At 40.3% G+C, this 72089-nt stretch overlaps 1 protein-coding gene across 7 annotated transcripts; it reads right to left on the reverse strand.

Annotated features, from left to right (window-relative positions):
* Nucleotides 1-21550: 21550 nt before the first annotated feature.
* LOC124623718 (putative F-box/FBD/LRR-repeat protein At4g26350) lies at nucleotides 21551-50071 on the reverse strand. 7 transcript variants are annotated; one of them, XM_047149055.1, is made up of 2 exons: nucleotides 49956-50071; nucleotides 21551-22693 (listed from the first exon to the last, which is right to left on the reverse strand). In XM_047149055.1, the coding sequence occupies exons 1-2, from the start codon at nucleotides 50016-50018 to the stop codon at nucleotides 21698-21700; spliced, it is 1059 nt and encodes a 352-aa protein (XP_047005011.1). In that variant the 5' UTR covers nucleotides 50019-50071; the 3' UTR covers nucleotides 21551-21697. The 7 variants fall into 7 exon arrangements, with proteins under 7 accessions (XP_047005011.1, XP_047005019.1, XP_047005013.1 ...); XM_047149063.1 differs by lacking the exon at nucleotides 49956-50071 and adding an exon at nucleotides 49265-49366; XM_047149057.1 differs by lacking the exon at nucleotides 49956-50071 and adding an exon at nucleotides 48813-49158.
* Between the last annotated feature and the right edge of the window lie 22018 nt (nucleotides 50072-72089).

Below are 72089 nucleotides of genomic sequence, written 5' to 3' on the forward strand. Positions count from 1 at the left end.
TATAAGGTCAGTAATGCTCACAATATGGGTTTATCATTACTTTTATGCATGATCCACGCTGTGTTTACTGAGATAACAATATGAGTATTTATAAACTCAGTCTATAACTATCTCGTATTTAATTTCAGATGTGAGATTTAATAAACGCAAATGACCCAAATCTGGAAGATAAAATAAGGAAATTACTTGATGAGCTAGAGCAAGCAAGAGGAGAGTAACAGCGACATTTATGACTCGAGAAGTGGAGATGAACCCAATAACTTTGAAGAGGATGATTTTGACCCTATAGACGGCGAGAGTGAATAACACCAAATTACAATCGTTGGTTCAAACCATCCAAATTCTGGCGGTCAAGAAAGCGACCCAGGATTGTGTCTTCATCTTCCTCATCGTCACAGTAACCCATAATTTCAGATTCAGGTAAAAGTGTTTCTTCATCTTTAGATGGTAAGGACTACATGATTCGGCCTCGAAAGATCTCTCTGCAGGGTATGGATGGATGTTGCTGGTAATCTGTAGATCCTAAAAGAAAGACAGCATGTACACCTCAAAGAAATATTATTCATCATATTCAGCCCCCTATCAACGATGCTTGAAATGCTGCTATGCCATTAGAAATGTTTTCTTTATTCTTCAGAGATGACGTTACAATTAATAGTAAATCACATGAGCGAGGAGGTAATGAGGAAAAGATCAAAATATGAAGAGTACTCAGAGTACAACTTCCACTGAAGAACTGAAAGCTTTAATTGGTACCCTGATCTTGACAGCAGCTTTGAAGAATAACCATTTATCATGTGAATTATTTGACAGTAATTTATGTAGCCATAGATATAAAGCAGGCATGAGCTTTTAATTTCTTGTCTGAGGTTTAGTGATAAAGTGACTCGTGAGGAACGAAAGCAGTCCAATACATTTCCAGCTATCAGGGAATTATGGGATGAATTTGTCATCATTTGCTGTAACTGTTACAGACCAGGCTCATTCATTACAGTGGACGAACAACTCCTTGCTTCTCATGGTAGACGTCCATTTCATACGTTCATAGTCAACAATCCCGCCAAATATGGGATTAAAATTACCATGGTGTGTGATGCAGGAACAAAATTTCTCAGCAAAGGCACAGATACTAATGGTCTGGCATTTGGAGAATACTATGTAAAGGAGCTCTCAAAAACAATGAGAAGATCTAACCGAAATGCTACAGTTGATGACTGGTTCACGTCTACCAAGTTAGCTGATGATCTGCTAAAGGAGAAACTCACTCTCATTGGTACTTTGAGACACAATAAGCGAGAAATACCTCCAGTATTACTTATAACCATGTTCATCTTTGACAAGGAAATGACTCTTGTCTCATATAAACCTAAGGCAAATAAAATAATCCTGCTATCAACAATGCAAGACCAAGCTGAAGTAACTAAGAAACCTAATATGATTCATTGCCATAACGACACAAAAGATGGCATTGATTCATTAGACCAGATGTCTTGCAACATTTCTTGCAGCCGGAAGACTAAACACTGGGTTTTTTTTGTGTCTTTTATGGAATTTTGAACATTGTGTTTGTTAATATGTAAGTAATCCATGTTCACAATAACACCTATGAAAAGGAGAATGTCCTAAAGAGGAAACACTTCCTAATACGACTGGGTGAAGAGCTACTCTCACCATGGACACAAAGCAGGCAACACATACCAAGAATATCAAATATCATCTGCCCTGAGGAAAACTATCTGCCACATATGTCTATCAAAAAAAGAGAAGAATTACAATAACGTTTTGTGCTGTTTGTTGTAAGGCATTTTGCAAAGAGCATCAAGTGCAATTATGCACTAATTGTTCAAAATAAATGTTCCAATTGTTGTCAAAAACTATTTTTTCTGTGGTTATCAACTGGGGATTGTATTGTTTATTAGTGATAAATAATAAAATGTGTTACCAAATTTTGCTTACTTTTTGTTATGTTATAAAAATTACGATCGTTTGTAACATAAGATAACTGAAGAATGTTTATTTCTAGGATTAACACTGTCTCATGACTGACATAGGACTTACTGTAATACAGTGATATTCTACTGTGATACAGTTTGCACTCCTGAAAGTAGCACAAAGCTTTGTGGTCTGTATATACAATGACTTCATGTCCAACTAAATAATTTTGAAATTTTGTAAACCCCCAAACAATGACGAAAAGTTCCTTATCGGTGACTGTATAATTCTTTTCATGTTTTTGCAAACTACTGCAGCCAAAACTAATAGCACAGTGCATGGTCTCTCCCTCAACTTCCTTCTGTTGAAATAAACAGACTCCTAAGTCATAATCACACCCATCTGTCATCATACAAAATGGTAAAGTTAAGTCTGATCCACGTAAGATTTCACTATTGACAAGCTGCCTTTTAATCTCATCGAAAGCTGCTCGACATTCATCAGTCCATTCTCAAATACTGTTCTTTTTCAAGAGCACAAGAAGCCGTGGAGCATTTAAAGCGTGTGTTCTTACATTTCCTATAGATATTGCATAAACTGTAAAATGACCTAAGTTCCTCCTTTGATTTCAGTTTGGGGAATCTGCAACAGCCAACAATTTGCATTCCTCAGGTATAATTCGTTCCTTATTAATAATGTGCCCAAGAAATTTCACCTCTGTTACTCGAAATTTATATTTTTCCAATTTTAATGTCATATACCCCTCTCCCCCACATAAATTTTATGGCAATAGCTTTCAGAATTTCCATATGTTCATCCCACGGTTTTACTGACTACCAGAATGCCATCCACATAAATGATTAATTTTGAAAGTAACTCAATTCCTAAAATGAAATCCAAAGCCCTGATAAATTCAGCAACTGTTAAGTTTAATCCAAAAGGTACTACACAGCAATGAAAACTTTCCCCATTATACAAAAATTCAAGTATATGCCTAGAATTGGGTTCTAAAGTAATTTGATGAAATCCTGATGTCAAATCCAAACTTGCAAAATCATTTGCATCATGAAATTTATATAACAATTCCTCCACTGATTCTGGGTGGTCAGTTTCCTTTTCCAAGAATTTATTTAAATGTCGAGAGAAAAGTACTGTTCGAAGCCCACCATCTTTCTTAGGTACTACAACCGTAGGATTCTTGTACTGACTGCTACAACTTTCTATTATGCCCCAACTTTGCAATTTCTCCAACTCCTTTTCTACTACCTTCCTCTTACAAATAGGTACTCCTTATGGCTTAATGAAAAATAGTTCATGTGGTCTCAGTTTTAACTTACACATGTTATCTTTCACCCTGCCTGTCCTGTCACTGAAAACGCCATTATATACCCAAGGAATCCCTCCAAGTCACTTTTTTCATCACTACATAAATTGTCTGCTGAGTTAAGTTTGTCCAGTACTAACTGAGAAAAATCTTCACTAACCATCTGGTAATCAAAATATTTGTTATCTTCATCTAAATAGTTTCTGTCATCAAATACTTCCACTCCTCTTTAATTATTGCTACATTTCTCATCAAACATTATGTATAATTTAGTTTCACCATGAACACCAGATTTTTGGATCAGTAAAATTTAACTTCATATTTAACGAATCAAACCTAGCATAAACTTTCAGTAACCAATTCATCCTAACAACATGTGCTCATCTAAATCAGTTATTACCACACATTCTTGCTCAAGTACAATATTACTGACAGTAAATAAAATTAATGCTAGCCTGCTGATTAATGTATTAAGTTCATCAGTGGCTCCTTTTATTTTCATTTCGTTACTTGGATCATTGTCTAGTACTTCCACATAAACCATACCATCTAATTCATTATGAAATACATCAGCATCAATAGTCTCAAAATACCCATTTGCAACATCAACTGCACCTACATGAACCTAAACTGCAATTATGTGTCTCCACACGACAATCACTATGAAAATAAAATGAAATGATCATATGGCATTTATTGGCCAGGATATCCCCTTCGGGGTTCGGCCACTGTATTGCAAGCCTTTTTAGTTGACGCCACTTTGGCGACTTGTATGTCAATGAAGATGATTCAAGACACACAACACTCAGTCCCCTGCCAGATATCGAACCAGGGCCCTCGTGTGTGGTATGTGGTAAAATGCTACAGAGGCAGACACAATCACTATTCCAAGTACCAGGACTTGTGTCAGCGGGCACATAAACATAACTCAACTTAGGTTTTCTTTCTTCCACATCTTTTTCAGACAACACTGAAAATTCATCATCACAAAATAAGCTAACTAAGCCATACTTGTCAGCAACATTATACATGTTACTATTACTGAACACACAACTCTCATCAAATACCGAAAGTTAGTCAAATCATCTGTACTAAGATTAAATTTATTTTCCACTTTACTAGTATCTTCATCCATTTCCATCAGCATGAAGTCCCAAAATGCTTTATCATAATCAGCTCTGTTTATCTGGTAATTATTGTGTCTATTGTGGTGTCTGTGACCTGAACTTCACCTTTCTCTCCTACCTATATCCTGATTTCTGTAACTGTTCTTCACCTCAAACTGACAGGCTCGCAATGTTTTCCCAATTGTTATTTTCATAAGATCTGTTAACATTTCTCCTCTGATTACCCCCACTCTGCTCATTATCATTAACATCACTATCATTCTGTCTGTGATAGTTCGTACCAAAATCATTATTACTTCTATTACCATAATATCTGTTGTTATTGATCCTGTTGTTGTTATTCTGGTGGTGTGATGACCCCCCATTCTGAAAATTGTTCTCCCATGCATGATCTAATTTATCTATGTATTTCAGAAATTCCTCAACAGTGCTGTCAGGTCCATAAACAAGATTCCTCAGACCATGGCCATGCAAATGCTGCTTCAGTGTGTCAATTTGGATTAATTCGTCAAGTGGTTCATCTAAGCATGCTAAAGTCCTAAGCCGCTTTTCACAAAATTCTCGCTTCTCACATCTCCCTTGCAAAATCTACTTCCATTCAAAAATTCTGATTTTATTTGCGCTTGCTTACTTTCTGACCAAAATTTGTTTAAAAATAATTTTTCAAATTCTGCTAACATCATTTCACTTTCATATGTTCTGGCAAGCTCGGTGCAAAGCTGTCTTGCACTGGTGCAAATAATAGATAAGGTGTAGTTTAAAATCACCCAGAATTTTCATAACATTATTGCAACTGTTTTGAAACATGTTATTACCACTACATATATTACTAAACATATTAGTCTCTAGATTCACAACTTTAGAGTTGACTGTTTAAAGATTGATACTTCATTTACTTTGTTGTTTATTGAAGAAATTTGTTCTGAAACAAGTATAAAATTTAATGTTAGTTTCTCATCAATGAAATTATTTTCAGTTTGAATGTAAATTTGTATGTTATGCAACTCTGATTTTTATCTGTCGAGTTCATCAATGACAATGTTTTCTGTTATTTTTAGTCATTCATCGATTACATCAACACATTCGGTAAGTAGCTGTAATTCAGTAACAGCAAAGTTCTTCAAACAATCCACTTTAGATTCTTTGTCTACTCTTTCATTTACACTGTTTATTTTTATATTTACCTTATTAACATCTTGCTTAATTGCTTCTAGATCCTGATCCATTTTTTACAAGAATATTGTCTATTTTTCTAAAATTGTTTTCGGTGTCCTCTCTTTTTTTTATTTTGCTCTGACAGTTTACTATCTAGTAAATTTTTCTAGTATTTCTCCCGATTGTTGAAGTTCGTGGAAGGATGAAGTTAAACTGCTTGATGAATTCTCATGGCTTTGAGTGTTTAGATTCTGCATTGGTGCATGCAGCTTCTGTGAAACTAGCACAAGACCTTCTGTAAAGTTTGGAAGGTAGGAGACGAGATACTGGCAGAATTGAAGCTCTGAGGGGGGGAGGGGAGGGTGTCATGAGTCGTGCTTGGGTAGCTCAGTTGGTAGAGGGCTTGCACACGAAAGGCAAAGGTCCCATGTTTGAGTCTCGGTCCAGCACACAGTTTTAATCTGCAAGGAAGTTCCACAGAGGTCCTTGTTTCCATTCATGTCCCAATACTGGTATATACCACAGTATATTGTAATCAATTATTTCACCTGAAACTTAATAACTATTAGCATATAATGCAGTTTTATACACATCCCAGCTCCTTTCCCCACTTTGTAATGTAATGTGTTGAAAATGTTTTTGTGTGAAGTTTGGGATGTGTATTATTGCTTAACACCAGATAAAAAATATACTATGTCCTATTACGGATATCCTCCACCAAATAAATAATTCGTATCTTGTGTAATCTGGGGGTGCTGTTTCTTAATGCTGCCGTAAGTTCATTTTCACATTACTGCATCGCCACACGAGAATCATGCAATGGTTCCAATAAGTTCCGGTATTTCTTGTTCACAAAGAGTTTTACTTTGCACGCTACATGTTCAGCAGCGAACTACATGTGTAAAATTGTCTCACACTGACTTCTTCACACTGACCTATGGTGGACCTTTGGTAGCGTTCAAATTGTCTCTATTTATATGATTTTAAGCAATTACTGTCATTGTTATATATTAAATTTTTAGATTTATATAATTAAAATAAATAGAAATTTACATAAAATAAAAGTGACTAATTTCAACAAAGACAGGAAAGAATCTGTTTCTATTAAGACCATAAATTACATGTTTTATCATTGCAACAATATATTTTGTTAATTTGCACACATCATTTTACTTACTTAAAGGATAATCACCCCACCATCTTCAGGTGAACAGAGGGATTAGTTTTACTGAATGAAAGGCCTAAATTCAATTAATTAAATTTTGTACGAGTAAAACTTTACATTCCTACATAGTCGTAATCACAATTCCATTAACTAACACCGCACCAATTTAAATATGAGTATGCTTAATTCTGACTGAAATATCATCACATCATATTTCTGTTAGGGTTACAAACAGTTTTCAGCCTGAAAACATAAAAGTAGCTTTCTATAGACGACTAGAAATATCGGAAATGTAATCGTTAATCACACCATAATTACAATAGCAAATTTATTTCTACCATGTGCCCGTAGTTTGCATTGTGTGCAAATTGAAAACTGAAAGAGTAAGTCAAAGCAGAAGTTTAAATTGCTGTAAATTACTGATATTATACATATGCCCTCTTCAGGAGAGTGGGGATGAGACTGTAAGAGGATACAGGATCCCAAAAGGGTTGTGGTATTACAGTAACCAAAATTTAATGGATTCCTTGTAGTGCTCATGTGGCTGAACTAACATTTTTTTTGTTATTTGAAGTCAATTGCCACATTCCACACCATACAGATATCTTGTCTAAATGATTTTGCAATTGGTTTTGATCATCTGACGGCTTTACCAGACAGTAAATGGCAGCACCATCTGCAAATAGTCTAAGAAAGCTGCTCGACTAGTCTCTCTTTATATAGATCATGAACAGTAGAGGCCTTCTAACACTTCCTTATGGAACATCAGGTATCAATTCTGTTTTTCTGACCAAATGATTTATATTTGGTCCCATTTGGTTTCATTAGATACAGAGTGTGTGTGCTCGTAATATAGGGCAAGTCATAGCCAACGTATTACAATATGGAAACATGTATTACAAGTTATTTACATACATAATACTATAATGTCTTTAGTTGATTACTATACATAGATACAAGTAATAACACCATTTGTCACTCTTTACACAAATGTACCTCTACAATATAAAATTCTTTATCTGTGAGTTATCCTTTCAACCTTCTTGAATGTCCTATCGTTCATACTGTCCTGTAGACTCATACGACAATGCTTTACCAACTGTACTCCTCAGTATCGAGAACCTTTTTTAGCCGGTCTCAGTCTGTGAGGTATAGTTCTTGGCTTATCTTTACTTACTTCTGGTGTCATGTAAATGAACATCTACATTTTTCTAGTTATGTATTGCTTACAATTAGTGAAATTATTGTTTTGTATGTTTACACAGATGGACAAGTCAACATCTTTTTTAGATTACCGAATGCAGTTCTGGATGAGTTTTTTTTTTAATTTGAAATGGTCCTAATGGCTCTTTTTGCAAGACAAGAAATTTTTTAATTATTATTGCTGCTGGAGTATCCCCAAACACTAAGTCCATACTGTAAGTATAGTTCAAATAGAACAGGTTATATAGAAGTTATTTTTAGCATAACGTTCAAGCTGTTTCATAATAAATATTATGATGCTTAATCTGCTACAGATATTGTCTGTATATTTTCTACATTAAAGGTTACTGTCAGCTGCAATTTCCAGATTTTTATGGAAGTGACTTCTTCCAACTTTGTTTCATCTTTGCGATCTTCCTTATCTCTATTTGTGAACACCACGAACATAGTCTTTTTTAGATTTATAATTAAGCCATTCTGTATGAACCACTGTACTGTATTATTTGTCAACATAGACACATTGTTTTCAATATTTTGAGCTTTTCTTCTACATACATCAGTGTCATGTCATTAGCATACAGTATTTTTTTTAATCCTTCTCACTGACTTCAATATTCTTTACAAATGGGTTGAACAGACGCAGGCCAAGTACGGATCCTTGAGATGCACCTGAAAGTCGTTTTGTTTTCATAAAATCTCAATCTATTTGTACTTATTTATTGGGCGAAAGATGTACAGAAATGTGTGAAGTTACTGACAATAAGAGTATTCTGATTGAGGGAGAAAAAAGTAATTGCTCTTACTACCAATCACAAAAAATCAATTTTCTAGTGTCTGACTGTGTTTTAAAATATCCTCTAATGTCTCCTAACAACTATACTGTAATGCTCCTGTACATGCAACATGCAGCTTACCTCGTCTTGCAGCTGCAACTGCGTGACCAACAACATGCTAAAATAATTCTGCAATCCATGCAGTATAACACAGGGTCACAACCACTGAAACAACTACTGTCATTTTTTTATGTAGAAATTGAATGATCAGGAAGGGTATTGTCAACAAGCCTTAAGCAGTGTAAACCATGAAAGAAACGAATAAAAAATTTTAATTTACAATATTCAGAAAATTGATGATTTAAACACTGCCAAACTTTATATAGACCTTTCTTTCATTCAACTGCATGATTAGCAGCAACTTTAATTATTCAAAAGTGTCTATAATCATGTCTCTGGTCACAACAAAGATATATTACTCTCAATGCATGCGCACACAAATCTGACAAAATCTATCGAGTAAGCAACAAAAAAGACAATTACCAAAAACCCTCAATTAATACCAAAGCTTCCTCTGGCACTACTAGCACGGTCATGGCAGGCGAAGATATCTCATATCGCATGGCTTCCCTGCATCACACGCCGTGTCCGACGACTTCTGACAATTATCAACAACTGTTCACTCGCACACCAAGCAGAATCAGTGGTAAACTTTCCAAAGAAATATTAATGCCAAAATTTCACACTGTACTTAATATTGCTGATTTCAGAACTCCATCCTTTTTCTGTTGTCACATGCTGCTTTCTGTAACTGACATATGGTTTTTATCCAGTGCCCTGCATATCCATGTATGCTATAGTTCTAAGGATTCTCTATTACTGATGTATGGGTGATTGTGTCAAAAGCTTTAAACAAATCCAGAAACCAAATGATGCAGCTACTTAGATAAATTCTATGTTTATATACAATTATTTTTCCTTCTACTTATGGCAAAATATTGGATGGTACTTATCTAGTTTTGCTTTGTTTTAGATCCAAAGATGATCCAGTGATCAAAACATGTAATCTCATTAAAAAAAAGTGCAACTGAGACGGAACAATAAATCAGAGTTACCTTAAATCCATAAACATAGCAGATGTGGAGTTTCTCTTGTCCAATGCATCAATAACAGGTTCTGTTCAGCTTGAAATAGCTGTTTCTGTAGATTTCACTTTTTGGAAACCATGTGATGTAATCACAATAATACATTCCTCTAGGAATATGGTCATCCTACTATGCAAGAGCGTCTCTAGAATTTTTGACAAACCATAGATCTAAGATACTGGTCCGTAGTTATTTTGAGTCATCTTTCTTACATATTGGTACTACTTCGCTTATTTTTCTGGAAATAGTCCTCCTCTGAATGAGCAGTCGGCTGCATCCAGAAAAGGTTAGATTATTCTTTCATTTGCATGCTTTATTAGAAAATTGGGCATATCACCATCTCCTGCAGACTTCTTAGATTTTAATTTTGGAATGTTTTATGAGTTCCGCTTTTCTTACTGATTCCAGGAACACAGTGGGGCAGTTGCCCAAGTTTTATTGTACGCTTTAATCCTCGATGACTTCTCTCTCTCTTTAAATTCTGCACAATATCTACAAATTATTGTTAGTACATCAGAAATTTTTGTTCCATCTGTAACAGTATTATTCTCAATATTAACTGACTTCATCTAATTTCTGTTATTTACACTCTTTTCACCACATCTTTCAGTGATTAATATATCCCATGCTGTTTTAGTTTTATGATTGAAATTTGCTATGGCTCTGTTTCTTGAATTGACTTTTGCCTCTCTTGTTTATTGCCTACACTACTACTGATACTTTTTGTGTGTCTCCGTGTTCCCTGTTTGTCCAAGTTCCTTCGCTTTAGTCCTGAGTTCAATTATTTATTTGGCAATCTATTCCTGCTTTGACCTTCCTGACACTTCATTTTGGGAATGACTGTATAAAAATGATATTAGTGTGTTAAGAAATGCATCATACTTCTCATTCATGCTTTATGCATACAATGTTTCAGTCCAATCTTCTTTCCTCATTGTTAATATAAAAGTCTTTCCATTAAATACTAAGAACTGTTATATTTCTGACAGGAAATCACAATTCCAGTCATACAACTGAGACGATACTCCATAGGCTCGGTTTGATTAAAAGCCACTAGTAAGGATTAGTGTCAAGCACTATCCAGAAATCTAGAAACATGGAATCAATTTGAGTTCATCCATTGATAGCACTCATTACTTTGTGTGAATGATGAGCTAGTTGTGTTTCAGAAGAACAGTATTTTCTACCTGGTAGAGCACTTGCCCATGAAAGGCAAAGGTCCCGAGTTCGAGTCTTGGTTCGACACACAGTTTAAATCTGCCAGGAAGTTTCATACCAATGCACACTTCACTGCAGAGTGAAAATTTCATTCTGGAAACCCCAGGCTGTGGTACAGCCATGTCTCTGCAGTATCCTTTCTTCCAGGAGTGCTAGTTGGTTGGTTGGTTTAGAAGAGGGGGGCAGGGACCAAATTGCTAGGTCATCGTTTCATCGTTCCGATTAAAATACTTCCAGAAGGGTGGGAGTAAAATAATCGAGACATACAAAACGCAGCTGGAAGAAAGGAGAAATCCACAAGAATGACAGAAGGGCAATAAATATTAAAATGGACAAAATCGGCCAAGAACACCACAGAGATACACAAGAGACATTTAGAAGAGATCAAAACAAGAGAGCAGATTACCAAGGCTGGCTGACCATGAGAATAAAAAGGAGAAGCCTGCCACTCTCCAACACATTAAAACCTCCAACCTAAGAGCACTAGGGTGGAGGACACAGAGGGACAAAGGACATGTGCTAAAACTTAGATCTAATTATAAAGCCCACCCTCATGAATAAAACGTAAAACTAAAAATGCTGTTGAGGCATTGTCGCCCAACACCGAAGATAGGGTGCTGGGAAGGTTAGAATTCCGCCACAGAGTGGCTAAAAGGTGGCAGTCCAGCAAGGTTTGGACAACATTCATATGTGAGCCACAGTGATGACGAGGTGGGTCCTCGCAACAGAGGAGGTAGCCATGTGTTAGGACAACTGATTCCCTGTGAGAGGGCTGCAAAAGGTTAGGAAGCCAAGTAAATCAGGGATCAAAAATCAGTCCTAAGAATCGGTATGTCTCCACTACAGTGAGTGGATCGTCATTAAGGTAAAGTTCTGGTTCTGGATGAATGGCGCCATGCATGACTGCGGCAGAAAACTGGAAACCGTGGGCTAGAACCCATGACTGCACCTAGTGGATGGTTCCCTGCAGGTGCCGCTCGGCAACACTAGTACTGCTGGAGCAGTATGAAATGCAGAAGTCGTCTGCATACAGAAATGGTGAGATGGACAGCCCTACAGCTGCTGCTAGACTATTAATGGCCACTAAAAATAGACACACACTCAATACAGAGCCCTGCGGGACCCCATTTTCCTGGATATGGAGGGGGGGGGGGGGGGGGGGCAACGTGGACATGGAAAGTATGGAGCAACAGGAAGTTTTGGATAAAAACCGGGAGCAGGCCCCGGACACCCCCAATCATACAGTGTAGCAAGAATATGTCGCCAGGTTGTGTCGTATGCTTTACATAAATCAAAAAAGACGGCAACCAGATGTTGGCATCTGGAAAAGGTCATTCAGATGGCACACTCGAGGGGCACAAGATTATCAGTGGTAGAGCGACCCCGGCAGAAGCCGCCCTGACATGGAGCCAGTAGGCCACGTGACTCCAGGACCCACCCCAACTGCCAACACACTGTACATTCCAGCAGATTACAAAGAAAGTTGGTGAGGCTGATGGGCCTGTAGCTATCCACATCATTTTGACCAGATTTGAGCACATAATGATTGTGCTCTCCCACCATTGCAATGGAAAGATGCCATCACGCCAGATCTGGTTGAAGATGACGAGGAGATGTCGCTTGTAGTCAGATGAGAGATGTTTAATCATCTGACTGTGGATATGATACAGCACAGGAGCTGTGTCAGGGCAATGTGCAAAGGTGCTGAGGAGCTCCCACTCTGTAAATGGGGCATTATAGGGTTCACTGTGGTGGGTAGTGAACGAGAGGACTTTCCTTTCCATCCACCGTTTGAGGGTGCAAAAGGCTGGGGGAGGGGGGGGGGGAGGGGGGAGAGGCAGGGGTTGTTCTCAGACGCAGAGGCTCGAGCATTTGCTCAGCAAAATGTTCAGCAATCACGTTTTCATCGGTAGATAACGTGCCATTGATGTTAATGCCAGGGACACCTGTTGGGTCTGGTACCCAGAAAGACGTCTGATCTGCATCCAGATTTGGGAAGGTGACATATGGCACCCAATGGTTGACACATACCTTTCCCAACACTCCTGTTTCCATCTGTTTATAAGCTGGCGAACGCGGGCACAGAGCTGCTTAAAGTCTATTAGGTGCTCTAGGGAAGGGTGCCATGTATGTCGCTGTAGAGCTCTCCGACACTCTTTAATTGCCTCAGCAACTTCCGGCGACCACCAAGGGACTGTCTTTCGCTGGGGGCACCCTAAATAACAAGGGATAGTGTTTTCCGCTGTAGAAACGATCGTTATAGTGACTTGCTCAATGACAACATCGATGGTACCATGTGGAGGAGATTCAGTGGTGACAGCAGAGTTGAAGACTTCCCAGTCTGCCTTGTTTAAAGCACATCTGGGTAGGTGTCCATGGGCATGATGCTGGGGAAGTGACAGGAAGATGGGGAAGTGGTCACTACCGCACAGGTTGTCATCTGCTCTCCAGTGGATAGATGGGAGGATGCCAGGGCTGCAAACCGAGAGATCAATGGTCGGATATGTGCCATGTGCCACACAGAAATGTGTGGGAGCAGCTTTATTTAAGAGGCACAGGTCGAGTCGTGACAGTAAATTTTTGACCTCCCTACCATGGCCAGTAAGCATGGTGCCAGCCCACAAGGGTTATGCACATTAAAATCTCCCAAAAGTAGGAAAGGTTCAAAGAGTTGATCAATTAATGCAGCCAATACATTCAGGGGTAACACACCGTCTGGAGGAATATATACATTGCAGACAGTTATTTCCAGCATCACCCTTATCCTGACAGCCACAGCTTCAAGAGGGCTTTGAAGGGGCACAGTTTCACTACACACTGAGTTTAGGACATAAACACAAACTCCACCTGACACCTGATTATAGTCGCTACAGTTCCTGTAATATCCCTTATAGCTGTGGAGGGCAGGGGTCCGCATTGCAGAGAACCAGATTTCATGGAGGGCAATGCAGAAAGCAGGTGTAAAGCTTAACAGCTGCCATAATTCAGCCAGGTGGTGGAAAAAACCGCCACAATTCCACTGGAGGATTACGTGATCGTGAGACTGGGGTGCATGAAACACTCAATGAGGCAATCTATGCCTCAGGGTCACCTGCTGCCAACAGATGAGTACCTGTGCAATTGATATCCATTGTGTCTGAGGGCCCAGCAACACCACAATCTCCACCTCATCCTCAGACACAGAGCTTGTAGGTAGTGGTGGTGTGGGTGCCACTGCAGCGCCTTGGTTGTTGGGGGTCTCTTTCTTTTTAGGTTTCTCTCACTGCTCCTTAGGCTTGTCCAGGTGGGAGTGCTTCACTGATTCAGGACTGAGGACCATGGAGCCCTACGACCTACCTGTGGTTGCTTCAGCCACTGGCAGGTGTCAGCTTTTCAACTGGTAGGAACCTGGGAAGGGAGTGACTCAAGGGAACCCTTCCTGGCAAGAGGAGCCGAAGAAGACTTACGTTTCTCTGCCTGAGAGGTGGGGACTGATGTCCCCAATGGGGGAGGGGGGGTGTAGCTCCTGAAGTAGGTTGTGCAGGAACAACAGGAAGGGAAGTGCCCCCACCATCAAGGGGGCAGGTGGAGTCTGACAGCTCTGAGAGCCAACTGTATGCAGCAGAACGGAAGATGAAAGAACCGTTGTCGTAGCGGCGGCATAGGTTGACGTCATATGCACAGGCTGTGTAGCCTCTCATATTTTCTCTTAGCCTCAGTGTAGGTCAGTCGGTCCAGGGACTTTTATTCCCTTATTTTTCTTTCTTTCTGGAGAATCCTGCTGTCTGGCGAGCAAAGTGAATGGTGCTCTTCACAGCTGACACAGACGGGAGGCGGGGCACAGGGAGTACTGGGATGTGAAGGACATCCACAATCCCAAAAGGTGACACTGGAGGTACAGCGGGAGGACATATGGCTAAACTTCCAGCACTTAAAGCACCGCATCGTGGGAGGGACATATGGGTTTACATCACAGCGGTAGACCATCACCTTGACCTTCTTGGATACTGTGTCATCCTTGAAGGTCAAGATGAGGGCACTGGTGGCAACCTGATTACCCCTCGGACCCCGGTGCATGGGCCAGATGAAATGGACACCTTGTTGCTCTAAATTGGCACGCATCTCATCGTCAGACTGCAAAAGAAGGTCCCTGTGAAATATGATACCCTGGACCATATTCAAGCTCTTATGGAGCGTGATGGAAACAGAAACATCCCTCAGCTTGTCACAGGTAAGTAGTGCCCATGATTAGTCAGAGTATGGTGTTTTGATCAAGACCGACCCTGACTTCATTTTAGACAAGCCCTCCACCTCCCAAACTTGTCCTCTAAAAGTTCCACAAAAAAACTGAGGTTTCATTGACAAGAAAGATTCCCCGACCAACTCTCGTACATACGAGGTACCAGGGTGAATAAGCTTCGCTGCCATCCTTAGCCTCGTGTTCTTCCCATGGTGTGACGAAGGGGAGGGGGCAGCGGGGGGGGGGATACAATTTGGGGTCGTATTTCTTAGCACTGAAGTTAGACCTTGATCGCTTAGAGACTGCTGGTGTTCGACCGCCAGCAAGAGATGACGTACTACGCTTCACGGCGTGTCATCCGTTCTGATGCCACCCACTCTAACCAGGGGCCCTCCCCATGAGCATCACCCACTCGGACCAGGGGCCCTCCCCATGAGCGCCACCCAATCCTGATGCCGCAGGGTGATGGGCATCTACTCCTAGGCATATGTGGGAAGTTAACGGTACATGCATCAGCAGAGCGACCACTTTGTGGTCAGGGGACTACAACCAATAGGGTACATGGCGGCGCCACCACAACAGACTGACTACTATGCTGGATATCAGGTGCAAACGAGCTAAGAAGTCCATTATCGTCCACAGTGTAGAAAGCAATACTGCACAGAGGATGGAGGAAAACACACTCAGGAGGGCGACCTTGCCCAACAGCTGGAGGAGGAATGGAAGTGCAGATCCACGTCGACAAAGGGTGCGAGAGGTCTCCGCGCATGATGGACACTATGCACCATGCAAGGTACCCTTTCCCAATTGGCTCACTCTTCGGAAAAATTTTGAAAATTGGAGGTCAAACCCTATAGGGGACCATCACATAAAGGGTGAATCATGAGACTCCTTTTAGTCGCCTTATGACAGGCAGGAATACCTCAGGCCTATTCTAACCCCCAGACCCGCAGAGGGAGGAGTGCTAGTTCTGAGAGTTTCACAGGAGAGCTTCAGTGAAGTTTAGAAGGTAGAAGATGAGGTAGTGGTGGAAGTAAAGCTGTGAGGACAGGGTGTGAGTCGTGCTGCTTGGGTGGCTCAGATGGTAGAGCACTTTCCCGTGAAAGGCAAAGGTCCCCAGTTTGAGTCTCGGTTTGGCGCACAGTTTTAATCTGCCAGGAAGTTTCATATCAGCGCACACTCTGCTGCAGAGCGAAAATTTCATTCTGAATTAATGAAGTTCCAACATAGCAGGCCTGAATATCCACAAATTATGTTACCGACATGGATGTGTAATTCAACAGGTTACTCCCATTCCCTTTCCTGACAACAGCAATTCTGCTATTTAATTACACTTTACACTATGTTATGCTATTGATTTTATAGTTATGTTACTACTGTAAAGTATACTGTAATCTAATTCCACAGTCTAATGTATTTTATAATATCCATTTCACTATCATAGTTTAAACAGTAAAATGTCTCAATTTTATCTTGGTAATATTCTAATCTTGGCGCAGTCTGTCCAGAAATGACCGATGATTAACCTACAACTGGTAATACAGGTGATATACTTCCATTTTCTACTGCAAAACTATTTCAAGTACGAGATTATGACAAGCATTTATACCAGAATTAAAAGAGTGCAAGGTAGCGTATCCCCCAAATACTTGACGACTCAGTGATTTTGTGCTATATGAGTTATTCTTACACTTGCAGTAGTAATGAGTAGCCAAGAGCAAAAGGAAAATATTTTCGAAGAGAAGTGATGGAAGAGAACTTCTACATATCTCCAAATTGTACAACATTTTAAATAAATTGATGCTTAGAAGCCACAATGCTTTATATTTATGGCTGTGAACCATGAGAGTACTTTTAATAGAATAGAAGCCCTAGAGCCATTATTAACTTTTTTTAAAATTTGTATTGTAGGTTACAGGTTAACAGTACCTGGAACGTATGTTGTAGAAATTGAGAAACTAGTGCTGGAGAGAGCAGCCTGATATTTCATGGTTACAATGTGCCTCATCATGACAGCTTTATACAGTAATGGACTTTTCATCTTCAAATCAAAATTTCTTACCAGCAGATTTGCTAATGGTCTGGTTTTTGTTTATCTTGCTTTTCAGTTGAATCTGTAATGTTAGTAACCTTCAATATTAGTTTTGTGAACACAAAATTTTGTAAATACCTGAAACATTAAATGGACATCATAATCTACGTCTAAAATCTGCCATCCTAGAAGATGGATGACTCTCGTAACTCAAGCCTGCGCTATTCTTATGAACAGCCTACAGCCTCTTGGTGACATTTACAATGTCAGACTGCAATTACAACAGTGTTACATGCCACAATTTGCCACTTTACATTTTAAGTGTTGTTGCACTGTCATGACTGTTCTTCACTACAAAACCTGATCTAATGATGCTCTCCATGCCAGGCCTGGATATAGGGGAGTGGGGGCAAACTGAGGTATCTGCCAGGTTGGCGATTTCAGAGGGTGCCAAATTCATACTGTTAAAGAAAACCATCATGTTTCACAAAGCACCTGCATCCAGAGCTGTTGGTCTATCGATTATTCATATGATTTTGAAACACATTCCTGTTGGTTTTTATATATTTTTAACACATTCTAAGTTTATTTCTGAACAAATCATAAGCTCATTTTTGAATGTGTGCATAGCGTATGTGATGTCTCTTCCAGGGGAATCCCCGTCCCATCTACAAATAGAAATACTTTCCTGCAGACAACAGGGGACAGGGCTATACAAGCTGAGCTGAATAAACCCAAACAGGTGAATGCCAATCACTGTTTGTTTATACTATTGATTGGGTGTGCAAAAGATCAGCATTGTTATAATTATTAGGGAAATCCATAGATTCAGACTACCAGAGTGGAAAGTAATGACTAACAGCAGAAAGCTACACTACCGAGGGCCAGTTGTACTCTCCCCAATTAGCAGTTGCTTAAGTTCTATACATACAATATCACGGGAAACATGTTGCACAAAGATTTAATACCGCCTAATTCGAGAATATACATGGGATAGCTGAACTTGTGATTCTGCAGGGTTAGAAAAGTTAACCACAGAATAAGTTTTTACAATGGCAGGAATAGTTTCAGAATTAGTAATGACAATATTGTTTGTTGGAATGAGGAAGGAGAAGAAATGGGGACATCAAATAAATTATACGGAAGAACGCACAGATTCCAAATTATCAACAGAAGAATGGAAAGACTGGTAGAAGTTGAACTGAGGAAAAGATCATTTTGGGTTCAGGATCAATGCAGGACCACTCAGGAAAATACAGACACTACAAGTTATCTAAGACAACAGATTGCATTATTAGGGTTTGTAGATGTAGAAAAAGCTTGACAGAATTGACTGGAATACACTGTTTGAAATTCAGAAGGTAGCAGAGAGAAAAATATACAATTCATACAGAAACCAGACAGTAGTTATTTGAGCTGAACATGAAAGGGAGATATTAGGTAGGTAGATAGGACAGGGTTGTAGTGTGGCCCCTTGTGTTGTTCAGTTTGTACAGTGAGCAAATGGCACTAGAAACCACAAATTTGGATAGGAAATTAGTTTTGGCAGAACAAAACTCATGGTTTGCTGATGACACTGTAATTGTATCAGACAGAGAAAATTACTTGGAAGGCCAGTTGAATGGCATGGATAATGCCATGGAAATTACGTTATACGATAAACACCAACAAAAGTCAAAATAGAGTAATGAAGGGTAGTGAAGTTAAATCTAGTGATGCCTAGGGAATTAGATAGCTGGCCATTAAAACTGTAACACTGTGAAGATTGCATACAAGAAATGACGAATTGGCATGAAGTGTACCACCTGCTTGGAAGTGCAAGTGATGCATTTCAGTGTGACCCCATAAAGCAGGTGGAATTAATGCCATCCTCATTATGTATCTAAGATGAATGTTTGTGAGAAAAGTGTATTACACCTCATTTGACGAGGAGAAATGTCTACCAGCATGTGTTGGAATTCGCAGGATCTCTCAATGGCCCTACACAACTAACACCCGAAATAACTGGCATATTGTTCACTCAGCTGTGCCGGTTCGTACAGTTATTTTATGTAACTAGATTCAAGAAATGAACATGTTTACAGCGAGAAAACTATCCACATGGACAATGCAGTGATATCTAAAGTACTGGGAATGTCAGCATCTCGCCCCCATTCTTCCAACTTAATATGTCAGCCAATCTCAGTTTGACTTGTTGCCCAGCAGGGTTACTGCCATTGTTGCTGCCAGAGGTGGCAGCTCTCTGTTAAATTTTGCACTCCGTATACACACAAATCATTTACAAATTTAATCATGCTTTCTTCCTTCTATGCTCTGTACACCCAAAATGTAAAAATTCCTTTTTTTTGTTCCCCTGATGTTGAACTTTCAATGGCCAGCACTGCAGATTTGGAAATGAGACACTAAGCAGGGAAAATGAGTTTTGAAATGAATTTTCGTGATTTGGCAACAAAATAAACTGACAATGGCCATAGTAAAGAGAATGTAAGATGCAGATAGGTAATAATAAGGAAAGCTTTTCTTAAGAAGAGAAAAAGTTATGATATAAATTTGTTAGTGAGTCGTCCTCCGAAAATATTTCTGGCTTGTAGCCTTATTTGGAAGTGTAATGTGGATGATAAATGATATGAACAATAACAGAATAGGAACTTCTGGAATGTGATGTTGCAGAAGAATCCGAAGGTCAGCACATACCCTCTGTGATATTGGGATTATCACATTCTTATTCAAGTCTGCATGTATTTCATCTGTTTCATATATCTTGCATACTAGGGATACTAAACTAGACATAGTTGGTTCTTATAAATAGGAAATGTTTGCCACAGCCCAGTGCCACATCAACCAACATTGACGTAACTGCTCGACAAAATTCAACAATGACAGCAAGAGAATTGTCTGCCTCAGGACTTGCAGTTTATCAAGAATCTGTACCAGAGACTCAGAGCAAATGGTCTGTATGCCATGTGACCAATAATTTTTTCCTCTTCATAGTAGTACAGAGAGGGGCATGTATATTGTGAAGGAACATTGAGACTGAACCCATGTTGAATAGAAAAATGTGTTCTTCCTTGATGAGTACCATTCCAGTGTACAAAATAATGTTTAAGGGACACTGGATGTGTGTACAGAACATCACATCTTTGTTGGGAGGGGGGGGGGGGAGATTGTATAACAATACTTTTAACTTTTCAAGAGTTGTTACAGTTGGTCCAGACTACTGCTTTGTGCATAATAATGTCTACCCCCATAGAGTTGCTTTGTGTACAAATTTCTTACTGCTGTAGATTTCTACCATATGTAATGGCCATAGAGGTCTTTCTACCTCAATCCTGTAGACCTCGTCTCACAACAGGCATAGTGGAGATGAATTGCAGCCCATTAAGAACACTTCAATACCTTTGCACAGTCCACTGTCAGTGGTGGGATCAGCTGCCAAAGGAGCTCTTAATCTACATCAGAAAGAGAGAGCACATTTTTCACAAAATTGTTTTGTTAGTGAACAAGATTTTTCTTTTTTTTCCTTTTTAAAAATATGTACTTTATAAAGGAAGCTCAGAAAGATGGTTTATGGTTGAGTGAATGATGAGGTCATTAGAGGCAACACTAGTTCAAATACATGAAGCAACTCTGTCACATCCTTCACTACAAAACAATTCTTGCACTTGCCTTAATCAAGAGGGTGAAACTACAGAATAGCTTAATCGGCATCATCAGATGTGGAGTTGACTGCATTCCTCCCAGACACACATCCATCAATAAAAGCCACACTGCAAGGAGTATATCTGTATATTAGATTTCAGAATTTTTCTAACTTCACATTTTCGACATTTGTGAGCCACGTATTATGTGATTAACCTTGACCTACATTTGTCTCTATGACACACTGTCTAGGTAATATGCCTCCACTTTTTATACTAATAAAAGGGGTTGTGATATTTCTGAATTTGCTGTACCCCAAAGAATTATGTTACCCAAGATAACATAGGAAACAGTAAGATATGGTTCAGAACTGCCCTATGATTAAGTAGACGAAATATAGCTGTTTTCTAATGCTACAGCCCAGTAAGGAACCAAAGTAAACCAAAACCTTTTTTTAAAATCTTACCTAGTCTAATTATTTCTAATACAATCTCTTCATTGCATACGGACGGCATCTCTCACAAGGCTAGCGTCAAATATCCTTTCCTACATACATATCTTGCCAAATTCCTCCTTCAAAGTTTACATACTAAGCTGGTATTACTGAATAATACTCACTACCATGAACATATGTTCCTTTATTTACAAGGTACATGACAACTTTTTAGCAGATCATTAGCACAAGTACTGACATTTATGAAGGATACAATTAATTGTATTTTCAAACATTGGACCAAAAGACTCTTGTAACAATTATATGTGAAGCTACCTATGGTCAAAAGGCCCCTGTAACACAATTATGTGTGGAGCTATCATCTGTAGTTTTTTCAGTTCACTTTCACTAAAACCAGCAGAATAAAACAAGTCAATAATCTTTAAGTGAACAAGATATTCAGCCATGGCAGCAAGTGGTAAACCAATTGCTCTACAGTGCCTCATATGAAACCATTTCAACTTTTTCAGGTGTAGCAAATGCTGAAAAGAGGAGGGCTGTAAAGAGTAGCACATAGTAAGATCCAATTCCAACAGGTTTGGACAACATTTTAAAAATGAAAGATCACGAAGTGAGTTAGACTGTGTGATTTCCAGTAAGCGAAGTTTAGGGCACAGTTGTAAATTCTGTAACACATGGTCTGAGGCCTGACTTAATTCATGTAACGCCAGTTCTTCAAGATGGGGACAGTGCTGGCACAACTGAAGGACAGTGTCAACAGTAATACTTCGGGCACCATGTATGTGAAGTATTTTCAACTCCGACAGTGACCCCTGTCTTAGTAAAAGTGGTAGAGTTTCACCTGGAGTGTTATACATCATTGGATCATGTTTCACAGTTAAATATCTGAGTTTCTTATCATCATCAAGCAGCTTTGGAAACAAATCAGGACTGAAGAGACCTCTTGGAACTGTTATGTTACTAATATTACAACTCAAAACTAAATCCCTAATTATTTCAAAATCAACACCTGATGAAAGAAGCACATTGCAACCAGTAAACCATACACAGAATTTTGTACCTGTCCCTACAAAAAGTGTTGTCAGGTGTGGAATAAGTTTGGCTACTTCCACAATCTCACATTTCCTTTTTTTGTCTGTTAACCGATATTCTCGCCCTTTCCAGAGGGCTGAACTCCTACACACGGCTTTCCAGCGTTTACAAACATAAAGAGCACATGTAACTATATCTTTAACTGGAAGTCGTGAGAAAATTTCAAGCAGTATTTCATCAGGGAAGTCCTGAAGCAGCATTGTATCAGGGCACACCTGCAAATCAGATTTGTAAATTAATTTGCCTGTGTATTTATTTAAGATACAAAGACTACAGATGAACATCATTTTCAAAGAACACTCCATGCCACAGCTACAAAAATTTCCAAGCAGAGCATGTAGCGCGGTGATTAGTAAATTGAACGCCAAAGACAGCAACATGTTACTGTACAAAATAATTCAAAATAAGAATAACCAAATTCATAACATCTTCAGAAAAAATGAGTACATAAATCTTCTGAGACATATTCAGTCAAAATTTTGTGTACAAGACTAGAGCTATCAGGACAGGACATGATACCTTATGTACAGTAACTACTGTCTATACAGACTTTGTGGCTTTCTGAGTTAGTATTTTATTAACACAGCTAAGGAAGTAGTAGCACATGGTTATTTTAATGTCTTGTAGGACTCTATGCTCCAGAATAAGATACACATTTTGATATTCTTAATTCTTGGATTTTTCTCCCCTGAAGAGATAGGTTACTAGATACTTTAAATGGGGCGATTACCAGTGAAATTAAAGCAATACATAAGAAATGAACACAACATTCCTACTTTCTGAGCAGCCTTGTCAACGACAGCCACAAGTCACTTAGTCACTGCAAGCCAGTGTGGTATAACTGAACAATGATGGTATTTAAAACATACATTTATTTATTTATTTATTGTCCCTGGCATCTTGTGGTGAACAATGTACAAAGATATAGGACATGGTTTACATAACCTGTGTGGTGACTGTTTCATTTTTTTATTAGACATAATACAAACAGTATTAAGGTTATAAGCTCACAGATATGGTGGCATTAAAATGGTCAAAAAGCTAAACACACACAGGGGACATGTTTACATGTATGACTAAATTACATTTGACATAAAGCTAGATACATTTAGGGGACAGATTACATTTATATGAGGGTGCACAGAAGATTAAGTAACAGTAATATACATGGGCTTACAATGCATGATGGGAATTAAGAATAAGTACAAACACACAGACTTATTCCTGTACAGTCCTAATTTACCTAACTTACAGTGCAGTTTATTTCAGTATATAAAACAAGATTAAGAGTAAGCAAATATAAATTTAATATGTTATCTGACGATTAGTGAGCTTGTGTTTTTATTTTTTTGAGAAAGATTTTTGGAGGGCTAGTGTAAATTTGCCTGCAAGTACACCAACAGAGTAAAAGGAGTGTGTTACAAGTAGTTCTTTTACTTTTTTTTCTGAATGACAGTCCTTCACTATTTCTTATGGTCATAGAAAGTTTATTGTGCAGCTGAGTGCCTATATTTCAGACACCAGCTTGACATCTCCTTAATCTCTGTGGCAACAGATTGTTCAGATATCTCATATTGTGATCATGTATATCCCTTTTTATTGTGAAAATGTGCATGTATTTTTAATAAATAAGACTGTTTCCATTATATAAATACAGGGTACTGGTAAAATTTCCAAGGCTTTGAAAACTGTCTTTGCTGAGAATCTGGGATATTCTTGCTCCATTATCTTTAATAGTCTTTTCTGCACTATAAAGATTATTTTGTGTTATGACCCCCAGAAGGGGATGCCCCATGTTAAAATTGAATACACTAGGCCAAAGTACACTGTTTTTAATGTATCTATGTTGCATCTTTGGATGAGGATTCTAAATGCATAACAGAGGCTGCTCAGCTTATTCAGTACTTTATCTCTGTGCACATACTACTTCTAAGTGTTATCTATGCATATTCCCAAAAATTTCATTGTTTCTATTTGATTGATTTCATGGCCTTCTATTATTATTGATATCACTTGCGTAGGGCGATTTTTTGATGAACAAAAGAGCATGTGAGCTGTTATTTGCTTTCAGCAACAGTTTATTTCTGAGAAACCAGGACAGCAGTCTACTCATTGTATCCGATATTTGGTCACTCATTTGTTGCACTGATGTGGTACTAAACAACCGATTTGTATCATCAGCAAACAGTACATGAGAAGTTTTAAAAGGGTTCAAGAAAGATCATTAATAAAAAGCAGAAAAAGAAGGGGACCCATAACAGAGCTTTGTGGCACACCATAAGTAATCAGGGCTGTTTTAATGCAAGTTCTTTCTTTGCTAGTGCTGGAGACTTCAACTACCTGCATCCTATTTGTTACGTACGACTGAAACCATTGATTACATATGCCTCGGATGCCATATGTGCCTAGTTCCTGAAGCAATATCTGGTGATATCAAGTGTTTTGGTCAGGTCAATGAAAATCTGGAGGAGAATTCTCTGTGACTGAAGGAAGAGAAGATTTGGTCACAGAGAGCACAAACGGCATCATTAACAGATCTGTTCTTGTGCAACTCATAATGACATTCAGAAAATAAGTTTTCTTTATTGATGAATTCTAACACATGACTGCACACGACTTTTTCAATTACCTTTGCTGCTGTTGGTGGGAGGGATTTTGGCTGATAATTATTGACGTCATGTGGGTCACTATTTTCGAAAACTGGCGTGACTTTTGAGATTTTGAAGAGTTTCAGAAGGCAGCCATTGCTTAATGAACTGTTTATTACATCACACAGGGCTCCAGCAATTTCTGTGGAAATATTTTTCATTAAATGGTCAGACAAACCATCAGTGCCACAGGAGTATGAGTTTTTGTTTCTCTGAGTTGATGATGGTGTTGAGAAGAGTGCCCTGTCTGATTTTTTAGCACTATTTCAAATTTTTTCGTGGTTTGCTCATTCCTGAAGAAAGATTGCTTATGTTACCTGTGAAATGTGCTTCAAACAATTCATTTATTTCTTTAAAATTATCTTTTTTCCCTATTTTCATTTACAAAATCAGGCAGTAGTTGTTTAGCCTATGTTCCTCTTTCCACTGACAACTTTCCACACAGCTTTACTTATGTTGCTTGCATTTTTAATGTACTGGTTGACAGAGCTTTTTTGCCTGGACTACCACTTTCTGAAGAACTTTTCAGTATATTTTTGAGATAATTAAGAAAATTAGAATCTGTTACTTTTACTTTCCATGTACAGTCTTTCCTTAGTTTCACAGGAGGTGAGTATCCCTTCTGTTATCCACCTTTTGTATTCATTTTTCCCGGAGGTCCTAATTACACGTTTCTTAAGCGGGAAGGCAATTCTTAGCATTTTTATCAGTGTCCTTTTCCAGGTAAACATTTTCCCAAGACTGTTGGGTTAGCAAATCTTTAAATAATTGTAAACAACATAATCATTAATGTACCTGCCATTAATTATTTCAGATGAGGTGCACATGGAACGATAGGTTTACATCAAACAGGAGGCCTTGGTGGTCAGAGAGACCATTTGACACGTTCTCAAGTTTTATTACTGGGGCAGTGTTTACAGAGATTGTGTCAATGGTAGAAGAGGACGTGGAAGTTGTTCTAGTAGGTTCTTTCACAATATTTTCCACTGAGAATGTTGCTAACACATTTCTTAAATCACTGGCTTCATGTGAAGCCACTGCTAAATTTGCATTAAAATCAGAGCACACAATAACTATTTCCCTTTTTGAAACATAATAATTGATTGCAGATTCCAGATTTTGTAGAAAGTGAAACACGGTTCCACTTTGTGATCTGTAGCTGCAAATACTGGCTGTTTACAGTTGTTTCAGTTCAAGTACACAATGTCCAAAGTGTTTTTCTACATTTAGATGCCACATTTTATTGATTTCACTGGACTGAATGCATCTCTTACATGTATTAGGCGACTACCATCCCTTTTTGTGGACCTGCAGTAGCTATCACCCATGACATACATAGAAAAATTAAAAAATGAGAGCTCATCAGCTTTCATCCACTGTCCAGCAAGGCATCCACAGTGGGAAGATCAGACAAGCAATACATTTCAAATTCTAGAATTTATTTTGTATAGACTGCATGCTTTGATAAAAAGTACGGAAGGTTTCATTAGTTCCATAAGGCCTATCACACCTACTCATAAAAAATATTTTTGCACTCTGAAGGCCAACTCAGCTTCATGGGTTCTACATCTACATCTACATTGATACTCCGCAAGCCACCCAACGGTGTGTGGCGGAGGGCACTTTACGTGCCACTGTCATTACCTCCCTTTCCTGTTCCAGTCGCGTATGGTTCGCGGGAAGAACGACTGTCTGAAAGCCTCCGTGCGCGCTCTAATCTCTCTAATTTTACATTCGTGATCTCCTCGGGAGGTATAAGTAGGAGGAAGCAATATATTCGATACCTCATCCAGAAACGCACCCTCTCGAAACCTGGCGAGCAAGCTACACCGCGATGCAGAGCGCCTCTCTTGCAGAGTCTGCCACTTGAGTTTATTAAACATCTCCGTAACGCTATCACGGTTACCAAATAACCCTGTGACGAAACGCGCCGCTCTTCTTTGGATCTTCTCTATCTCCTCCGTCAGACCGATCTGGTACGGATCCCACACTAATGAGCAATACTCAAGTATAGGTCGAACGAGTGTTTTGTAAGCCACCTCCTTTGTTGATGGACTACATTTTCTAAGCACTCTCCCAATGAATCTCAACCTGGTACCCGCCTTACCAACAATTAGTTTTATATGATCATTCCACTTCAAATCGTTCCGCACGCATACTCCCAGATATTTTACAGAAGTAACTGCTACCAGTGTTTGTTCCGCTATCATATAATCATACAATAAAGGATCCTTCTTTCTATGTATTCGCAATACATTACATTTGTCTATGTTAAGGGTCAGTTGCCACTCCCTGCACCAAGTGCCTATCCGCTGCAGATCTTCCTGCATTTCGCTACAATTTTCTAATGCTGCAACTTCTCTGTATACTACAGCATCATCCGCAAAAAGCCGCATGGAACTTCCGACACTATCTACTAGGTCATTTATATATATTGTGAAAAGCAATGGTCCCATAACACTCCCCTGTGGCACGCCAGAGGTTACTTTAACGTCTGTAGACGTCTCTCCATTGATAACAACATGCTGTGTTCTGTCTGCTAAAAACTCTTCAATCCAGCCACACAGCTGGTCTGATATTCCGTAGGCTCTTACTTTGTTTATCAGGCGACAGTGCGGAACTGTATCGAACGCCTTCCGGAAGTCAAGAAAAATAGCATCTACCTGGGAGCCTGTATCTAATATTTTCTGGGTCTCATGAACAAATAAAGCGAGCTGGGTCTCACACGATCGCTGTTTCCGGAATCCATGTTGATTCCTACATAGTAGATTCTGGGTTTCCAGAAATGACATGATACGCGAGCAAAAACCATGTTCTAAAATTCTACAAGAGATCGACGTCAGAGATATAGGTCTATAGTTTTGCGCATCTGCTCGACGACCCTTCTTGAAGACTGGGACTACCTGTGCTCTTTTCCAATCATTTGGAACCCTCCGTTCCTCTAGAGACTTGCAGTACACAGCTGTTAGAAGGGGGGCAAGTTCTTTCGCGTACTCTGTGTAGAATCGAATTGGTATCCCATCAGGTCCAGTGGACTTTCCTCTATTGAGTGATTCCAGTTGCTTTTCTATTCCTTGGACACTTATTTCGATGTCAGCCATTTTTTCGTTTGTGCGAGGATTTAGAGAAGGAACTGCAGTGCGGTCTTCCTCTGTGAAACAGCTTTGGAAAAAGGTGTTTAGTATTTCAGCTTTACGCGTGTCATCCTCTGTTTCAATGCCATCATCATCCCGTAGTGTCTGGATATGCTGTTTCGAGCCACTTACTGATTTAACGTAAGACCAGAACTTCCTAGGATTTTCTGTCAAGTCGGTACATAGAATTTTACTTTCGAATTCAATGAACGATTCACGCATAGCCCACCTTACGCTAACTTTGACATCGTTTAGCTTCTGTTGGTCTGAGAGGTTTTGGCTGCGTTTAAACTTGGAGTGGAGCTCTCTTTGCTTTCGCAGTAGTTTCCTAACTTTGTTGTTGTACCACGGTGGGTTTTTCCCGTCCCTCACAGTTTTACTCAGCACGTACCTGTCTAAAACGCATTTTACGGTTGCCTTGAACTTTTTCCATAAACACTCAACATTGTCAGTGTCGGAACAGAAATTTTCGTTTTGATCTGTTAGGTAGTCTGAAATCTGCCTTCTATTACTCTTGCTAAACAGATAAACCTTCCTCCCTTTTTTTATATTCCTATTAACTTCCATATTCAGGGATGCTGCAACGGCCTTATGATCACTGATCCCCTGTTCTGTACATACAGAGTCGAAAAGTTCGGGTCTGTCTGTTATCAGTAGGTCCAAGATGTTATCTCCACGAGTCGGTTCTCTGTTTAATTGCTCGAGGTAATTTTCGGATAGTGCACTCAGTATAATGTCACTCGATGCTCTGTCCCTACCACCCGTCCTAAACATCTGAGTGTCCCAGTCTATATCTGGTAAATTGAAATCTCCACCTAAGACTACAACATGCTGAGAAAATTTATGTGAAATGTATTCCAAATTTTCTCTCAGTTGTTCTGCCACTAATGCTGCTGAGTCGGGAGGTCGGTAAAAGGAGCCAATTATTAACCTAGTTCAGTTGTTGAGTGTAACCTCCACCCATAATAATTCACAGGAACTATCCACTTCTACTTCACTACAGGATAAACTACTACTAACAGCGACGAACACTCCACCACCGGTTGCATGCAATCTATCCTTTCTAAACACCGTCTGTACCTTTGTAAAAATTTCGGCAGAATTTATCTCTGGCTTAAGCCAGCTTTCTGTACCTATAACGATTTCAGCTTCGGTGCTTTCTATCAGCGCTTGAAGTTCCAGTACTTTACCAACGCAGCTTCGACAGTTGACAATTACAATACCGATTGCTGCTTGGTCTCCGCATGTCCTGACTTTTCCCCGCACCCGTTGAGGCTGTTGCCCTTTCTGTACTTGCCCAAGGCCATCTAACCTAAAAAACCGCCCAGCCCACGCCACACAACCCCTGCTACCCGTGTAGCCGCTTGTTGCGTGTAGTGGACTCCTGACCTATCCAGCGGAACCCGAAACCCCACCACCCTATGGCGCAAGTCGAGGAATCTGCAGCCCACACGGTCGCAGAACCGTCTCAGCCTCTGATTCAGACCCTCCACTCGGCTCTGTACCAAAGGTCCGCAGTCAGTCCTGTCGACGATGCTGCAGATGGTGAGCTCTGCTTTCATCCCGCTAGCGAGACTGGCAGTCTTCACCAAATCAGATAGCCGCCGGAAGCCAGAGAGGATTTCCTCCGATCCATAGCGACACACATCATTGGTGCCGACATGAGCGACCACCTGCAGATGGGTGCACCCTGTACCCTTCATGGCATCCGGAAGGACCCTTTCCACATCTGGAATGACTCCCCCCGGTATGCACACGGAGTGCACATTGGTTTTCTTCCCCTCTCTTGCTGCCATTTCCCTAAGGGGCCCCATTACGCGCCTGACGTTGGAGCTCCCAACTACCAGTAAGCGCACCCTCTGCAACTGCCCGGATCTTGCAGACTGAGGGGCAACCTCTGGAACAGGACAAGCAGCCATGTCAGGCCGAAGATCAGTATCAGCCTGAGACAGAGCCTGAAACCGGTTCGTCAGACAAACTGGAGAGGCTTTCCGTTCAGCCCTCCGGAATGTCTTTCGCCCCCTGCCACACCTTGAAACGACCTCCCACTCTACCACAGGTGAGGGATCAGCCTCAATGCGGGCAGTATCCTGGGCAACCACAGTCGTAGTCCGATCAGGGGATGCGTGGGACGAGCTGGCCGTCCCCGACAAACCCCCATCCGGACCCCCACAGTGATGCCCATTGGCAACAGCCTCAAGCTGTGTGACCGAAGCCAACACTGCCTGAAGCTGGGAGCGAAGGGATGCCAACTCAGCCTGCATCCGTATTACCTCACACTGCTTCATTGTGTACTATTACTTTAATACAATTAGTAATAACATTGCATATATATATATATATATATATATATATATATATATATATATATATAATTTACCAAGATCATTTAGGTGTGTGTGAAATCTTCTGCCGTTGTGGACACAATTGAGTTTTTTACCATATTTATAAAATCACTGATCAGTCATTTGCAAAGTCTGTATGCTAACCTAAAAAAATCTATTGAAGAGTCATGCACAGAAATATCTTTAACTAATGGACAACAGGAATGAAACCCATTCCACTGGAAAAATATACAAATGGAGTGCTGAAAAAGTATGGACCAAAATGGAATCTCTGGCACTCAGATATTACAGTATTGCACCTGGAATAATGTTCTAAGTATGGAGGGGTTCCCAAGTTTAAAATTTAAGCAATGGGCAATTTTATAGCTATCTGTTGAAGAGTTTGGACTTTGAAAGGATGTGCCAAAGTGAACACCCTTGTTGACTTTTGAGCATACTGTGAAATTCCAGCAATGGAATTTGTACACAGACATTATCTGTGCCACATAGTTATGAGTGCCCAGCCCAGTTATAAGGAGCTTAGCGTAGTGAGTGAAGTTGTTTCTATCTAGGAAAGAACTACGAAAAGTTACCTGTGAATGTATGAATGGAAACAGGAATATACAGCTAAGCACTACCTATTGTATGGAGATGGGGCAGAAAGTACTTAGTGGCCGGCAGCTCAGGTATGCTGGCAGCGCCAATGTGAGGAGGAAAACCCATGCAAGCATGTACTGGGGACTTATAAGAACAGCTAAACTTATGATTTAAAGTTACTAATAGTGAGATTGAAATTTCAGTCAGGTATACTAAATAACGTATGAAAATACACCATGGCATGCAAACACGGGAACCTTTTTACCTTTACCCACATCCATTATGTAAAGTAATACCTGTGCACAATTCTTGTGTAAATGTCTAACTATAGTGCTAAGTTATGGAGATTTCACAAAGATAAAAATGAGCAGTGGTAGCATACACTGCACCTTCATAATAACTTACATCTGTAAATTCTTGTGGTTTAATTTACTTGGTACAAAAAGACTAACTCAGTGAAGTTGCAAATTATTAATTTAACATTATTTTCTATCGTACGATACCTCGCACATGCACACTTTCAGTAACAACTCATGGAAGTTACTTTTTTGTATTTTGTTAGAATTGTGGTAAATTGATTGTTTTATTTTTCAATAATTCTATTTTTGTGATTTAGTGCCAAAACCAGTGGTGGTGTATTTATATCGTGCAGCCCTTCAGTAAGCTTGTGGCTCTGTAAACATTCCTGGCATAGCAATTGATATACATGTCACGTCAAAAGCCAGAACGTGACATCATCTTGACAATATTTTGGTGGTCCTCCTGACCACTATCTTCAGGTGAGTAAGCTGTCGCACTGACTCTGGGAATGAAATCAAACACGCCACGGCGGCTCCTTTATACACTGCCTGTAGGTCTACCAAAAGTGCACAAACACAGCTGCCATCTAGTGAAGCCACACCAGCGCAATGGTGGTGAAAAGCCACAGAAATGATAAATCGATATCAAACACTACTGACTTGCTTTTGATGAGCGAAACAAAGACCGTTCTTTTCTAATGTCAAGCAAAACAGGGATCCAACTCTTACTTAAAGGATACCACTCATCTCTGTTTATTATATTGTCAGACAGGTGGATTTCAAAAGCTTCTTTCACTACACAGTCCCAATACTGCAACACAGGGGGGGGGGGGGGGGGGGGGGCCAACCAGTTGTCTCTCATTGTACAACATTTTATATCCTTCAGTAAGACAGTGCTCTGCAACCACAGATTTTTCTAGCTGAAATAACTGCATGTAGCAATGGTGGTCCACTCTCGACTGTACGAATTATTTGTAGAATATAGGCTTTCCCTTAATGGCAGGGTATTTAGTAGACACAAGGCTTCCTCAAACCCAAATCATCCTTCACTGAGCCCAGCAGAGCTTAATATTAGCTAGCAGATGGAATACACTTTTAACATCAAATCTCTTTAAAATTCTCCCTATTTTTGAACATATGCCTCCCAAAAAAGTTAGGAACGACACAAACTTGCTTATATCTTCTGTTGGCTCTCGCATAGGTCCAATCTGTAGAACATGATGGATGTGATTGTCAGTATAACCATTCTCCTTGACCACAGCTTTTAGATGACACAGTTCTTATGTCAAACCGAGACGCCATAAGCTCTTTTTACCAGTGTATGTAGGATCCACTCCGTTGGTATGATAGATGACAACTTGAAAGAAGATATCAGTCCACATGCATGGGCTTACGATAAAAACTGTGTCCTAATGTACCATTTTTAGAGTTAGATATCTAAAAATGGAAGTTTTCCTTCCTTTGTGAACTTAACATTGGGATGCATATAATTAAAATTATCTAGGAAATGGTCCAGAGCAGCCCTCCCATGTGGCCATACCATAATCGTATTGTCAATGTACCTACAAAAACAAGTTGGTTTTAAGAACGCCATTTTCAGTGCCATGTTCTCAAAATCATCTAAAAGTAAGTCGACGTCAACACATTGTGACAAGCTTAATTTTTTCTTCACCCAATTCTTCACCAATTAACTGCAAAGAATCTTCAAGAGGAACTCTGGTAAAAAGAGAGACATCATCAAAACTAACAGCAAATCCATGGGACTGAGACACAAAGACTTCAAACGCTGAATAAAAAACAGAGAATTGGAAATATGATGTTCACATTTTTTGACATGGAGACTCAGAATAAATGCTAAATACTTGGTCAAGTTGTAAACAGGAGCACCCAAATTGCTAACAATAGGCGGAAGAGGAGCCCCTTGCTTGTGTATCTTGAGCTAAGTGTATAATCACAGTGTGACTGCAGCACCAGGTCGAAGTTTTTAAAGATCATAATCAGATAATGAACTCTTCCTCAAAAGTGAAAGCATTTTACCCAAATGATCATCTTGCGAAAGAAGAACTATTGCATTGCCCTTGTCAGCTGGTAGAATTACTAAGTCCTGGCCTTCTCTGATGGATCGGATCACAGCTCTTTCAAGTGAGATGTTGCTTCACCCAACGCACTGTATGTGAGACCTCTTGCCCGACTACATCAGCTAGATCATTGGGGAACCTGGACACCTCTTCTTCAACAACAGAAATGAATAATGGGAACATTCCTGGGAACAGGGGGCAAAATTTAATCACTTTTCCAATACTGCCAGCACAGCATCATCCAGTTGCTTGGTTGTGAGGTTTAATCACAACTTGTTAATGGGTGTCGTCATCTGTTATTGCAGACTGAGAAGAAAACCGTGAAACTTCGAAGACTGTCTAGTGACGGCGTTTGCATGGACCCATCTGATATTGCCCAGGACGAACTATCAGCCCAATCTCAGGATGCAGCAGACAGCAATGCCGAAACTTCCATATGCAAACAAAATACATCCTTGGATATGAAAACCAGTTGTCTGCATGTAAGACAAATGAGCTTCCTTACTAAGGCAAAAACAGCACGCTTCTTAATATTGTTGGCCATTTTTGTCCCAATATAATGAACAATTTTGGCAAATTTAGGTATTCTACCTTCAATCTGGCATCTCAGGAGAAAAGCAAGGGCACTCTGTCACTTCCCCTTCTTCTTACGAAGTTTATCAAACTTCCTTACACGTTCAAATGTCTCCCCGTAAAGACTCTTGACATGCCGCCATAAACTCCCAATGTAGTAATTGACGATATTCACGTCGGTTCTCCAGATGGAACATAATGTGGTCCACCTGCCCACCATCCTAAGGTGAGTAAGCTATCACACCAACTCGTCAGAACTGAATGCCCTCACTTTTCTGCTGAGATGCCAGAATGAATGTATAATACCTAAATTTGCCAGAATTGTTCATTACATTGGAACAAAAATGGCCAACAACATTAAGTGGCACACTAATTTTGCCTTAGTAAGGGAGCGCATTGGTTTTACGTGCAGACAACTGGATTTCATAGACAAGGATTTATTTGATTTGCATTTGGAAGATTTGGCATTGTTGTCTGCTGCATCCTGGGATTGGGTTGACAGTTCATCCTGGGCAATATCAGGCTGGGTCCACGCAAATGCCATCAGTAGGCAATCTTCAAAGTTTCAATGGCTTTCTTCTCAGTATACAATAATAAATGATGACATCCACGGATATGTTGTGATTAAACTCGCAACCACACAATGCTGATAGTATTGGAAAAAGAGATTAAATTTTGCCCCTACACCCAGGAATGTTCTCATCATGGAATTCATTTCTGCGGTTGAACAAGTGGTGTCCAGGTTTGGAAGCTCCTACTTGCAACTTGGCCAAGTATTTAGCATCCATTCTCAGACCCAACATCAGAAAATACGATCATCATATTTCCAGTTCTCTGGTTTTTATTCAGTGTTTGAAGTCTTTGTGTCTCAGTCCCATGGATTTGCTGTTAGGTTTGATGTCTCTCTTTTTACCAGAGTTCCTCTTGAAGAGTCTTTGCAGTTAATTGGTGAAAAATTGGAAGAAGAAACAACTATGCTTTGTCACCACGTGTTGACATTGACATATTTTTATTTCATGACATATACTTTGAACAAACTGACAGAGTGGCTATGAGGAGTCTGTTATCCCTCACAGTCACCAAATTTGTTTATGGAAGATTTTTGAGTACACAGCACTGAGGGCAACATTCTTAAAACTGATTTGTTTTTGGAGGTATGTCGACAATACGATTATGATATGGCCACGTGGGAGGATGCTCTGTTTCCTTTCCTAGATCATTTTAGTTCTCTGCATCCCAATATTAAGTCCATGATGGAAGTTGAAAAAGATGGAAATTTTCGTTTTTAGATGTCTAGGTCTACAGGAGGGATGATGGGACATTAGGACACAGTATTTATCATACACCCACGCATGATATCTTCATGCATCAAGTTGACATCCGTCGTACCAACGTAATGGGGTCCTACGTACATTGGTGAAGAAAGCTTACGTCATCTCAGATGCAGATAGTTTGACACAAGAACTGTATCAGCTAAAAGCTGTGTTCAAGCAGAATCATTATACTGACAATCAGATCCATCATGCTGTACAGATTGGATCTTTGAGGGAACCAACAGAGGATACAAGCAAATCAGTGGCATTTTGCAGGAAGCGTATCTTCAAAAATACGAAGAATTTTAAAGAGATTTGATATTAAAAGTGTATTCCATCTGCCAGCTAAGAAAAGAGCTCCGCTGGACTCAGTGAAGGATGATTTGGGTTTGAGGCAGTCTGATGTCTACAAAATTCCCTGCCAATGAAGGAAAGCCTGTATTGGACAGACTATTTGCATGATACAGGATTGATGCATGGAGCACCACTGCCACACGCGTTTGTTTCTCCCAGAAAAATCTGCAGTTGCGAAATATTGTCTTACTGAAGGACATAAAATGTTGTACGATAAGACACAAGTGGTTGCCCCTGCATCACATTATTGAAGTGTACTGAAAGAAGCTCTTGAAATCCACCAATCTGACAATATTATGAACAGAGATATGGGGCATCCTTTAAGTACAAGTTGGAACCCTGTTTTGTTTGACATTAAAAAACAATCGTCATTGTTTCGGTCATCAGAAGCAGTCAATATGTTTGATATAAATTTATCATTTCCGCAAGCTTTCACCACTGGTGTGCTGCTGTGCCTTGCGTCAGAGGGCAGTTATGTTCATGCACATGCGCTGTATAAAGGAGCCACCACGGCGTGTATGACTTCAGTTCTGGAGAGTTAGTGCAACAGCTTACTCACCTGAAGATGGCGGTCATACGGACCACTCAAGTATTGTGTCAAGATGATGATATATTCTGGCTGGGGACCCAACATGAATATCATGTTTGTAAGCTGTTATGTGTTGCCATTACACGAGAAAAAATATAGAAACAGCATTTTATGTTTTTATTTTACTTACCACAATATGAAAACAATCCTGGACACTTCGTTTATCATACAATAAAGACAAGAGCTGATACAAGTCACACAAATACATTCTAAGACAAAAAAATATGTCACCAGAAGGGACTATCCAACTGGAACAGAAATCAGTAAATGTGATGTCATATACTGACAAACAAATGATTACAATTTCAGAAAAAAAATTTATGATTTATTCAAGAGGAAGAGTGTCGCCAACTGTGGAAGTCAATAATGTTAGTCCATCTTTGGCCCTTGTGCAAGCAGTTATTCGGCTTGGCACTGATTGGTAGAGTTATTGGAAGTTCTCCTGAGAGATCTTGCCAAATTCTGTCTGACTGGTGCTTTAGACCATTAATATATGGTGATGATTGGAAGGCCCTGCTCATAATGCTCCAAACTTTCTCAATTTGAGCGAGATCCAGTGACCTTGCTGGCCAAGGAAGGGCTTGGCAAGCACAAAGACAAGCAATAGAAACTCGCTGTGTGTGAGTGGGCATTATCTTGCTGAAATGTAAGCCCAGGATGCCCCAAGAGCAACACAACGAGGCACAGAATATTGTTGATGCACTGCTGTGCAGGATGAGTGACAAGGATGACAATATAAGGGGCCCTGCTCTGAAAACAAATGGCACCTCTGACCATCACTCATGGTAGTCTTGTCTGTACAACAGGCAACAATCAGGTTGGTATCCCACCACTGTCTGGGGCATCTCCAAACACGTCTTCAGCCTGGAACAAAATTGTCTTCAGCGATGAGTCCTGTTTCGAATTGAGCCCCAATGACCAGCAAAGACATGTCTGAAGGCTCCTCAGACAGTGGTGGAATACCAACCTGACCATAAGGCCCAACTACCAGGAGTGATGGTCAGCAGTGCAATTTCTTTTCACAGCAGGACCAGGACCCCTTTGGTTGTCATCCACGGGATCCTTACGGCACAGCAACAAGTTGACAATACTCTATGCCCTGTTTTGTCACCCATCATGGCAAGCCATCCTAGGCTTACATTTCAGTAAGATAATTCCTGCCCGCACACAGGGAGAGTTTCTGCTGCTTGTCTTCAAACTTCCCAAACCCCACCTTGGCAAGCAAAGTCCCCAGATCTCTTCCCAATTGAGAATGCCTGGTGCCTCCCAACCATCTTGGGATTTTGAAGATATAATGCACCAACTGGAAAGAATTTTGCCCAACATCCCCCATGAGGATAGTCAATAACTCAATCAGTCAATGCCAAGCCAAATAACTGCTTGCTTAAGGACCAGAGGTGGACCAATGTTGGTTCAAATGGCTCTGAGCACTATGGGACTCAACTGCTGAGGTCATTAGTCCCCTAGAACTTAGAACTAGTTAAACTTAACTACCCTAAGGACATCACAAACATCCATGCCCGAGGCAGGATTCGAACCTGCGACCGTAGCGGCCTTGCAGTTCTAGACTGCAGCGCCTTTAACGGCACGGCCACTTCGGCCGGCGTGGACCAATGTGTTATTGATTTGTTCAGTTTGTGAAGCTCTTTCTCTCGAATAAATCATGCAATTTTTCTGAAAGAGTAATCATTTGCTTGTCTGTAAATGTATATCACATCTACCAATTTCCATCCTATTCAGATAATTCCTTTGTGGTACATTGCCCTGGAGTGTATATACTGTAGACATGAAGCAATGTTTTCCAACTTGACAAGTAACAACAATAGATATGACAATAAAACCAAAGTGATATGTTTTCCAACTTGACAAGTAACAACAATAGATATCACAATAAGCACAAAGTGATTGTTGAAGCAGTTTTTACACACCTAGTACAGCATGAGGCACACCCAGAGGTGGCAATACATATTAGTAAAACCAGTAAGTTGGCAGTAAGCATGCTTCCCAAAGTCCAGAAAAGACATATCAATTTTGTGGTAAGCATGCTTCATGAAAAAAGTTCTTTGGTGGTAATCTTGCTTCACAAGACCTTCAAAACAACATTAGTTGGCAGTATGTATGCTTCCCATAGCCCTTAAAGCTATATTTCACAATGAACAGAAACTACAGCTGGCGAGCACACAACCACTAGATACCAGGAGTGCACAGAAGTAGTATGATGTATTTGCATAAAGACAATAAATAAATATAATTACTGCCATGTACACAGGTTTAAGTTACGTCACTAGTGACAGTGAAGCTGGAATGGATGCAGTAAAAGTGACAAGCTAGGTAGTTGTGGTAGTACGTGAACGTAGAGGATGGAAGACTCTCACAAGACTGATGGGAAAGGTTGCTTCATGCAGGGAGATAGATGAGGGAGGGCTTCATTTAGGTGGGGGGGGGTGGGGGGGGGGGGGCAGGATAGACAATTTGACCCAATTAGTTTCTTGGCAGTATACAGTTATGCAGCCAAAAGTCACAAATTTTGTGACAAGTTGATGTGGGGCTTAGGTGTTATCACAAAGTATTTTATGTCGTTAAATTTCTCGGGTTTTCATCAGGTACTGTGATGAAAGTAGTAAGAGATATAAAAAGGAACTTTGTTCTTCATTTAGTGGAATAGTAGTGAAGCACTGTGTGCAGTTACTGCTTGCTTGCATTACTAATCTCCGGAACTTTTTTTGTTAACTAAATATTGTGGTTTGAAACGATACACTACAGTGCCATCTACTGTAATCAGCCATACTAACTCCACATTCATTTAATGCTGCAGTTAAGAAGTTCTGGAAATAAATTTAAAGAGGGGAACTGTTTTGCACTAGTTCACATTCAGCCCCTACAGCTATTTCTGAGCCAAAGACATTATTTCAAATCTGGCAGAATGCAAGTATCACTCACAGAGCCTCAAGTCACAAACGTGTTTACAAGAATATGCAAACGTGCGTGGGTACGTGTTGTCTTTTACAAATGCCTTTTTGGCCACAAGCTTACTTTGTGACAGGTTTTTTTTTTTTTTTTTTTTTTTTTTTTTTTTGCGCCTCTCTGAGACTCAGCATCTCCACTATATGGTGAGTAGCAACTACCCTTTTCTCTAATATTACAATATTATGAAAAGGATAATTGCTGCTAATCATGTAGTGGAGATGCTGAGTTGCAGGAGGAATGTGGATAGGGTGTCCTCACCCTCAGTCAAGATCGCAAAGATGTCTTCACTAAATCTGAACCAGGTGAGGGGTTTAGGACTCTGGATGTTTATGAAGGATTCCTCTATATGGCCCATGAATAGGAACTCCACCCACTGTTTTAGGAAATGAAAGGCAGGTTCATAGTTTTCAGATGCAGAGACTCTAGCATAATCCAGAGCAAAATGTTTGGTGACAGCATCTGGGTCAGTGAAGAGAGTGCCATTCAAGGTATTACCAGGTACACCTGCAGGTGTCTGGTATCTGTAGGGATGTCTGATATTTGCCCAAACCTGTGAAGGGGACGTACATGGTCCAATGGTTGAAATGTACCATTCCCGAAATTCTTGTTTCTTATTAGGTGGTGGGCCTGGACATGGAGCCATTTAAAGGAAATGAGCTGCTCAATTGATGGGTGCCACTTATGGTGCTGGAGAACCTGTTGTGTTCTCTCATGGAAAGGTGAAGGGGTCAGGGAGGAAGGGGAGGGTGGGGTTGAAAAACCAATTCAAACAATACTTTCGCTCTTAAATGAAGTTGTCAGATTCTAAAACTGTTCCCTGTAACCTTACAAGACTGATGACGGCTCAAAAAATTAGATGGAAGGAAGTATATACAAAAAGTGTATGGTATTTATGGCACCCCATTTGCTTAGTTCGAGACTTATCTTAATAAACAGGCTGCACTGCAAAAAATTTGTGGATAGACCTTGCACACCCAATAAAACAGTGTACATATAATTGAATAATAGTAATAAAAATACCCCTTGTATGGAAGGTAACATACCATACATTAGTCACTTGCTGGATTGACTATTTCTTCCAAAATGGTGCCCCCTTCCCAATAATCTGGCATGCTTGAGACGTAAATCAACTATAACTTTATTTGTTGCAGTGCTCATATGTGGACTGCTGGGTTTGGTGTCAGTGCTGATACTGACTACAGGGATGCGGCTGATGAAGGAGTGTGTTAACTGCAGATGATATCTGCATATGTGGGTCTTGGAATGGTGAGATGGTGTCAGTGCAGTCTCTTGTAGGGATTGTGTAAGTAGGACCCATGCTGGCTTGACCTGCTTGATAGAGACTTTTGCGGTTGTGTCATTTTGCAGGACTCCAATGTTGAGGTCTGCTCGTAGAAACACTGTGAAGGGACCAGTGTGCTGCAACTGGAGCGGCAACTTGAAGACCTGTGGGGAGCAAAATTTTATTAAAGTTGTCCTACGCTTTTTGGACAACAACAGATTGTACACCATGGTGACTGATCATTGCTACGTGGTCTGGGAGCTGTTGTACTAACTGCAGCAGTTCCACTACAGAAAGCAACAATGTGTGTGTGTGTGTGTGTGTGTGTGTGTGTGTGTGTGTGTGTGTGTGTCCATTTCTTCTAGTGGCACACGAGTTCTCTTTTAGGTCCAACACCATCTTTCTGCCCTCCCCCCTCCTTCCTCCCCCCACTTGCTGGTGGGATGGTAGATTATTGTATGATCATGCTGTATGCCATACCAGTAGGTCAATTCTTGGAACAAAGCTATTCCAGATTGCCAGCTCTGGTCTTCAAATGGCTCTAAGCACTATGGGACTGAACATCTGAGGTCAGCATTCCCCTAGACTTGTTGTTTTGTTGTTGTTGTCTTCAGTCCTGAGACTGGTTTGATGCAGTTCTCCATGCTACTCTATCCTGTGCAAGCTGCTTCATCTCCCAGTACCTACTGCAACCTACATCCTTCTGAATCTGCTTAGTGTATTCATCTCTTGGTCTCCCTCTATGATTTACCCTCCACACTGCCCTCCAATGCTAAATTTGTGATCCCTTGATGCCTGAGAACATGTCCTACCAACCGGTCCCTTCTTCTTGTCAAGTTGTGCCACAAACTCCACTTCTCCCCAATTCTATTCAATACCTCCTCATTAGTTATGTGATCTACCCATCTAATATTCAGCATTCTTCTGTAGCACCAAATTTCGAAAGCTTCTATTCTCTTCTTGTCCAAACTATTTATTGTCCATGTTTCACTTCCATACATGGCTACACTCCATACAAATACTTTCAGAAACGACTTCCTGACACTTAAATCTATACTCGATGTTAACAAATTTCGCTTCTTCAGAAACACTTTCCTTGCCATTGCCAGTCTACATTTTATATCCTCTCTACTTCAACCATCATCACTTATTTTGCTCCCCAAATAGCAATACTCATTTACTACTTTAAGCATCTCCTTTCCTAATCTAATTCCTGCAGCATCATCCAATTTAATTTGACTACATTCCATTATCCTCGTTTTGCTTTTGTTGATGTTCATCTTATATCCTCCTTTCAAGACACTGTCCATTTCGTTCAACTGCTCTTCCAAGTCCTTTGCTGTCTCTGACAGAATTACAATGTCATCGGCGAACCTCAACGTTTTTATTTTTTCTCCATGGACTTTAATACCTACTCCGAATTTTTCTTTTGTTTCCTTCTCTGCTTGCTCAATATACAGATCGAATAATATTGGGGATAGGCTACAACCTTGTCTCACTCCCTTCCCAACCACTGCTTCCCTTTCATACCCCTCGACTACTATAACTGCCATCTGGATTCTGTACAAATTGTAAATAGCGTTTCACTCCCTGTATTTTACCCCTGCCACCTTTAGAATTTGAAAGAGAGTATTCCAGTCAACATTGTCAAAAGCTTTCTCTAAGTCCACAAATGCTAGAAATGTAGGTTTGCCTTTCCTTAATCTATTTTCTAAGATAAGTTGTAGGGTCAGTATTGCCTCACATGTTCCAACATTTCTGCGGAATCCAAACTGATCTTTGCCGAGGTCAGCTTCTACCAGTTTTTCCTTTCGTCTGTAAAGAATTCGCGTTAGTATTTTGCAGCTGTGACTTATTAAACTGATAGTTTGGTAATTTTCACATCTGTCAACACCTGCTTTCTTTGAGTTTTGTCAGGACTGGCTCTCCCAAGGCCGTCAGTAGTTCCAATGGAATGTTGTCTACTCCCAGGGCCTTGTTTCAACTAAGGTCTTTCAGTGCTCTGTCAAACTCTTCACGCAGTATCGTATCTCCCATTTCATCTTCATCTACAACCTCTTCCATTTCCATAATATTGCCCTCAAGTACATCGCCCTTGTATAGACCCTCTATATACTCCTTCCACGTTTCTGCTTTCCCTTCTTTGCTTAGAACTGGGTTTCCATCTGAGATCTTGATATTCATACAAGTGGCTCTCTTTTCTCCAAAGGTCTCTTTAATTTTCCTGTAGGCAGTATCTATCTTACCCCTTGTGAGATAAGCCTCTACATCCTTACATTTGTCCTCTAGCCATCCCTGCTTAGCCATTTTGCACTTCCTGTCGATCTCATTTTTGAGACGTTTGTATTCCCTTTTGCCTGCTTCATTTACTGCGTTTTTATATTTTCTCCTTTCATCAATTAAATTCAATATTTCTTCTGTTACCCAAGGATTTCTACTAGCCCTCGTCTTTTTACCTACTGGATCCTCTGCTGCCTTCACTACTTCATCCCTCAGAGCTACCCATTCTTCTTCTTCTTCTTCTTCTTCTGTATTTCTTTCCCCCATTCCTGTCCATTGTTCCCTTATGCTCTCCCTGAAACTCTGTACAACCTCTGGTTTAGTCAGTCTATTTCCTTAAATTCCCACCTTTTTGCAGTTTCTTCAGTTTTAATTTGTCAGAGTCCACATCTGCCCCTGGAAATGTCTTACAATTTAAAACCTGGTTCCTAAATCTCTGTCTTACCATTATATAATCTATCTGATACCTTCTAGTATCTCCAGGATTCTTCCATGTATACAACCTTCTTTTATGATTCTTGAACCAAGTGTTAGCTATGATTATTTTATTCTCTGTGCAAAATTCTACCAGGCGGCTTCCTCTTTTGTTTCTTCCCCTCAATCCATATTCACCTACTGTGTTTCCTTCTCTCCCTTTTCCTACTCTCGAATTCCAACCCACGACTATTAAATTTTCGTCTCCCTTCACTACCTGAATAATTTCTTTTATCTCATCATACATTTTATCAATTTCTTCATCATCTGCAGAGCTAGTTGGCATATAAACTTGTACTACTGTAGTAGGCATGGGCTTCGTGTCTATCTTGGCCACAATAATGCGTTCACTATGGTGTTGGTAGTAGCTTACCCGCACTCCTATTTTTTTATTCATTATTAAACCTACTCCTGCATTACCCCTATTTGATTTTGTATTTATAAACCTGTATTCACCTGACCAAAAGTCTTGTTCCTCCTGCCACCGAACTTCACTAATTCCCACTGTATCTAACTTCAACCTATCCATTTCCCTTTTTAAATTTTCTAACCTACCTGCCCGATTAAGGGATCCGACATTCCACGCTCCAATCCATAGAACACCAGTTTTCTTTTTATGGTTCCGCCGGACTGAAGTGCCTAGAATCGCTTGGCCACAGCAGCCGGCTGGCTCTGGTCTATATTGATGTGGAGGGTCAAGTGGATCATGTTATCTAGTTGTCATTGAAGCTATTCGCTGGCTGTTTCAACAGAAATGTGCATTTCTGCAAATGGAGTACAGCTGTTCAACACTGTGAAAAGGAATCTAGCTGTCTGCTGGTGGAAGGGGATTGATGTATATATGGGCAAATCGTGCTGGAAAGCCTTGAAATTGTCCAATATTGGTGTGTACATGTTGCCCCACTTTGCACTGCTGGCACTAAATACACTAGCATGCTTATGCATGGTCATCTTTTTAATCAGTATCACACAAAAACTTAGGGTAGGAAGATGATGGTTGTGTTTGCTTCAACAGGTGATGGATTGTGAATGCTGTAGAAAGCAGCTTTGCAGAGGTTCAGCAAAACTTAGGGCCATGGGCTATGCTGAGAGATGTCAGACTATAGTATTAACTTAGTTCCTGGCATTTTTGTTGATGCCATCTCACAGCAATGGTGATTACACAAACACCACTTTCAGATGGTATTGCATTATGACACCACATACTGGTAATCCTGCAAGTGGACCCCAGAAATGGAAAAAGCTTTTCATGAAGAAAAAGCTTTTCATGAACTCCAGCTGATCCTAATTAGCGCAGTGCTACAGCCTTTCCAAGGGCAATATGCATACCTGATATAATTGTAGGTGCTAGCCAAACAGCAATAGGTGACAAACTATACTAACAAATTGACTGAATTTGGCAACTGTTAAATGTTTTTTCCAAAAGAATGCAAACAGCGCAGTAGCGGTGGACTGCACGACATAACTTCTTGCAATTTATGAAGCTGTTAAACATTCGACCCCACACTGAAGCTCGTCTTCCAACAATTTACATTAGTCCATAACACCAGCAAAAAATGTCTCCCCTGGCAGTTCAGACATGTACAGCTTGTCAACCAGTTTACGACAGATTTGTACCACATAAAAGGAGCAGAAAACTTTTTGGTCAATTATGTTTTGCCCATCTGTGGCTTGGAAAAAAACAAACTCGCCACTGTGACAGATCTGCAACTACAAGATCTACCGGTCACCCTTCTGCAGGACTGCAACTCATCCAAACCCTAGTGCCAGGAATCAATTTAACACTATGGTCTGGCATCTCTCAGCATAGCCCATGGCCCTACGTTTTGCTGAACCTCTGCAAAGCTGCTTTCTACAGCAATCGCAATCCATCACCTGTAGAAGCAAACACAACCATCATCTTCCTACCCTAAGTTTTTGTGTGATAGCCTACTGATTAAAAAGATGACCGTGCATGAGCATGTTAATGTATTTAGTGCCAGCAGTGCAAAATGGGACAACATGTACACACCAACATTGGACAATTTCAAGGCTCTCCAGCACAATTTGCCCATATATACATCAATTTTGTACATCCCCTTCCAACTGCAGACAGCTAGATTCCTTTTCACAGTGTTGAACAGCTGTACTCCATCTGCAGAAATGCACATTTCTGCTGAAACAGCCAGCCAATAGCTTCAAAGACAACTAGATAACATGATCCACTTAACCCTCCACATCAATATAGACCGGAGCCAGCCAGCCACTGTGGCCGAGCGGTTCTAGGCACTTCATTCCGGCGGAACCGCGCTGCTGCTACAGTCGCAGGTTCGATTCCTGCCTTGGGCTTGGATGTGTGTGATGTCCTTAGGTTAGTTAGGTTTAAGTAGTTCTAAGTCCAGGGGAATGCTGACCTCAGATGTTCAGTCCTATAGTGCTTAGAGCCATTTGAAGACCAGAGCTGGCAATCTGAAACAGTTTTGTTCCAAGAATTGACCTACTGGTATGGCATACAGCATGATCATACAATAATCTACCATCCCACCAGCAAGTGGGGGGAGGGAGGGCCACTCCAGTTGCAGCACACTGGTCTCAACAAGCAGACCACAACATTGGAATCCTGCAAAATGACAGCCACATAAGTCTCTATCAAGTAGGTCAAGCCAGCACGGGTCCTACTTACACCATCCCTACAAGACACTGCACAGACAGGGTCGACAGAAGCGTCCGATCCAACTCGTCGGCTTTGACTCGTGACGTAAGGGTGTTGTCGTGTGTGACGTCATAACGGCGCGGAGTTTGGTTTGAGTGTGGCTGTCTCCAGTTCTGTTTTATCTTACTTTATTTACTTTTCTGATCTGTTCGTTCTATCTCGTGAGATTTTTTTTTAAATTTAAAAACACTTATTACTTATTTTAATTATCTGTTTCCTCGAATTTCTGTTTTAGTTTATTATATTTATCTTTCTGATCTGTTCGTTCTATCCCGTGAGATTTTTTTAAAAAAAAGACAAAAAACACTAATCAGCTACTGAAGCATCTTTATCTTCTATGGGTTGCAGGGGTTACGACCCCTGGGGAGGTGGGTGGGTATTCATGCATGGCTGTCTTCACTTACACGTTGTAGCTACGCAAGGCGTCTAAATTTGTTTATATTTAGTTTGCCCCCCACCCAAAACACCCCATTTCCCGCACTTGTCCCGTTAGTGTCATTAGGCTTCTTGTGGAAAGTGTGTGTGTTTGTTTTTGTTTCCGCCATATTTGTGATGTCATGAGTCAAAGCAGACGGGTTGGATCGGACGCTTCCGTATTTCCCACGGACACCGTAAGCCTCGCCATACCAAGACCCACATATGCAGATATCATCTGCAGTTAACACATTCCTCCATCAGCCACATCCCTGTAGTCAGTATCAGCACCGACACCAAACCCAGCAGTCCACATATGAGCACTGCAACAAATAAACTTATAGTTGATTTATGTCTCAAGCATGCCAGATTATTGGGAAGGGGGCACCATTTTGGAAGGAACAGTCAATCCAGCAAGTGACTAATGTATGGTATGTTACCTCCCATACAAAGGGTATTTTTATTATTAGAAATAAAAAAATTAAAAAAAAAAAAATAAAAAACAATTCCAAACCCTTCAGTTATATGTACACTGTTTTATTGGGTGTGCAAGGTCTATCCACAAATTTTTTGCAGTGCAGCCTGTTTTCTATTATTGCGATAAGTCTCGAACTAAGCAAATGGGGCACCATAAATACCATATACTTTTTGTATATACTTCCTTCCATTTAATTTTTTGAGCAGTCGCCAGTCTTGTAAGGTTACAGGGAACAGTTTTAGAATCTGACAACTTCATTTAAGAGCGAAAATACGTCTTTATCCAGAATGCAATACAAAAGCCAAACTGAGGTAACTTAAACAATTTGGTACCAGAAAGGAAATCAAGTGTACCACCATGGTGCAACGGATCTCAAATCAGACTCTGCTTGTTCATCTTTAGTATGTTACACAAGGCTTAAAATGGATATTCAGTTTTCCAGTAAGCATAAGTGATCTTATATCAAAGACAAACTGTAAAGACAAGAAGTCCTATCCAGATGGGACAGGAATCCAATACTTTATTTGCATAACCACAACACTGCATTCAGTGATTTAAACATTTTTATTTATCAATGATTCTATCCTCTGTGGCTTGTCAGTACAGCTCGAGAAAAAGTAGTACATTTTATAATTTATTTTTAGTAGCTACTCTTCCTTTTACCTTTAAGACAGTTTCGTTAGCTAGCCAGTATTTGCGTATTACTTAACTCTGGCATCAACCACCTCAGTCAATTAACTGAATTTTTTGTATACACCGCCAGTAGAATAGTGTTTCTGATTCTTTCTGATCTAATCTCCGAGTTTATTTGTTGTATGTGGTGTGCACTTGACGTCATTGTGAAACCATTGAGAAAAGTATACAATTACGGCAGCAGCAGACAACCACTGCATGTTACTCAGGGCTTGTTCGCAATTATGGGGAACAGGTATTTACAATTATTACGTTCCCGACAATAAGAAGGAACTGAAAATTACTTTCGAGAACAGAAAAACTTCGAACGTTTCACGAAAACAGGAATTAACATGGAATAGTCTTCACCCAATAACAGAAACTGCAGAGTGAAGGACTGAAAAAGTACTGGGATAATGTACCTCATAGTCAAAAATAATTATTTTACGTGATTCACAACTGCCTGGACTCGAGGCAAGAACAACAAGCTGAAACAACGACCAGACTTGTTAGGAATTCAGTAAATATCTACGATGACTTGAACTATGCTTACGCACATGCTACTACAACTTTTTGACAAACGCACATAAGATGTTCCCTTCATTCTTCTTCCTTTGCTGCCAAGCCAAAAAAAACTGTTTAACTGGAGACAGTGCAAATGCATCACATCTACTCTGCACGCAAGTGATAATACGAAAATATGGAAGTAGGTCATTAATGATCCAAAATTACAATTTTTATTTATTTAATGACAATCTGTGTCCTATGCATCAACAGCCAAATCTGGTACAAACAATGGAAAGGATAGTTAACGCTAAAACGGCAGTGACTTAGGCCTATAGCTAAGTGGGAAAGATTCGTGAGAATAAAACAGATTGTTAAAGAGTCGAAAGGGAACATTTTCTAGTAAATACCTACCTTTGAACACAACAAAGAATCCCACACTAACCGGCCGCTTTGTATATTTCCCATTCCTTACCTTCTTGTGTGCATTAGTTTTCTACCCAGTCACGACATTCAGCTGCAGTGACATATACTTAGTTTTAATAGCCCATACGCCCCTCATGTGCTAAGCTGTAACTACGAAATTTGTTAATTACACGAACGAGCAATCCTCAGTCAAACACAACATTACGACTATAACATGGAGGTAAGAATATTCTTACCTCCATGGACTATAATGTACCACTGATTCCACTCACTGCGAAAAAACCTACTTTCGGATGATCAAAGCAGCGCCATGAACACAAATGTCGCTGTTGCTTCAACCTGAGCGTTTGACAGAAAGCACTGGAACAATGCTTTGACAGTACATTGAATCCTTTTGTGATTGCCTCTCACTTTTACTTTTTGCAGATGTACTATTCACGAGTACTGTGGATTATTATTACGACGGATGAGAAACTAGACTGAGACGCAAAAGCAATAACATGAATGTTTACCAATCACTACTACAACAAATTTCAAAACGGTTCTCATACAAATATCACACGACACACAGTTGAGATGATATCGACGTAGAGGTATGTCCACAGGAAGCCTCTTTCGCCGTGCGCAACCGCAGACCCACGAAAATGAAAGGACGTGCACAAAATTTGTGAAAAGAACGCATGTATACTTAGGCGTTCTTGTGTCCACACGTTGTCTCATTGTGCAAGCAGACTGCTATGAATTCCCTTCTTTGCTCTGTACTCTGTAGATTCTGTTGCGTTATTGTGATGGCAAGGTGACAGATAAAGAAAACACAAAAGCGACTATGCGTAAAGAAGTATATGAATAACAGAAGTAGGCCTACGTGAAATATGAAGTGATAACAACGTTTTGTCCGCAAATTTGAAAGGTGGTCACAACGAGATTTTTGATTTTCTGCTTGGGAAACTGCAGCTGTTACGCTGGCACTAAAATTTCGCCAGGTAGTGAGTGGTGACCTACATACTAGTTTCAACTACGTATTCCTCGTTTTAAGACAAAGCATTTCTGTGATTACCCCTGAAACTGGGAAATACTGAAGGGGTGTTTTTAGTCGTATGTGAACGTTAATTAACTGTCAATGCGTCATTTGTATTTTACTTGTTTACGCAACGTTAATCGTGAAAGATGATATGTACATTAACACTCTCACACCCAACAAATTTGAGAATATTATAGATGGCAAAATCAACTAGAACGGAGGTTATATTTTTCAATTCTGTTTATTCCCTAATGAAATTTGTTGCAAGTAATACATCTCTATTTCCAACCAATAGCTCAATACATAGTATCAATACTAGGAATAAGAAAAATCCACATTAAGACCTAAAATCACTTACCTTGGTCCAAAAAGGGGTCCAATATTCAGGAACACTCATTTTCATTAAATTGCCATAAACCATTAAAAACTTGGTTTCAGATAAAGTACGTTTAAACAAAGTCTGAAAGACTTTGATAGGCAACTCCTTCCACTCTATAGAGGCTGTTAAGCCAGCTTGAGTAAAAATATGTGTTAGATTTCTGTTTTGACAGCAGATTAGATATTTTGTGTATGATAAATTTATTAATTGTGCATACGTGTTTCATTCTGACAGCGTGTTAATTCTGTAAATATTAGCCGTTCCAGTTTACTGTACTGTATTCGCCTATTTAGACAATCTACTGACAAATGATCATTGTAGTATTATATTCAAATGTTTTATGTTATATTTTCCTATATGTTCCACGCCCACGAAAATCATTTCATTTTTTGGGTCTATGCAACGAAAACTGAATCTAATCTAATTTAAAACCCTCACTATGAGCATTTTGAAGTTGATGCTGAAGTTCCCTGCCGCTTTTGTGTTGGAGCTGACTGCTTCGCTGAGCCTCACAACGCTGTGGTTCTTTTCTTAAGCTTCTCGAACAACGTACTGCTTGTCATAAACTCTTCATTGGCCGCTGATGGTCCTGGCAGGTTCTTAACAATGTTGACGAAAATCAAATGATGATCTCGTTAATAGTGTTGCCTTTCAATTCCTTTTCATTTATCCACGTACGGAGCAACATTTCGACATTGTCCAGAATACTAAACCATTGTTTAGATACTCTGGACACTCCCTTAGAAACATCTGTCTCCTTAATCTTGTCCTTGTTCTTGAGGATAGTGCAAATAGTTGATGTAGATCAAATGTACGTATGTGCTAATTCAGCAACGCTCACACCACATTCGCGTTTTTCAATGATATTACGTTTCATTTCTAAGATCATTTTCTTCCTCTTATGGTCGTCGTCTTGCGGCTTTATCTTTGAGGACATTTCTACCAAGGTTATTAAAATTTGCACAAAAAACCTCTGTGTGTACACAAGTTCAGAAGAATGTGTCATCACAAGCTGCACCAGGATAGTGGCAGAAACCCAGACTGCAGTACGTAAGGTCATTGTTTATGTGCCGCTGCCGACAGTGAAAGGTGTTCGTATTGTTGAACATTTCCTCCACTGTGCAAGTGGCTGGTGACATTACAATAAATCACCGTGACTCATTATGCCGAACATAGCTCGTTAAGCCTCTCATGTTTATAAAATTTGTTTTGCGTTCATTATGCGAATTTTGCATATGAGAGGTACTCATTAATTGAGTTTCTACTGTATATTAATGCCATAACCCCTCAGCCAGTGGCCACAGGTGACCCTAGGGCATAGCTTGCCTCCATAGCCCCTTCATGGCCTTGCAGTACATCGACACCATTATTCTCCAGTGGAACTGTAACATTTTTTTTTCACCAAAAGATGAGCTGCGACATCTTTTAACCATATCCCCTGCCTTTTGCACTGCTCTTCAAGAGACATGGTTCCTAGCAATGCAGATGGCGGTCCTTTGTGGATACCAGGGATATTATGAGAATCAGGTTACTTATGACGGGATGTTGGGTAGAATTTGCACATATGTTCTGTATATTTACTACTAGGTACCTTGTGCCTCTTAATAACCCTTTGGAGACCGTGGCTGCTGGGGTAAGGGCATTTCAGGATATCACCATTTGTAATGTTTACCTCCCTCCCAATGGTGAAGTGTATCAGAACATATCGTTTGCATTGGTTTTTCAACCCCCCCCCCCCCCCCCCCCCGCGGCTGACCCCTTCACCTTTCCTAATAAACGCCCATAATCCTTTTTGGGATGGAACACAATCACTGGTCATGGTAAAGACCTTGAAAACTTACTGGCACAACTTCACCTTTGCCTGTTGAATAATGGTATCCTCACACACTTGAATGTGGTGCACAGAACTTTCTCGGCCATTGACCTTCCCATTTGCAGCTATTGTCTTCTCCCATCCATCCATCCATCCACGAGAGAGTCTACGACGACCTGTTGGTAGTAACTACTTCCCTATCTTCCTGTCCCTCTGTTAGCGTCATTCCCGTGAAACCTGCCCAGATGCGCTCTCAACAGTGTTGACTGGGCTGCTTTCGGTTCTGCTCTCACCCTTGACCCTGCTCACATGGAGACATGGATGAGGCTTTCCACAATACAACTACAGCCACTCTTATGGCAGCTGATGTGGCGATCCCCTGTTCTTCAGGCGTGCCCCAATGGAAGACAGTATTTTGGCGGTCATCAGAAATCTCAGAGGCCATGAGAGAACACAACAGGCTCTCCAGCACCGTAAGTGGCACCCATCAATTGAGCAACTCATTTCCTTTAAATGGCTCCATGTCCAGGCCCACCACCTAATAAGAAACAAGAACGTCGGGAATGGTACATTTCAACCATTGGACCATGTACGTCCCCTCCACAGGTTTGGGCAATTATCAGATATCCCTATGGATACCAGACATCTGAAGGTGTACCTGGCAATACCTTGAATGGCACTCTCTTCACTGACCCAGATGCTGTCACCAAACATTTTGCTCTGCATTATGCTAGAGTCTCTGCATCTGAAAACTATGAACCTGCCTTTCATTTCCTAAAACAGAGGGTGGAGTGAAAGCAATTATCTTTTAGTTTTGAATATGGTTGTCCTTTAGCAACCACACGTAAGTTTCAATGGAGAAATAACACAGCCAACTGTTGCAAATATTTTTTAAATACATTGACCTGGGTTTCGAAACCTCGTAGGATGTCTCCATCAGATTGAAATTTTAAAACACTATAAAATAAGACATAGAAAAATAAGTTTGGCAGAAACATTAACAAAGATGAAAAATGTCATACCATAGAAAGGTTACCTTGGTAAAATTACATGGCAAACAGGCCACAGTCAAGCCAAAACTTTAAATTTAAAAAATGATCTAGCCTTGGGTATGTATACCTTGCGATGAACAGCAATAGACTGATTTCCACAGTGGCTTACATTGCTGCGACGAAAACAGGACTCAAGCTGCACTGCCTATTGTGTGCAGACAGTGACATATGCCCATTTGAGACATTATAACAGAAATAGTTGAATAAAACAACAGTTTAGTATAAAAACAAAACAAAGGTGAGAGTTTAATTAGTTTTTGAAAGTACGAAGTATCCAAGTAAGTGAAGTAAATTTAGAGCCATTTACTTGATTAAGATTTCACAGTCTCACTGCTGCCAACCTCTCTTGTAAAAATTGACTGCCAAGACTGTCTAACCAAGATTGACCCTTGCCCCTCCACCCTTCCCCTACCCCCGCCCCCCCCCCCCCCCTCCCGCCAACACACACACAAATTTCCCATGGGTTATAAAGACTTGCAGCCTGTAAAAATTTTTGCAACAACATTTAAATGTAATCCACAAAGCCTGTAAGTAATGTACCTCAAAAATGCATCTTTTGATGCTTGTCACTTCCTCGGATTTCAGATCTGCACACTGTATTCATTACTGAAATAAACATAAATGTCTAAATCTGATGATGTCACAAAAGACACAAAAATACAAAGAACAAATTAAAACTATTATGACATACGTGGCTACCCAACTTGTCCATCTTTCTCTGCTACCCCTGAACGTGTTATCAGATTTGTTTTCAGTGGCCCAAAATTTGTGCAACAGCTACTATTGTTATTGGCCAATAATTCATTATTAACAACATTAACTTAGAGCTACTCTTGTGGTCCACGATATTGGAGGTTAGGCATAGGTCATTACAGATCTGCTTTCATACAATGTATTGATCACCTTATGTGTGTGAGTTGGCTTGATTGATTGATTATATGGTAATTAAAATTCCTTTCAAGCTCCACCTGAACATGATACAAATATGTGACTTCCACCAGCCACTGCTGCAACTGTCTACTACCACTCAACATTTAGATCTCGTTCATAGCTTTACACATTTACACACAAGAGTGCTTTAAATATTTTTGTTTAATTTCAGGAACCATAAACATAGCTCATTTCAGTTTTCACAATATTGTTCATACAAACAAATTCGAAGGTGCAATGAACTCGTTTCTCATTTCATGATACTTAGTTTTAATGTAGGTTGTTGGGAACACGTAGATCATTTCGTGTGTGGCAGTTAGTGGGAGATGCCAGAGAGTTGGGGGAGAGGGGGTCTAGTCTCACTCTATTCCTACCAGATGGACTTTGAGGCCTCATGTGAGTACACCTGCTGAAACCTGCCATCTCTTCATAAATTCCCACAGCTTTCAGCTCATTCTATTTGGTCAGCTTATTGGGTCCTCTTCTGTCATAAGTATATCAAACAGTGATTGATAAATTTACTGTATCCACAACCACAATAATGTTGTCTGATTTTTTGATGTAACTATGCAGACATTCCAACATGTTGACACAGAGTAGTGTGCCATTTGAAGTCATGTAAGACAGCATAAGAACAGTCATCGAAAAATTAGTAAATACTTGGTAACAGCCTTTCTCCGATCTCTGAGCATTTGGTATGGTGGGTGTGTGAATGCCAGAGAATGGGCGTGTAGTTGCCGGCCTAGCCAATGCGTGTGCCGGTCTCTCCTCACCAGCACTCACGAGGTGGTATGATGTCACTGACAGTGGCGGATAGCGTGATCCTGGCTCCTGCAGTTGATGGACGGCGAACTCTACACCATGGCGAGTTTGTGTGATCTGTAGAATTTTTTTCACCTGATACGTATAGTGGAAACATTGAGGTGGAGGAGGGTTCTTGTGTTCTTCAGAGCATATAAGACCTCGGTTATATTTACCACTACGGTCAATTTGTAGGGGAAATTCCATTAACTGACTTGCATGATGTTTGTGTGTAATACTTAAAAGTTGAAAGTATGTTTTATTACAAAGAAGGATCATCGTAAGTTGCAGATGAGTGTTTTAAACGATCTATTTGGCTTCTGAAAATTGTTAAACACTTAAATTGTTGCTGTTGTTGTTGTTGTGGTCTTCAGTCCTCAGACTGGTTTGATGCAGCTCTCCATGCTACTCTATCCTGAGCAAGCTTCTTCATCTCCCAGCACTTACTGCAACCTACATCCTTCTGAATCTTGGTCTCCCTCTACGATTTTTACCCTGCATGCTGCCCTCCAATGCTATATTTGTGATCCCTTGATGCCTCAGAACATCTCCTACTAACTGGTCCCTTCTTCTCGTCAAGTTGTGCCACAAACTCCTCTTCTCCCCAATTCTATTCAATACATCCTCATTAGTTATGTGATCTACCCATCTAATCTTCAGCATTCTTCTATAGCACCACATTTCGAAAGCTTCTATTCGCTTGTTGTCCAAACTGTTTATCGTCCATGTTTCACTTCCATACATGGCTACACTCCATACTTTCACAAACGACTTCCTGACACTTAAATGTATACTCGATGTTAACAGATTTCTCTTCTTCAGAAACGCTTTCCTTGCCATTGCCAGTCTACATTTTATATCCTCTCTACTTCGACCATCATCAGTTATTTTGCTCCCCAAATAGCAAAACTCCTTTACTACTTTAAGTGTCTCATTTCCTAATCTAATTCCCTCAGCATCACCCGACTTAGTTCAACTAAGTAATTTGATAGGGTAATACAAATAGACAATTTTACTCTATTTTTGATGTGGAAATTGCGTCAGCTTTCCCTCTGTCCCCAGCATTAGCCCATAGGGAAACAGTATTCTTCGAGTGAGACGGCGCAGTGGTTAGCACGCTGGACTCACATTTGGGAGGACGATGGTTCAAGCCCGCGTCCAGCCATCCTGATTTAGGTTTTCCAGCATTTCCTAAATGGCTTCAGGCAAATGCCGGGATGTTTCCTTTGAAAGGGCATGGTGGACTTCCTTCCCCATCCTTCGCTAATCCAATGAGACTGATGACCTCACTGTTTGGGCCACTCCCTCAAATCAACCAACCAATCAACAGTACTCTGAGGAGAAACGAATACCTTCTTCTGTGTTTTTTGAGACGTTGGTTCACACAGACAAACAGGGAGAGGCCTCTTCAGAGAGAGAGACAGGGAAGTGTGTCTGGAATTTCCCAGTAAACAGAATGCCGCTGCTTGATGCTTTGTTTGGGGGCTGTGAGATCAAAGGAGGCTGATATACAGTCCATGGTATGTGGAATATAGTAACATGATCTGTAATTAGGACACTGGCCTGTTTTTACCTTTACGGCTGTGCCCTAACGACATACACACACGCGGGAGACCCCAAACGGTGGATACTATACTGCACTTCATTCCATTCCTCGGTGATTACAGTTATTACATCATGGGAAGCGAGAGTGGGAGGCGCAGATGTGAGCAGTACCCAATTAGGGAGCCCTTTTAGGAATTCTATAGTGCTTAAAAAACCCAATCGTGGTGTAAAACTCTCGACTGATCAATTTAATTTTTTCCGATAGTGGAATTATGAGCACACACACCAGTCCAAATCCTCCACAGAATGTTTAAGGACATAGCATGCAACTGGATAAAATATGAAATTTTCACCTAACTCAAATGTAATAGATCTCCTACCAAATGAGGTAGCTGTGCCAGTATCAACTGACAGGAGGCAAGGGGAAAAATCCAGTAGGATTTGATAACCAGGTGGTTGCAGAGTTGAGTTCCACCAAATATTCTAAATTTAGTATCCACCAATAGCAAGCAAGGAAATGCAACAGGATGTAGCCACTTAGAGGGAGAGAGAGAGAGAGAGAGAGAGAGAGAGAGAGAGAGAGAGAGAGAGCAGGTGTTTTGACAGGAAATTCTCAGGTACCAATACCAAAGTGTTGCCACCACATGACGCTTGTGTTCAGCGAGAAAGGGGGTAATCAATTGATTATTTTAATTAATTAGTTAATTATTTTGATACCAAAAGAGTGCTTGTATACGCGAGGAAGAGGCGGGAAGGTTGGAAATTTCCCAGAAGGTGGGGAGTAGGAGAGAGGGGGGTCTCTCAGAAGGACAGATTATCCATAAGGGGTTCATAAACCTATTAGCATAACAATAGGTTAAGGAGAGGAGGAAGGACTCATAAATCAATGAAGTTTGCCCCAGAATGTATACTTGCACCTGAATGTTTGCAACCTGCTCTAACAAAATGTTCTGATACCGCCATTGCCCTACTACTCATAATTTCTTCTTTAATCTGAGCCTACATCTCATGTATCCAATAGCTGGTGAGGAAAGGTTCTCAGATTACTTGTATGATATTCAGATGGTCACAATACTTTATATTTTCTCGGTTATAAACCTTCCTATATGACCACATTTAAACTCTAATTTATATTCTAATGACCAGGGAGGTGGTATTGATCTATCAGACTGAGTGATCCAAGCGTTTAGGTGTAGTGTATTCCCACTATGCCGATAACTTTGGAAGTTCTGCGCTGACATGAAGTATTTGTGGTCGAATGTTATGTCCTCTCTTTCATTCATTCCCATTCTCATTTTACATACACTGACTCGTCCAGATTGTGCATAGCCTTGGCACTTCGAATGTTACAACTTTGTCCTGCTTTATTTTCATAACTGACATTGCATTATTTTCATAACTGACATGTGTCACATCATCTGAGTGATATAATTTTGGTCATATGTAAAATCTATGAACGCTACAAATAATTCAGTACCGACAGTATGGGTAATGTAACTGATAATGATAAACAGAAGGCCGAAATTCTAAACCTAGCTTTCAAAAACTCGTTTACGGTAGAGGACTGCAGCACCATTCCCCCAAATTGAACCACAAATTAAACACGTGTTTGTTTAAAAAAATGTTGAGTATTCGAGTGTATTTTAAAAGAATACTTAAATGAATGAAGTTTCCTAATTTCCGAAATACGTCTGCATAGAGACGCGAAATTTAAGAATGTATGGCTCTTTCCTGACTAGGTGGAGCGAGTTTACATCGAGTTATTTGCATGAGATACTTACATGAAACTTTTAAAGTAGCAGACAGTACGATTATTATTTAATTCAGGTAATTTTCCTGTCAGGTCCTCTTTGCTTTTTGCCGACTACTGTGTACATTTTGCACGCTTACTTTTGTTTAACACAGTATTGTCTACACTCGAATTTTGGTATAATTAATTGTGATAACGCATATCACTTTAAATACCGTAGGAATTTCATTCGCACATTAGTATTTAACACCGATAGCACCTCTGAAAGTTGTTGAGTTTGCAACATTTGATCAAATATTTGACCATTTACGAAGTATAATCACCACCTGGCAACACATGTTAAGCATATAAACGCAATTATTCGACCTACCTCTGATTCATACTTAATATATATTTGATTAAAAATCTAAATACCTATCATGTGCCTAGTTCTTCATTCAGTTCAACTTAGTGCATTAACCCTCTTAGTATTTTTAGTAATTTATATGCAAATACAATATAAGTGCCTGACATGCAACAAAGTACCTTTGTCTGTAATCTAACACTACAACTTTTTCCCTATGTAGCTTGCAATTTTTGTAGCATAAAGTTTATTAGATACAGTATAAGGTGTAAATATAGTCATCAGGTTAGGCTATAGAGAAATCTGCTGTCACCTACATTTAGCATTTGTATTAATTGGCTTTGCAAACAAATTGTTACTTTCCAATTTAACCTACAACTCAGAGGCATCACATATTGGTTTATCACAACCAAGATGATGTGTCACGTCAAGAACATCCTATAACAACCTATTATGGGTATTTTGACAACTAGCCATTAATACCCTTTATCATTATCAACATTTCTCACTTTAAATAAATGGTGAAAGCATGGAAATAAAATACTAGGACCAAAAAGAGCCTCTGCAAAGACCTAAAGGTATTAAGAAGAGTCCGCTATCCATGTTTTCAGTAAGTTACCAGAGCACATTAAATGTCATGTAGAGGAGGTCAAAACAATCAAAGAACTTTCTATGTGGCAACTCCTTGAAACCTAATCGGTGAATCTTAAATTTATTATTTTGGTTATAGAATTAGCACTTTAGTACGACGATGTAATGACTTTTCACCGTCTTACACTGACATTCCACACCCCATGGAATACTACTGATGTAATGTTCAGTAGAAGAACGTAAGAGGTGTGAGGAAGGACCACCACACTACAGACATTAATTGGCATAATTAAGTTCACAGGGTTTAATTTTGTACACATACATAAGAAAGACATTTACAGCTGTCTGGATTATTCACACACAGGTGGTAAAATGGAAGAGTTGAAATGATACAACAACGCTATCTTCAATTTTAAACAGTTTTATTTTTAATTAAAAACATCATATTTCACCCATCACTGATTTTGTCTGTGTCTGTCTAATAACTTTTTTGTGCAATTTTGCATTGCATGTGTTTGCAATATGGTGACAACGAACAGTAACATACTGCCTTACAATTAATTTTACAATAATGTACAAATGATTCTCTGGGAAAACATTTTCCATCAGATGATCCTTCAGTTCAGGAAATAAATCCTTCTGCAATACTATTGGCACAACATGTGACATTATTTCAATGAGTGTATTGCTTTTCCGAATTACATTCGTTGATTTCACAACCCGTAGCTGTATTATTTTCTAAGCTTCTCTGCAAACCACAATTACTCCTGCTGATGGAATAATCAAACCACCATTGTTTTTCCTCCTTAACAAATCAGAGAACTGAACTGCTTCTACACTAAACAAACTATGTACACAAGAACTGCAGTTCAATTTCTTTACCATATGTCTCACGACAAAATCTGCAATATATACAACAACATTACTAGTGTACTCTATTAAGTTATTTGGCAATATCACATAACCATGGTCAGACACAGACACTACATTTCTTTCATCAGTACAGTCATAACTCCTGCTGTTGCAAGACTCAACTGGGTCATTTGAAACACGTTTATTTTTCCCAGTCCAAGGTAAAAGACATGTATCATCTTGAACCTGACAGTTAGCAGTTGCCTTAGGTCTGACCTCATTTGAAAGGAGGAGGTTCCTATATGTTTCTCTGAACTGAAGATAGGATGGATTATTATTTTTTACAGATGAATGGATAAACAGGTAGAAGTCGACCTCGGGGAAGATCAGTCTGGATTCTGTAGAAATGTTGAAACATGATCTTCCCCGAGGTCGACTTCTACCTGTTTTTCCATTCGTCTGTAACGAATTCGCGTTAGTATTTTGCAGCTGCGACTTATTAAACTGATAGTTCGGTAATTTTCACATCTGTCAACACCTGCTTTCTTTGGGATTGGAATTATTATATTCTTCTTGAAGTCTGAGGGTATTTCGCCTGTCTCATACATCTTGCTCACCAGATGGCAAAGGTTTGTCAGAACTGGCTCTCCCAAGGCTGTCAGTAGTTCCAATGGAATGTTGTCTACTCCCAGGGCCCTGTTTCGACTCAGGTCTTTAAGTGCTCTGTCTAACTCTTCACACAGTATCGTATCTCTCATTTCATCTTCATCTACATCCTCTTCCATTTCCATAATATTGTCCTCAAGTACATCGCCCTTGTATAGACCCTCTATATACTCCTTTCACCTTTCTGCTTTCCCTTCTTTGCTTAGAGCTGGGTTTCCATCTGAGCTCTTGATATTCATACAAGTGGCTCTCTTTCCTCCAAAAGTGTCTGTAATTTTCCTGTAGGCAGTATCTATCTTACCCCTAGTGAGATAAGCCTCTACATCCTTACATTTGTCCTCTAGCCATCACTGTTTAGCCATTTTGCACTTCCTGTCGAACTCATTTTTTGAGACGTTTGTATTCCTTTTTGTCTGCTTCATTTACTGCGTTTTTATATTTTCTCCTTTCATCAATTAGATTCAATATTTCTTCTGTTACCCAAGGATTTCTACTAGCCCTCGTCTTTTTACCTACTTGATCGTCTGCTGCCTTCACTACTTCATCCCTCAGAGCTACCCATTCTTCTTCTACTGTATTTCTTTCCCCCATCCCTGTCAATTGTTCCCTTATGCTCTCTCTGAAACTGTGTACATCCTCTGGTTTAGTCAGTTTATCCAGGTCGCATATCCTTAAATTCCCACCTTTTTGCAGTTTCTTCAGTTTTAATCTACAGTTCATAACCAATAGATTGTGGTCAGAGTCCACATCTGCCCCTGGAAATGTCTTACAATTTAAAACCTGATTCCTAAATTTCTGTCTTACCATTATATAATCTATCTGATACCTTCTAGTATCTCCAGGATTCTTCCATGTATACAGCCTTCTTTTATGATTCTTGAACCAAGTGTTAGCTATGATTAACTTATGCTCTGTGCAAAATTCTACCAGACGGCTTCCTCTTTCATTTCTCTCCCCCAAACCATATTCACCCACGATGTTTCCTTCTCTCCCTTTTCCTACTCTCGAATTCCGGTCACCCATGACTATTAAATTTTCGTCCCCCTTCACTACCTGAATAATTTCTTTCATCTCGTCATACATTTCATCAACTTCTTCATCATCTGCAGAGCTAATTGGCATATAAATTTGTACTACTGTAGTAGGCATGGGCTTCGTGTCTATCTTGGCCACAATAATGCGTTCACTATGGTGTTTGTAGTAGCTTACTCGCACTCCTATTTTTTTATTCATTATTAAACCTACTCCTCCATCACCCCTATTTGTTTTTGTATTTATAACGCTGTATTTACCCGACCAAATGTCTTGTTCCTCCTGCCACTGAACTTCACTAATTCCCACTATATCTAACTTTAACCTATCCATTTCCCTTTTCAAATTTTCTAACCTACCTGCCGTTCGCAGTACCAGCACAGCGAGGCTGTTTTGGTTAATGTTACAAGGCGAGATCAATCATCCAGACTGTTGTCCCTTCAATTACTGAAAAGGCTGCTGCCCCTCTTCAGGATCCACATGTTTGTCTGGCCTCTCAACAGACACCGCTCCGTTGTGGTTGCACTTACGGTACGGCCATCCGTATCACTGAGGAGCGCAAGTCTCCCCACCAACGGCAAGGTCCATGGTTCATGGGGGGGGGGGGGGGGGGGGGGAGAGAGTACTATATATACTATATACAAGTAATAGAAAGTAACAAACAACCAGAAATGACAGACCCGTGAAATGTAGCATTGTTTCCATCTTCGTCTTTGCTTCGCTTCTTACTGTTACAATTAAAAGCAGCACACGAACGAACCATGTTTATGCACTGTTTCCCTGCAAATGGCGGCTTCTATCACGTTCAATGTGAGGGCGCGACACCAGCGCCAATGCGCGGTCTAGTTTTTATTCAGTAAGTCTATGGTTCTTATCCATCATCTATCAGAGATCATTGGAACAGCGGAAAGTTCCACGGGACTGAAAGAAGGCCCAGGTCTTTGCAGTCTATAAAAAGGGTAGAAGATCGGATGCACATAATTACCGGCCAATTTCACCGACATCGATTTGTTGTAGAATCATGGAACATATTTTGTGTTCAGACATAATGACCTTTATAGACGCTGAGAAGCTCCTCTGCAGAAACCAGCACGGTTTTAGGAAATAGTAGCCATGCGAAACACAGCTGGCCCTCTTTGTGCATGATATACAACAGGCTCTAGATACCGGCTCCCTGGTTTCTCGACTTTTGAACTCTTTGTGCATGATATACAACAGGCTCTAGATACTGGCTCCCAGGTTTCTCGACTTTCGAAAGGCGTTCACCTCAGCTCCGCACTGTCGCTTTCTTCAAAAAGTGCGCGTCTACGGCCTATCCAATGACATATCCGACTGGATAGATAGTTTTCTAACAGTCAGGGAGCAGTATGTCATCCTGAACGGGGTGAATTCAATAGAAACAAATGTAACTTCAGATGTGCCCCAGGACAGTGTAATAGGTCCGCTGCTTTTTACGATTTACATAAACGATCTGGTTGATGGTATTGTTAGCGGCATTAGACTGTTTGCCGATGATGCTGTAGTCAACAGGAAAGTAGTATCATACGAAAGTTGTGAACAAATCGATGAGGATTTGCAGAAAATAAATGCGGGGGTGTGATTACTGGCGTTATCTCTCAATATTAGTAAGTGTAACCTACTACACGTAACAAGGCTAAAAACCCCATTAATGTACGAGTACAAAATAAATGCCCAGTCTTTGGAAACGGTAACATCCGTCAAGTATCTGGGTGTGACTATTCGAAATGATCTCAAATGGAATGATCAGATTGCATAAGTAATGGGCAAGGAGAACTGTAGATTGCTGTTTATTGGTAGAATCCTGAAGCGATGCAGTCCATCAACAAAGGAAATAGCTTACAATACGTTAGTTCGTCCAGTCTTAGAGTGCTGTTCGTCTGTATGGGACCCTTATCAGTTGGGTCTGATTCAAGTGACTGAGAAGGTCCAAAAAAGAGCGGCGAGATTCGTGACAGGTACATTTAGCCATCGCGATAGCGTTACAAATCTCATAGAGAGTTTGAAATGGGACACACTTGCAGATAGACGGCGCGCTAAACCGAGCGAGGTGGCGCAGTGGTTAGCACACTGGACTCGCATTCGGGAGGACGACGGTTCAACCCCGTCTCCAGGCATCCTGATTTAGGTTTTCCGTGATTTCCCTAGATCGTTTCAGGCAAATGCCGGGATGGTTCCTTTGAAAGGGCACGGCCGATTTCCTTCCGCATCCTTCCCTAACCCGAGCTTGCACTCCGTCTCTAAAGACCTCGTTGTCGGCGGGACGTTAAACACTAACCACCACCACCACGGCCCGCTAAGCGGAAGGGGCTGCTCACTAAATTCCAAAATCCGTTCTTCGCGAGGATGTAGAGCATTTATTATTACCCCTCAAGTTTCAAATCGCGCAATGTTCACTATTCAAAGATTAGGGAAATTAGAGCTCGTACTGAGGCGTTCAGACAGTCGTTTTTCCCTCGCGCGATCCTCGAGTTGAACAGTCGGGGGGGAAATACGATTTTGGCGCGAATTGTGCCCTCCGCCACACACCGCTTGGTGGCTAGCGGAGTATATATGTAGATGTAGATCTGACTGATACATAATTGACTGGTCAATCTCTGTGCGCCGACTTACAGGCAACAAGCATGTATAGATCGATCTACTGGGGACTCAACCATACACACTGGCTCTAGTATCAAATTGTGATCATTCCTTTCTCATTTTCTGCTCCATACATTTTAAACAGTCTTCGTTCTCACTGAGTTTCTTTTCACATCTGATCTTCCCCCTGCTCTATATGATACCTCTTTTATTTAACACTGTCATGTACACTACTGGCCATTAAAATTGCTACACCAAGAAGAAATGCAGATGATAAATGGATATTCATTGGACAGATATATTACACTAGAACTGACATGTGATTACATTTTCACGTAATTTGGGTGCATAGATCCTGAGAAATCAGTACCCAGAACAACCACCTTTGGCCGTAATAACGGCCTTAATATGCCTGTTCATTGAGTCAAAAGGAGCTTGGATGGCATGTATAGGAACAGCTGCCCATGCAGCTTCAACACGATACCACAGTTCATCAAGAGTAGGGACTGCCGTAGTGTGACAAGCCAGTTGCTCGGCCACCATTGACCAGACGTTTTCAATTGGTGAGAGATCTGGAGAATGTGCTGGCCAGAGCAGCAGTCGAACATTTTCTGTATCTAGAAAGGCCCGTACAGGACCTGCAGAATGCGGTCGTGCATGATCCTGCTGAAATGTAGGGTTTCGCAGGGATCGAATTGAAGGGTAGAGCCATGGGTCCTAACATGTCTGAAATGTAACGTCCACTGTTCAAAGTGACGTCAATTTGAACAAGAGCTACTGAGACGTGTAACCAATGGCACCCCATACCATCACGCTGGGTGATAGGCCAGTATGACGACAAATACAGGCTTCGAATGTACGTTCACTGCGACGTCGCCGATCACGGATGCGACCATCATGATGCTGTAAACAGAACCTGGATTCGTCCGAAAAAATTACGTTTTGCCGTTCGTGCACCGAGGTTCGTCGTTGAGTACAGCATCGCAGGCGCTCCTGTCTGTGATGCAGCTTCAAGGATAACTGCAGCCATGGTCTCTGAGCTCATAGTCCATGCTGCTGCAAACGTCGTCGAACTGTTCGAGCAGATGGATGTTGTCTTGCAAATGTCCCCAACTGTTGTCTCAGGGATCGAGACGTGGCTACACGATCCGTTACAGCCATGCGGATGAGATGCCTGTCATCTCGACTGCTAGTGATACGAGGCCGTTGGGATCCAGCACGGCGTTCCGTATTACCCTCCTGGAGCCACTGATTCTATATTCTGCTAAGAGTCACTGGATATCGACCAATGCGGTCAGCAATGTCGCGATACGATAAACCGGAATCGTGATAGGCTACAGTCCGACGTTTATCAAAGTCAGAAACGCGATGGTACGCATTTCTCCTCCTTACACGAGGCATCACAACAACGTTTCACCAGGCAACGGCGGTCAACTGCTGTTTGTGTATGAGAAATGGGTTGGATACTTTCCTCATGTCAACACGTTGTAGGTGTCGCCACCGACACCAACCTTGTGTGAATGCTCCGAAAAGCTAATCATTTGCGTATCACAGCAACTTCTTCCTGTCACTTAAATTTCGCGTCTGTAGCACATCATCTTCGTGGTGCAGCAATTCTAATGGTAAGTAGTGTACATTACTGAAGTGTATCTTGTTGTGAATGTAGAAAATTTTAATTTTCATTCTTGCTTTTGTGACCGTAATAAGAGGCCAGGCTCCATAGGCAAATAGCCAGCCGACATTAAGAAATAGTCCACCAGGACGTAGGGGCAAGATAAGCAATGGAGGCTGCCAAGTATAGCATGTTGATTAAATAACTTAGTGTTTGACTTCCTGACAGAGGAAGCAGCATGAATCAAACTTGCACAATGGAAGACACAAACACCAGGGCGACAATACAGCAAGAGAGAGTGTCAGTCACGTGCGAAAAAGACTCGTGTGGGATCAAATTAAGTTCTGTGCAGCCAGAAACGAAAGTGTAGTGTGGAACCGTAGGCATTCTTGCGCAAGCTAACCAATTAGAAATGAGTGTGTCGTGTGGAACCATAGGCATTCTTGTGTAATCCGATCACTTAGAAATGAAAGGGTCGTGTGAAACAAATTAACTCGTGTGCACCCAAGTTCATGAGAAACGAAATAAAAGGCCACGCAGCGGAATAGCTAGAGGCAGAGATTCAGATGCAGATTCAGAGCCAGTGCCGGTAGTTTGGAGATTCCACAGCGAGACGCCAGAGGGGCCAAGTAGGCCCATAGCAGCCGATACAGCTGATAAAGACTTCAACTATGAGAAGATGGTGATAGACTCCTGTAGACATTCAGGAACGGCAGGTCAAGTAGGATTTTTAGAGTTTCATTGGAATAGTGTTGAACAGAGGCTGTCAGTCTTTGTCTCAGTTACTTAGAGAGATTTCAGTGCTAACCAAGAACAAGTGATGGTTTTGTACTTGTTTCTTATATGTACCGGCAAATGGCTTTGAAGTAGCAAGACCAAATAAGTAGACTGAATCTTACTAAGGGGTTTATGGCCCAACACCTCACATAGGTATATGTGAGAATAAACTTTATAGAAACTAACCAATCTTTTCTGCCTATTACAATTCTGTAACCTGTTTTCAGGAAACTTGTTTGCTTCTAACCAAGGAGGTTCTCTCCCTCTCATCTCAGATACAAAAGTTGACAGCAATTTATAACTAACCCATTGTCGTTAACGTCCTGATTGGATTATGCAGTTCTCACTTACTTCATTCTGGTATAGTGAGGCTGTGCCGGGATGCGAGATAAATAAATGGCGTCAGATGTGTGGTAGTTTCGGAATTAGGTGGAGGTGTAAGGAAAGTAAGAGAGCAAAGATTAGCAGTTGTGTCACGGACTATCACCGCAAGAAGAAGAAGAAGCCGTTACGAGTAGCAGCACTCAAGATTCGCAAGCAGAACCAAGCAGAGCCAGAGCACCACTGAGCAGTGCAGAACATTGCAGGCAACATCAAGACATCTGAAAAAGGCAAGCCACTTAGACAACTTAAATATAAGGTCCCTTGTGCTTGTATACAATGACGTCCTCCAGTTGTGACAGAACAGGTATAAGTGCTAAAGATGCGTTAGTTCTTGTTCCGAAAACATTTGAAGGTAACAAAAGAGAATTTCAAGAGTTCATTGAAAACGTGAATGCTGCATTTGAAGTTGTAAAAACTGAGGATGCAAAATTATTGTTTCAATATGTCTCGTAAAAAATAACTGGGAATGCTAGATCAAAATTATTAGTAAGAGAGAACACAAGTAATTGGCCTGAAGTAAGAAGCATTTTAGAGCAAAATTATGCGGACAAAAGAACTATTGACTTTTACGTGTGCAAAATGTTCCAAGCTAGACAGCATGAGGGGGCAATCAATTGCCTGTTGGGGAAATAGAATAGACGAGTTATCTAAATCATTCAAGGTTGCTGTAGCACGAATAACAAATAAGGAACAATTAAAGGGTGCAATAGAATTGGTTTATGCTCTAGGCCGTGCATATTTTATTCAAGAGTTAGCGAATGAAAGAATACAGATGATTGTACGCAGTCGAGGCGAAATCATTAATTTAAATTACGCTGTAGAACTCGCGCAACAAGAAGAAAGTGCAATCACGTCAATGAGAGAAAAGAATCAAAAGTCAAGGGAAATATGCAGGCAGCATTATTAAAGACACCAACCAAAGCAGATTAAATGTTACAATTGTGGTAAAGTGAGGCACATATCCAAGCACTGCAACAGAAATATCAAAGTAAGATGAATGCAGACACCTAGCAGGGTAGTAGAAGCACGGAAATTTCAAAATTATTGTCACCATTGTGATGAACCAGGGCATACAGATGCGAAATGTAATAAAACTATTATATGCGAAAAATGCCAGAGGCGTGGGCATAGGGAGAAAGACTGTCGAACTCCTAAATGTTATCGGTGTAATAAATATGGGCATTTAGCATCGCAGTGTAGAGAGAAAATAGAAAAGTTCCGAAGAAAAGGGACGGGAAACGAAACAGGTGGTACGGGCAGCAGTCACGTATAGCCACCGTTAAATGGCCCAAGGTGAGGGTAGCAGGCTGCGAAGCTGAAAATGGTGTAATGATGCCTTATTGCAATGAATTGGTTAAAGAATTGATGCTTTTAATAGATACAGGCGCCCATATCAGTTTAATCAAAGAAGAAGTGATAGATAGTGGAATGCTGGTGAATAAGGACGAGGTACGGACGTTAAAAGGAGTAACACAGGATACAATGAACACGTTGGGTACAGTGACGTTGAATTTACGAGTAGCTGGAAGGTACGAGTAGCTGGAAGGGTGTTAGGCGAGCATAATTTCCATGTGTTAAGAAAAGACACGGAATAGCTAGAGCTACAGGAGTATAGTGGTTTGGTAGGTAGAGATTTCCTACAAAGGCAGAGAGTAGTCATCGATTATGGCGATAGCCGACTAGAAATAAATTGGAGAAGTATTCTGTTGATCACAGCACCTGAAAGCGAGTTACCAAAGGGACGAAGGGAAATACGAAAGTTTAATGTACCAACGGGAGCACGGCAAGGCCATCAGAAAGATAAGAGTAAGCTGAACGAGTTACGTGAAGGGAAATATTGAAACAGAGAGTTAAAGGGACAATCAGTAGTAGTAAGGGACTGATACCACGGTCAAATGAGGCAGGGTCACACACGCTGACTCAAGTCCAGGCAAGCGAAGGTCGTGACTGCACGGAAACAATTGGTCCCAGACAAGAAAAGGTTATGAGAATCCGATTATTAGAGCGTAAGATGATTTTGGAAGGCGAAGAGATTATAGTACCGAAACAAGAAGTAATGAAGGGTGTATACATTCCGGAAGCTCTAGTACAAAATACACAAGGTACGTGTATTATTAGTGTGATGAATACGAATGAAGTTGAATGTGATGTTAGTTCAGTGCGTTTAGTTAATGAACCCTTACACGAAGAAGCAGTACTAAGAAGAATAACGGAAAGGCTGGAACAGGCACCGGATTACGAGAATCGTATAGCACAGGTCATAGATGCTTTGCGAACAGAACACTTAAATCAGAAAGAAAAATATGAGGTAGAGAAATTGTGTAGTGCATATTGTGATATATATCACTTGAAAGGCGATAAATTATCATACACGGAGACATTAAAGCATGTACTTCCACTATTGCCCGAGCACACAGGCAAAGCTATCAATGTCAGACCGTATCATATACCAGAATCCCAGAAGGAGGTATTACGTGATCAGATAGAATTAATGTTGGCAGACGATATCATCATAGAAAGTCAAAGTCCGTGGACTGCTCCAGTATTGTCAGTTCAGAAAAAATTAGATGTTAGTGTGAAACGAAAATACAGGTTGGTGACTGATTATCGTAAGGTAAACGAGATTCCAGTAGGAGAGGAGTTCCCAATCCCGAATATATCGGAGATCCTAGACCAGTTGGGGAAGGCTAAATATTTTTCCACTCTAGATTTGGTCAGTGGATATCACCAGATTTTAATGAATCCGCAGGACAGGGAGAAAACAGCAGTTAGTGCAAATTACCAACACTATGAGTACAAGAGGATGCCTATGGGATTGAAAGGGGCACCTAACACATTTCAAAGACTAATGAATGTTGCAGTGTCAGGAATACAGGGAACAAAGTGTCTAGTATGTTTAGACGATATTATCTGCTATGGAAGTTCTTTAAGAGAACACAATGATAAATTGCGAGATTTTTGATCGACTTAGGGAACACCGTTGAAATTACAGCCAGACAAGTGTGAATTTCTGAGAAAGGAGGTAATATTTTTGGGACATAAAATAACCGATAACGACCTGCAGCCAGACGAGCGAAATGTAGAAAAAGTAAAGAAATTCCCAGTACCGAAGACAAAGAAAGAATTAAAAGGGTATTTAGGGTTAGCTGGATATTATCGCAAATTCATAAAAGATTTCAATAGAATAGCAGCTCCTTTGCATAAATTACTAAAAGATAATGAGAAATACGAATGGAAAAGGCCACAACAAGAAGCGTATGAAACACTGAAGGAGACGTTAATAAATCCTCCAATACTACAGTACCCTAATTTTGAAAAACTTTTTGTGATTGCAACAGATGCATCTGGAATAGGAATTAGTGCTGTTCTATCACAAGGCAAAGTTGGCAGCGACCTACCAATAGCATACGCATCTAAGTCACTGAATAAAGCAGAAAAAAATTATTCACCTACTGAGCTGGAATGTTTAGCATTAGTATGGGCAACAAAGAAGTTTAGACCATATATGTACAGAAGGAAGTTTACATTAGCCACAGATCAAAAACCATTGACATGAATTTTTAGTGTAAAAGACCCATCCTTACGTTTATTAAAATGGAAACTGAAACTAGAAGAATATTCATACGACGTTACATAAAAACCAGGCAGACTGAATGCTAACGCAGATGCATTAGGTAGAATACCTCGACAAGATGAAGAGGCCCACGTAAAGGAAAACCCAGTAAGAGTGGTAACAGAGACTAACGAGTCAGATAAAGAACCAGCAGATCTAAGTGAAGAACAGAAAGCCGAAATATTGAAAGAAGTACACGACAATCCATTGGGTGGACATCAAGGGATCCACCGAACGCTAGACAGGTTAGCAAGGTATGGTTCGTGGAAGGGAATACATCAGGAAATGCGATAAATGTCAGCGAAATGAATCTACTCAGAGTAAGACCAAAATGCCATTGGTAATTACAGATACAGCGGAAACCACGTTTGACAAATATTATATGGACGTAATCGGTCCATTAGATGTAACTGCTCAAGGCAACAGATATATTTTAACTTTTCGAGATGATTTGAGTAAGTTTACTGTAGCAATACCTTTGGAGAGACAAGATGCAGATACAGTAGCAGAAAAGTTTGTAGAAGAAGTTATCTTAAGGTACGATATTCCTTCAGTGTTGTTGACGGACCAAGGTTCAAATTTTTTTTAGTCAAGTATTTAAAAGAATATGAAACTTATTGAGAATACAGAAGATACAGACAACCGCTTTCCACCCCCAAACGAACGGAGGTTTAGAGAGGACACATCGAACTTTAGTGGAGTATTTGAGACACTTTATAAAGGAAGATCACAGCAATTGGGATAAGTGGATTTCTTACAGTGTGTTTGTTTCCAATACTACCGCCAATAGCAGTACAGGATATACTCCTTTTGAATTGATGTTCAAGAGAACAGTGAACTTACCAGGAGTGCTACAAAAGGAAGCAGCCACAATAGGATGCAATTATGAGGATTATGCACACCAATTCAAAGCTAGAATGCAAGAGGCACATCAAATAACAAGAGAAAAAATAAAAGAGGCCAAAGAGGCAAGTAAAGTTTATTATGCCAAAACAGAAAAGTACAGAACGTTTGAAATAGGGGATAAAGTACTTGTAAAGGGCGAATCAGTAAGACGTGGGAGATCAAAGAAATTAGACTCTCATTTTAGAGGCCCATATGAGGTAATAAATGTAGAATTGCCTAATGTAACATCAAAGACAACCAGGAGGCAGGAACTGAAAGTTCATGCCAATAGATTGAAACCATATTACTGAGATCAAGATATCACTTACAGACCCATCATGATGCCCTCAACTGCAATGATGTGGATGTTGTGTTTCATCAGCGGATGGTGGACCAGTAATTGGCAAGTGTGTGGAGACACAGACAAGATTGTGGTCGTTCACACAATACAGACATCACCAGGGATATATTACCATCATAAAGGCGACATCGAGATAACCATAACAGCCTGGAAACTGGTAACTTACGTGAATCTGAGAACCCTAAATGAAAGGTTTCACTCGGTAAGACGAGTAGGACTAAGAGCGAAACAACAATGTAAAGAGAGATTAGAGCAACTCAGTATTAGTCAGATAGAACGTAATAGACTAATTCAAGGGGTTTCGCACAATGTCGATCGGTTACAAGAGGCACAGTCCTTAATACATCAATTAACAAGACCAGTAAAGCGACAGAAAAGAGGAGTTCTCAATTGTGTCGGAGAAATCAGTAATATCTTATTTGGAACCTTGGACGAGGCAGGTGCTGTTTATTACAAAAAGCACGTCGATGAGATGGAATCTAGATTAGAACAATTACTGAGACTCTTA

This window comes from Schistocerca americana, chromosome 1, assembly GCF_021461395.2.
Source record: "Schistocerca americana isolate TAMUIC-IGC-003095 chromosome 1, iqSchAmer2.1, whole genome shotgun sequence".
Classification (NCBI taxonomy): Eukaryota; Metazoa; Arthropoda; class Insecta; order Orthoptera; family Acrididae; genus Schistocerca; species Schistocerca americana.

Excerpts from the sequence above, each read along its gene's own strand:
- LOC124623718 (XM_047149055.1), bottom strand. The coding sequence starts at position 50,018 with ATGGTTTATGGCAATTTAATGAAAATGAGTGTTCCTGAATATTGGACC. Across the intron at positions 22,694-49,955 it reads GGACCCCTTTTTGGACCAAG|GTGTGCCCTGATACAATGCT; the intron begins GTAAGTGATTTT and ends TCTGATTTGCAG.